This window comes from Talpa occidentalis, unplaced genomic scaffold (assembly GCF_014898055.3).
Source record: "Talpa occidentalis isolate TD23 unplaced genomic scaffold, MPIMG_talOcc4v2.1 talOcc4.9, whole genome shotgun sequence".
Taxonomy (NCBI): domain Eukaryota; kingdom Metazoa; phylum Chordata; class Mammalia; order Eulipotyphla; family Talpidae; genus Talpa; species Talpa occidentalis.
The window spans coordinates 13,760,807-13,814,947 of record NW_023605305.1 but is presented as its reverse complement, the minus strand read 5'-3'; the positions used below and the strand labels follow the sequence as shown (position 1 = coordinate 13,814,947).

General features: G+C 47.6%; 2 protein-coding genes across 9 annotated transcripts in view; both read right to left on the bottom strand.

Moving 5' to 3' along the window:
- SRRM1 (serine and arginine repetitive matrix 1) overlaps positions 1-1,295 on the bottom strand; it is a 31,620-nt gene extending 30,325 nt beyond the window's left edge. For 6 of the 7 annotated variants that reach the window (XM_037501462.2, XM_037501468.2, XM_037501467.2 and 3 more), the window contains exon 1: positions 824-923. In XM_037501462.2, the coding sequence (XP_037357359.1) occupies positions 824-844 (21 nt within the window). In that variant the 5' untranslated portion in view covers positions 845-923. Of the gene's footprint in view, positions 1-823; positions 924-1,275 lie in introns of those variants that run through there. The other variant, XM_037501469.2, reaches the window with a different exon arrangement.
- Positions 1,296-7,428: 6,133 nt separating this feature from the next.
- On the bottom strand, positions 7,429-44,579 carry NCMAP (non-compact myelin associated protein). 2 transcript variants are annotated; one of them, XM_054691474.1, is made up of 4 exons: positions 44,512-44,579; positions 18,864-18,949; positions 15,241-15,325; positions 7,429-9,307 (listed from the first exon to the last, which is right to left on the bottom strand). In XM_054691474.1, the coding sequence occupies exons 1-4, from the start codon at positions 44,550-44,552 to the stop codon at positions 9,157-9,159; spliced, it is 363 nt and encodes a 120-aa protein (XP_054547449.1). In that variant the 5' UTR covers positions 44,553-44,579; the 3' UTR covers positions 7,429-9,156. The 2 variants fall into 2 exon arrangements, with proteins under 2 accessions (XP_054547449.1, XP_054547450.1); XM_054691475.1 differs by lacking the exon at positions 7,429-9,307 and adding an exon at positions 10,932-13,585.
- Between the last annotated feature and the right edge of the window lie 9,562 nt (positions 44,580-54,141).

Below are 54,141 nucleotides of genomic sequence, written 5' to 3'. Positions count from 1 at the left end.
CCAACTACGGCAAGGTAAGCAGGCCGCTTTGCAGAAGGGCGCGCAGTCCTGGGAGAAAGAGGCACCTTTTCTCGCCCAGACTTGGAAAAAGTGAAACAAACGGGGGTGGGGGTGGGGAACACAACGAGATGGAGAGTCGTTGAGCCACCCTGGCCTGCACAAACGCGCACACTTCTTGTTGCACACACGGCCCTCAGATCAAACGTCCTAACCACGTATTATCTGAGTTTCCCTCCCTGCAGGGCTATCAAATTGGGCGGGAGTTCCCGCGAACTCTGACCCCACGCTTTCGCGAAGGCTTAGGACTGGGGGGCTGGGGGGGCTGCTCGGCGCCCGCTTTTTCAAGAAATGCCGCTCAACGCTGTTTTTCGTCCTCTTAACACTCTGCCCTGGGGCGTCACCCCCCAAACCCACTCTCTCCAAGACCCTCCCGCCGCCAGTCACCTCAGGCTCTCCCTCCGGTCTCCCCCCCGAGACTTCCTCCTCGCGGCTCCGCTAGGCCCCAGGGCTCGGCGGCACGCGCGGCTCGGCCTGCAGGCCCCGCTAGGCAGGGGGGTGGCGAGGTACCGCTTCGGCCCATTCCCGCCGCCATTTTCCGGCGACCGTCGCCGCCGCGTAGGGGGGAAGATCCCGGAGGAGGAGACTGCGCAGGGGCGCACCGGTCTCCGCCGCAGGGCAAGGGGGAACCCTTCCCCGGCACGCAGGAGCCCCACAATCTTCGAAGGCTCCCCATCGCGGGTCACCCCGTTCCGAGTTTAGGCCTCCCGCGGGGCCTTACCGATAAGCCCCTCACCTCACCCCAGATCCCCGCGCTTCTACTTACGCGGAAGAATCCCGCGTCCATCTTGCAGCCTCGCTCGGAGATCGCTCCCTATCCCAAGGTGCACCGCGCCGCCTCGACGGAGGGCGGGACTGGCAGGGAAAGCCGAGCGCCCGGACGCTGCGCGCGCCGCCCCACCCGCCCCTCCAGCCGACACGAGGCCGCGCCTGCTCAGTACGGGGCGCGCAGACACGTGTGCGCACGCGCACCCAGGGGGGCGGGCTACTACCGGGCACCGAGGCTCCCCAGTAGCCAGTGCGGCTAGAGAGCCTCAAGACCTCAGCCAATGGGAGCAAAAGAGAGAGTGTCGTCGGGTCGCCCCGCCCCGCGAATCCTTTTGTGGCGCGTGACGAGCCTTGTTCGCGCAGCGCGGCTTGACCCCTCCTTCGACCCGTAGGGGAGGGCGCCTCCCGCCCTCGGGGTTCCATGGAGCGCTGGAGGAGAAAAGCTGTTACCTCAGAGTGACGCTGGTGCAAACGAGAATCCTGCAGCCTCCCCTGTCGTTATAAAAGTTGTAATTATATTGATTTTACTAAAGCAGCTGGCTATCTAGGAGGAGTGAAGTCCGCGTTCCGGCCCAGGGGCCTCGGCCTTCCCCCCTCTGCACACAACTCACTCGTTTGGGGAGCAGCTGGGACGCCCCCTAGACGAGTTTGGGTTTCGGGTGCCCGGCAACCTCGAGAAAGGGCCGGAAGCCGAGGAGGGGCCGGCGCGGGTCGGGCCGGGCTGCGACGGAGACGCAGGGGCGCCGCATGGCGGTCGCCGGGCCTGCCCTGCCCTGGCCGGAGGCCCCGCGTCGGCTGCGCCTCGCCTGCTTCCTGTCAGGCGCTTCCTTTCCCCGAAAGGCCTTTCGCCCTTTTTAGTAAAATAAACCACGTCCACGAACACCTGTTTTCCTGCTTTCTTCACGGTGCTCGTCGCACCTGAAACAATGTGTTTGTTCACTCTGGTGGCTGTAGAGACCAGCTCCCTGCGGAGGACTTGCCCGGCTCCAGCTTGTGCTCCGGCCCCTGCAGGGGCCGGGGAGGCGGCGCTGACTGCGCGGAACGGGGACGAGCTGCTGCTTCCTGCACGCTCTCTCGGCCCCTCCAGCTCGGCCCCTCCAGCCAGCCACGGGCCCCAGCCCCCCTACCAGAACCCGCTGCTTCTCCCTTAGTCCTTTTGCTTAGGACCAAGGCTTTTGTTCTTGATTCCACTTTCTCTGACCTCCCACTTCTGAGCTATAAAGATCCCTGCTCTGCTGCAGTCCTGGTGCAAGTCACCTTCACCTCTCGCCTGAACTGCGCTAGATTTAACTGGTCTCCCTGCTTCTGCCCTGGCCACTCTGCATCTATTCCAAATGTGGCAGTCAGAGAGACACTGTTAGAAAACCTTAGATATGCCACACTCTTCTGCTCAGAACCTTCCAGTGGCCCTTCATTTTCCTGTGAATGAACTTCCGCCTACCTGATGCCCATCTGTTTCTTCTCTGATTTCAGCTGCTAGTACCCTAGTCTGCTCACTACCCTCTGGGCCGCCTAAGCTTGCTCCATCCTTTAGGCTTTTTCACTGGTGGTTAACTTCTGCCCACAATGCTCGACCACAGATATTGGCAAATTTCAAGTTTTTGGTCATGTCTCCCTGGCTACCCCTTAATACACTCAGGTTTGTTTTTGTTTTTTTTCTGCAGCATTTACCACCTAATGTTTGTTTACCCATCTTTAATGTTTATTTCTGTTCTCCATCCTAGAATATAAGCTCCTTAAAATCAGGGCTTTTGTCTTTTTTGCTCACTGATGTGTCCCTAGCACCTAGAACAGTGTCTGGTACTTTGTGTAGTAAATTTTGTTGAATGAACCAAAGATTTGTCAGAGTCAAAGGTGAGGAAGTGAAGTAACTGGTTTTCACAGAACAAGCCACTTGACTAGAGAGAACTATGAAATCACAATGCCCCACATCCCACTGATGCTTCCCTGTAGTTCTAATCAGTCATTCTGTTGTATCCTTCCTTCACTGTCAATCCTGTAAATAAAGGTTGTGGGTTTTTTTTTGTGGCTTTCATTGGCCCTTTTCACTTTTTCTCAACATATGACCTATCTGCCCTCTCTGTTGGTTTTCATTACCTTCTTACCTCCCAAGATGATAAATGTCAGGTGCAGGTCTGGTCCAGGCCTATATTTTCTTTTTTTTTTTTTTTTAAAAAAAAAAAGATTATTTATGCATACCAGAACTGGGGTACAGGCCAGAGGTACGGGTGGGGTGGGGGTGAGAGGATTCACCAGAGACAGAGCGGGGAACAGAACAGGCAGACTGACTGAAATACAGTGCTGAGGGGAGCAGTGGGCGAGTCAGGAGAGGTCTGCTGCTCCATGTGGGTAGCTCCCTGGCTGGCCTGGGATGGAACTCGTGCTGCAGATTGCTTGATAGTGTGGTGCTTAACCCCTTGTGCCACCAGGGAGGCCCACCAGGCCTATATTTTCAAATTGCTGCTAACATTCACTTACCTGCCCTACAGGCAGCTCAAAGTCAACATGTCCCGAACTGAATTCATTTTCTTCCACTCGCCTCTGTTTTCCCCTTCTCAGTGAATGCACCCACCTTTCTCCTGTCATCATCCTCTCTTCTCGACACGGCAATCACCAACTTTTGCTTCTCAACACTTTCTGACTGTCTTAACACGTATTAGCTATAAATCTGTAGACTTGGGTCCCATTTCCTTGTTAATGTCGGCAATTTAGATTATTGAATGGCTCATTGGAACAATCTCTCAGCCATTTCCCCTGCTTTCAGGGTTGATACCTCCACTTTAAATCCAGAGTGATTTTCTGAAATGATAATCTTGATCCTCACTCCACAGGTTAAAGCTTTTCAGTGGTTGCCCACCATGCTCCAAATAAAAATGAGCTAGTTACTCTGGCCTACAGAATCCCTTATGATTTGTTTCCTGCTCCCTTCTCCAGCCTCTTAGATAAGTTCTCCCCATTCCCCATCTATCACTTCTAAACTGAAGCCACACTGAGTTACAGACACTTGTCTAATTAGGAACAGGTTGGGTTTTAAAAGTCAGTTTTTTAAAAAAAGATTTATGCATTCAAGAGCTGGGGTGTAGACCGGGGTGCAGGGTTGGGGGTGGGTGGGAGGAGGGTATGGAGTATTCACCAGAGAGAGTGGAGAACAGAACAGGAGGATCTACTGAAGTACACTGCTGAGGGGCGCAGTGGGCGAGGCGGGAGAGGTCTGCTGCGCCTTGTGGGTCAGTCAGCTCCCTGGCCAGGGATGGAACTCGTGCTGCAGGGGCTGTGAGTAGCTTCATAGTGCTGAGATGTAATACCTTGCGCCACCGTGGAGACCCTAAAAGTCAGTTTCTTGTCTGTTTCTTGCTAACCCTAAAGCAACTCCGAGGTGACTCAAATGCTCCCTCTTCACACAAGTTTTTTTTGACCAGCCTTCCAAAAGTAGCAGGCATTCTGTCCCCCCCTCCACTCTATCCTACCCTGCTTTATTTTTCTTCATAGCACTTAACAGTGCCTGACTTTGCTACCATTTATGTGTTTACTGTCTATTCCCCCATTTTAAAAATTCTCTGTGAGGGCAAAAAAATTCTTTGTTGACCATTAAAACTTTAGTGTCTAGAATGGTATTTAGCACATTCCTGAAGCTCAATAAATAGTTGAGTGAATCTGTGAGTGAGAGTAAGGGTCAGTTATCAATGAGAGAATCTGGCCTTTGAAATGATATATAACCATGAATTCTATCAGGAAGCGTCTACGTTGAAAAATCTGCAGCAGCAGATAAATCTCCCTGGAGAACTACATGACAGCAAAGGTGTCTGTAAACACCGTCTCCTGTTCACCTTGGTGCTGTGACCAAAACAGGTCTTAAGGCCAAGAAGCCATCTCCAATGAGCTACTGTGGCTCTTTGCTAGGTCTGGCCTTTAAGACCTCAGCCACTGAGCCTCAAGAAACTAATAGGCATTCAACCTTCATTCTCATCCTTTAGGCACTGATCTAAAGACATCTCCATTTTTGTCAACTGCTTTTCCTCATTGCTTGCTGCTTGCTATTGATATCATAGATGTTTCAACAGTCGCCACCCACTCTGATCTTCAGAATCAGTCCCATAGAAAACACTCATCTCAGCAGGTACAGATTTTGTAATTTTCTTAATACTTTCAAATTTTATTATTTCCGGGCCTCCCTAGTGGTGCAAGGGATTAAGCACCGCACTATGAAGCAATCTGCAGCCTCTGTAAGATGAATTTGATACCCGGCTGGCCAGGGAGAAACCCACATAGCAGCGCAGCAGACCTCTCCTGTCTCCCTGCTGCTCCCCTCAGCAGTGTATTTCAGTCAGTCTGCCTGTTCTGCTCCCCACTTTGTCTCTGGTGGATCCTCTTGCCTTCCCCTCCTCCCACCTACCGCATCTCTGCCTGTATCCCAGCTCTTGTATGCATAAATAAATATTTTTTAAAGATTTATTTATATAAGCACTGGGTACAGTCAGAAGCGCAGGAGGGTGAGAGGATTCACCAGAGACAGAGCGGAGAGCAGAACAGGCAGACTGACAAAATACACTGCTAAGGGGAGCAGCTGGGCGGCAGGAGAGGTCTGCGCGCCATGTGGTACCCTCGCCCAGCGGCCTGGGATCGAAGTGGCACTGCGGAGGCTGCGGGCAGCTACGCAACGCACTGCTCAACCTCTGCGCTACCGGGGAGGCCCCATAAATAAATAAATCTTTAAAAAAAATTTATTATTTCCATTTTTTCCCTATCATTTTCCCCCTCCTTTCAACTCTGCTCTGGCATCCTAGATATAGCAGATTAACAATTTTCATAAAATACCTCAAAAACAAATCCCCCCCCCCCAAAAAAGTATACATTAGGGCCTCCCTGGTGGCGCTAGGGGTTAAGACACAACCTAAGAAGCTATCTGCAGCCACTGCAGCACGAGTTCGATCCCTGTCCAGGGAGCTACCCACATGGCACAGCAGACCTCTCCTGTCTCACCCGCTGCTCCCCTCAGCAGTGTATTTCAGTCTGCCTGTTCTGTTCTCCACTCTGTCTATGGTGAATCCTCTCAGGCCCCACACCTCTGGCCTGTACTCCAGTTCTTGTATGCATAAATAAATCTTTTTAAAAAACTATACATTAATCTGATAACTAAGAAGCAAATGACTGATGGATGAAAGCTGATCATTTTTTTTTTTCCTCTGGATGGTGTCTGGACCACATTATTGAATGCACTGGCTATCTATTGCTGAATAATAAATTACTCCCCAAATTAGCAGCTTAAAACATTTGTTATCTCATGTCATTTCTTTGCATCAGGAATCTGGAATGACTTATTTGAGTGGTTCTGGTCAGATCTTTCAAGAGAATTTAGTTAAGAGAATGGCTAGATTACAGTCAAGTGGGACTGGACGGTTTGTTTCCAAGAAGCCTCATTCATGAAGCTGTTGGCAAAGGGTCTCAGGTCCTAGCCTACCAGAACTCTCAACAGTGCTGTATATGATTTGGCAAACGACATCCTCCACAGCAAACACTAATAATAAAAAAGGCAAAACAGAAGCCACAAGGTCTTTTATAACCTAACCACAGAAGTCAAAGATCATATTTTCCACAATATCCTATTGTTTACACAGATTGTACTTATTTAGTGTTGGAAGGAACTGCACAGGACATGAATACAAGCAGGTGAAGAACTTCAGTAAGTTGCAAAAATGTAATGACAGGAGCTTGTACACTTAAGGGTTCTGTATCCTTTCTCTCCTGTCAGGATCTTTGCACATATTCTGCCCTGCTTAGTCTGTTCCAGTCCTTCCTTTGCCCTGCCCACCTTGCCTCTCTACCTTTAAACTTTTAATGGTCCAGCTCAGATTCTTCCTTTAGGATTTAGTTTGCATGAGATGGCTTCCTGGAAGTATTTCTGTTTAGTAAGAGTCAGTACTTACTGATTATTATTTAGGGTGCTGCTGAGTCTGTCCAAACCGTTGGCCCAGACCTCCCAAAACAGGATTCCCACAGTCCCTCTAGTGTGTTTCAGTATCTTCTAATTACGTATATATTCATCTCTACTCCTGTTCCCCACAAGAACTTTGAAGATAAGAATTATATTTCCCTCCCTTCTTTATTGTCAATATCCACACCAGAGTCTGGCATATAATAGATTCTAGGTAGATGTCCAGAAATACTTATTTTGGGTAAATACATGATAGTTGAGCGTTAAAAATAATATTCTGCCTAGGCTAAAATTACCATCATAGAATAAAATTTTGGGATACAAGAATAAAGTTTCATCAAGAAAGTATAAAATGTTAACAGTGGGTATGAGTATAACTACAACTTTTTATTAAGAGTTTTAATAGTTGAATTAAGTCTGGCATCATAGTTAGGAATAATAGTTTCTAGACACTAAAGCTTTTCTTTAGCCACTGTACTATACATGTTTATATTAAATAGACACTTTATGATTCATTAGTGCCTTGTGGTTATTCCCATATTTATTTCAGTGATAATTTATTTCAGTGATAATTGCATGACAATTTTGTTTACTGTTTTTCTATCCTACAAATAACCAGAGAAGATTACAAGGCCAGAAACTCTTCAAAATAAAGTAAAAACTTGGTTGAATTTATTGTTAATATATCAAGCTGTCAAAGTACAAGATTTCAAGCTGTTTTTCCATATATAAGTATCAAATACATAAAACATGGAAGTAGCAATCTGGGGTTTTCTAATTCTTACATATTTCTACAGTAGTAATAACAAGTCACTAGATGGCGGTCTATTATCTCAGGATAATAGGTCATGCTAGGCCAGGACTCTCATTAGAAAAAGATTTCACAAGGACTTGATTTGATTAGTTTGGTTGTTAGCCGAGTCCTGACTATCTATTCAGTCTAGTGTCCTTAAATATAGTAAGGCATACAACAGATGTTTAAGACTGTTCTCATAAAAAGAGGAGGTTCCAGATTCTCAGCCCCACCCAGCGAAGGGTGGAGCTGAGCAGAGGGGAAGCTAGAAAAGACTTAAAGGAGATTTGGAAGAGGAGACAGGAGGAGGCATGTGGAGCAGAGACATGGGAAGAATTCCGGTTTGCTGCTTGGCCTTGGCCCTGCACCAGGGGCTTTGGGGACACGGAAGAAATACATGGGTGAGAGACACATGGGAAAGCCAACATGGCAGCTATGACCTTTGCTCCTTTCATCCCCAACTGCTTGGCCCCTTCTACTCCTTTCCTGTGGCTCCCTGCTGGAAGTTGCCCTAGATTTGCATCAATTTTTTAGGCTTCAGCAGCCTCCCTTTGGGCCAACCCTATATGGCTGGGCATTTGCCCTCAAGGAGATGGGTAACTTTGAGTGTTTTAATGGAAAACTATTATCCTTTCTTCTGTTCTCTCTCTATTAGAGTTCTTTTAGAGTTCTTTTGCACTAAGAGAATGGTTTGTCTTAAATGCAGTGGGTAGCAGAACCCATTTGGAGTATGTGGGTTTGGGGGCCCTAGGGTGCCCCCTTATTCTGCCCACTAACAGACTCATCATCTTTTGGGATACTTTTTTGTTGATGGTGGGGAGGAGACTAAGAGTTCAAAGTTGTCTTGAAACCCAAGGGCATTTGTTCTTGATTGTAAATTCCTCTTACACTCACTTGATTCTGTTAGCATGCAACCAAGGGTACCCCAAACAAGGGGTGCATTTTCTAAAAGGAATTTGACCATCCATGTGTACAAAGGCAAAGGAAGCTCACTTTTAGTATAATAGATTTGTAATAGAATTGGTGTCGGAGAGAGAGAAGAAAGGATTTAAAGTAATAAAACTCTCCAACTACCCATCCCCTTGTGGGTAAATGCCCAGCCAAAAGTGTTGGCCCAAGGCAGAGCTACTGAGGCCCAAAAGCCTCCCACAAGCATAAGGCACCTTCTGGCGGGAACCATAGGAAAGACGCAGAAGGGGCCAGGCAAGTTGGGGATGAAAGAAGAAAATCAAATATAAATCATGGTAAAGGTTGCCTATGACAGCCTCCCCATGGGTCTCTCACCCACATCTTTTCCAAGTGTGTTTACATGTCTCAACCCCAGGTGTCTCTTTCCATGGTCCCCAGGTCCCTGGTGCAAGTTCAGAGCTGAGAAGCAAACGGGACTTCTTCAAATGTCTCTGCTCCATGTGCCTCCCCTCCTGTGTGTTCTTCCAAGAGTTCTCATCCAATGTATTCTCCTACACTTCTCTTCCTGGTTGCTCAGCAATGCTTCATCAGGTGGGGCAGGGACTACGGACCCTCCTCTTTCCTCTGTAACACCACCAGCAGCTCCAAGGCCTCTGGCCCAACAGTCCCATCACCATCCACTGGAGTTGCCCAAGTCTCAGGTCATCAAACTGAGCAGAAGGACAAAGACAGTGGTTCCACTTGACCTCCACGCTTGTCCCCATGTGTAGTCCACCTTCTTTTGCTTGTGCCCTCTGTCCATTGCTATGGGGCACTCCTCATCCCAGTCTGTCCTCACCTGTAAGATACTTTAAAAAAAGATTTATTTTATTTATTTATACATACAAAAGCTGAGGCAGGTCAGAGGTACGGTTGGTAAGGATTCACCAGAGACAGAGTGGGGAGCAGAGCAGGCAGACGTACTGAAATACACTGCTGAGGGGAGCAGCGGGAGAGACAGGAGAGGTCTGCTGCGCTTCCTGGGGTTAGCTCCCCGGATGGGATGGCACAGGTGCTACAGTGGCTGGCAATAGCTTGACAAAGCTGTGTCTTTAACCCCTGCGCCACCAGGGAGGCCCTCCTCTCTGCTTTTATTATGCAGCACCAAATACCCAGTTCACAGACGCTTTTCTCAGGTTGTGACTATTCATACATGAATGTTTGCTCACTTGTTTAATCACTTTTCCACCCTTCCAAGGCAAGAGCTGGAAAGTTGGAAGGAATGAACAAATTGGTTCTATTTCTCTGAGGTCAATAAGGCGCTTCACAATTCTTTAAGAATATCAGGAGGCCCAGGTAAAAGTCACTCAAGAGACTGCGTTAGAGCTGGTAAGGGGCCTCTCTGCGATCATCTGGACTGTGACCAATTTCATACCTTTGGAGACCTGAGGGTCATCTCGTTTTTACCTGCTTCTCCCACACGTGGGCAGACCGTTGGTGTCGGGGGCAGTGGTATCTGCTGAATCATAGCAATTTGTTCCTTTGCCAGGGAATTTTCTGTGAAGGGCACGGGTGTCTGGGACAAAGGGCTACAGAGCTAAGACAATGCCGTACTGTGTGCTCCCACCCCGTGGGCCCGCATTGACTCCTGGAGACATTTTTGTTGGGTTACTGCACACCCACAAATAGCTACTGAAAAAAAAAGAAAAAGAGCCCAACTTGACAATTAGAATGCTTTTAGTAAAAGCGTTTCAAAACTAACACAGATAGACACACAGATGTGCCTGCTACTTCTTGGAATAGACTCGAGATTGTTCTCCTACCCTCCAGTCTCTCTCATGCCAATTCATTCTGGGCACTGTAGCAGGATGACTCCTTAAAGCACAAATCTGGGCTTGTCACTTCAATGCTCAAGCACCTTGAGTGACTCCCCCTGCCTTTAGCACCCAAACAGGTCTTCTTACTGGAACCTCATTCTCTCCTGCCCCAACTACCACCGCCGCCTGGCACATCAGCTGCTAAACTAAAGCTTCTCTCTCTTCCTCTCCTCCCAAGCTGCCTATGACAAACTCCTACTCCTTTTTTCATTCAGTTTAGGTATTAGTTCTCCTGGGGAGTCTTCTTTCCCACCTGCCAAGCCCTGGCTGAACTAGGTGCACCAGCAAGAGACATACATTACCCCCTGGACAGACGGCTCCTCCCATCACAGAAGGCTCACCCTGCGTCCTGTTTGTTTCATTGCTTGTCTCCTAGACACTGTCTCTGTACACCAGACAGTGGAGTGGAAAATAAAATGAAGCACAGTCATAAAATAAAATATTACCAGAATGCGAATTAATGACCTTCAACTATATGTGACAATAGGAACAAGTATCACACAGACCCGGTTTTGTAAAAGAAGCCAGAAACAAGTGTTTGCACAGTGTTATTCTACTTAGAGATAACATTGTCCTATGGGGATAAAGATCAGGAGACAGTTTTCTTTAAGCATTTAATATCTTTTATTGATTCAGTGGCCAAATAAAGCAGCCTCTGGTCAGTCAGGAAGGGCATCTGTTATACAAGTTATACAACCATGTGGCAAGATCCCTGTCACAGGCGCCCACCTGAGAGTGGACACCGTGACGTTGCTTGTTTGGTAGCACCTCAACTTGCACACAGGCACCCCCCAAGGATGCTTACGGAGTTACAAAGAATTAGTTTACAAAGAATTAAACCCATTTTTTTGCTTCTCCCTCACCTCTCTACCTCCCCTTCTCTCCTCCACATCTAAGCTTTCACAAGAACATATACCAGAGGAATATTCCTCTAGTAATTCCAGGAAGATTCCACTGTGGGTAGAAGAGACTGGCTTCAGACCTGGAACATTCCAAACCAAACAAAAAAACTTTTTAAAGCATAATTTTTGGGAAATAAATCTATCTGTGGTGGGAATCCTTAAATTGATGCCTTTGCCTTGGTTCAATGCCAGTCCACCCCTTGCTCCTTGGGCTGAAGTGATTGAGTGAACAAAGCAGAAGGACTTACAGCATGGGTGGGCTAGAAAGGAGACTTTGGCTACAATCTTGAGACCCCAAAGGAAGCTACCAAAGTGTCCCACTTTTGGTTTGGAAGTTTCCTGACCTCCACTCGGACACATGGACAACCTATCCTTCTCTTGTTCAACCCATAATCTTTGAACCAAATGGTAGAGAAGAATGTGATATAACAAAAGGATGGACTTTGGGGGCAAAGAGGTCTGGGTCTGAGTCTTGTCTTTGCACTTTACTAGCTCTATGGTTTGGGGCAAGTACTTTTTCTTTTTGAGCTTGAAGTTCTCATCTGCAAATAGAAAAAAAAAGTATTTCCCAGGGTTATTGGGAAAAATAAATCTAATGAGATAACTTATATGAAAGCACCTTTCAAAGTGTCTGGTTCTTGGTGGAGAGTTAAACTCAGTAAGCAGAAAAGTTATATGCATAGGGAGGAAGAATTTTCCAATAGCTCTCCAGATATAATCAAGTAAGGATTTTTATAATGAGATGACATGAGCAGACTCTTGATCTTCCCCTCAAAAGGGATCGGTCCCCAAGAAGAAGAGAGTCCTAGATTTTTGAGGTTAATGGTAGAGTGTGTCACTTTCTGTAACAGAGTAAGGATTTGTTACCTTTTTTCCAAGATGCCTTCAACTGTTAAGATGCACAATTGATTAAAATATAACTTTTTGAGAGAAAGAAGAAAAATAAACTACATTAATGGACCCATCAATTTTAAGACATTCTGATTTCAAAATTTTCTGTCTTGCAATTGAATAGATACTGTTGCTGTTCCAGATCATCGAGTATCTGCCGGGTACAGGTGCTGCTTTCTGCTTTACTAAGTCCTTAACTTGTGGTGACCCAGTGAGGCAGATGTCATCATTCCCACTTAGGGTTAGGAAACCAAATATGGAGAAGTTGAGTCTCATTTCCAAGGTCACACAGCTAGGAAGGAGGGCTTGCCCGGCAGGTCTTCTTAATTCCCAAATGCTTCCCACTCTCGGTAGATTGTTCTCCAGGTTAAGGAGGCAAAGGGATTAGCTCACTACAGAGAATGGTTTGTGAAGGTGGTACTTTTAAATTTGTCCTGAGCTCTGCAAGGTGATCAGGAAGGGTACAGGTAATATAGAGTTGTAATCTAACTGATATCCGAATACTGGTCCTTGGAGATAAGGTTTAACTTGAAATTGGGATTACTTAGAATCCACACTGAAGGGGAGCCAAGAAATGAGACTGAGTCAAGGTTAATACAGCCCCAGATGGAGGGGCAGGAGGGACCAGCCACTGGGCCAAAAGTGTCTGTCCTCCAACCCATGATCCTCAGGGTCCTCCCCCTAAACCCTGGCCTCCCTTCTACTTTGACTCTGTATTAATGAAACCTTTTGAGAAAAACCCAGTTTTCTCTGTAACCATTCGTAAAGAGGGAAAAACACGCTCACTGATTGTCAGGAGCCAGCCAGCGGTCATCTAGTTCTGGAACAAGTGTTTAATTAACAAGTTGGATTTCTGGCTAGTTAGTCCAAGTTAGTTCCCCTGTGCCTGGTTATGGGAATTGAAGCTTTTGTTCTGTAAGCTGTGGATATGGCCCTTACTCTGATATGACCACTTATGACACTCTCAGGGGTTTGCCCTGAGCCCTGACTCCTGAGCAGAAGACTTGGCATCTGAGAGTCTGTCTGTCTGTCTGTCTAGCTCTGGTGTTTGGGGGAAGCGAGAGCCAGACCCACCTGAGTGGATTCTCTACAGAGCACTGCCTCATCAGTTAACAGAGGAATGTTCCACGGCTCTTTGGGAAGGTGGCAGCAGGGACAAGGATGTGCCTGGGGTGCGTTGGAGCTGGACAAGGTTGGGGGTTGCCTGAAGCCTAAATGCCCCTGTCAATCTGACCAGAAGAAACTCATAGTGAAGCTGCCAGAAGAGAAAGTGCTTCTTGGTCTCGACTGGAGAAGGCTCTCTGGACAGTGGCCAAGTCAGCACCAAGGTGGGGGTCACCGAGTGTCCACATGGACATCAACAGGGCTGAAGGTCACGGTGGCCGGGTGCTGGCTACTGTTGCTGCTTGTGCCCAGGGCAGGAGGTGGGGCTGGCTTGGGGCCCTTGGGCTCCAGCTCCCGCCTTGTCCTCATTTTCCTGTAACGAGAGGCACAGGCATGGTTGAGTTTTCCCTTGTATGTCCTGGGGAACGGGCTCTATGACTACTGCTCTAGGGAAAACACAAATGTAAATCATCATTAGATCATGTTGTTTAATTGCCAACCACAGTTTTACAATGAGACAGGACCTTGGACATCAGCTAATTTGATCCTTCAATTTCTCATTTAACCTAAATTCAGTATTTAATATTTTTCTCTACTAGTGAATGAATACAGTGTCAGACAGGTGGCTATGATGGACACCTAGAGTAGAAAAACTTAAGATAGAAGATCTCACAAGGACAAACACCAGAGGTGGGGGTAGGGATGACTAATGAATCTTAAATTAAATTGGGCTATGGAAGGTTCTAGGAATCTGAGGTGGGGCCAGAAAAGATTATCAGCCAGAGATGAGATCAGAAAAGATTATCAATCATAGAAGACCAGCCCAATCTTACCCAAGGCTATAATTGCCACAATAATTCTATCAAGGAACACAATAAACATCCCTTACTCTAACAAAATGCAGTTCTTGTCTCTTAGGACTGCCTGCTAGAATCTATGGGGCCATCTCTTTCCTTTTTCTCTTTTCCTTAATAAAATTGCTGTGTGCTGGTAAATGGCAACATCTACTGAATTCTTCCTCAGAGGGTCCCAAGAACCCCATGCACCAGACCTCATCATCTGAACCCCAACAATTTGAACCTTCTTTGGATGTGTGTGATCATAATTTACATAGTTGTATAAACTTTAACAATATATTATAAATAGCTTTCCTCATCAATAAATACACTTCAGAATACCTTTATCCCCAAATGGCTTTTAGTTCTATGATGTGGTTGCATTTAACTTTTTAATTAAAAAAATTTAAAAAGAATAAACTTTTAGCAAAGTTGTCCCTATAGATGATAATACTTTTCTTCTGCAATCAAATTATTTCCTAGTTTTTAAAATTTTATTTCCTCATACATGGTTCTAGAAAGTGGAGTGACCAGTATGTGCATTCCAACATTTGTCATCTGAAATACTCATGTGGCTCATTCAGTTCAGCCTAGCAGAGGCCTTCCTAAGACAGGAAGATTGAAACGTACCTCGATTATCTGTAAATTACATGCAAGTGTTCATTAGAGTGCTCAGGTCATTGTTACCATCACTACACTTAAAAAATATTTCTGCAGGGCCTCCCTGGTGGCACAGGGGTTAAAGACACAGTGCTATCAAGCTATTGCCAGCCTCTGCAGCCTGAGTTCGATGCCCGGCCAGCCAGGGAGCTGACCCACATGCCACAGCAGACCTCTCCTGTCTCGCCCGCTGCTCCCCTCAGCAGTGTATTTCGGTAGATCTGCCTGTTCTGCTCCCCACTCTGTCTCTGGTGAATCCTCTCATACCCTACCCCCACACCTCTGGCCTGCACCCCAGCTCTTCTACGCATAAATGAAATAATAAAAAAAAATCCTGCAAATACAAAAACATTTGGTCACTGTGAAGTTTCTCTAGCAGAACAAACAATAAAACGAACCCTGCAGTGTTGGAGCCTTTGATGGGGGCTTCTGGTACCACTGGACACATGACAGGCACCCACAAGGGTTAGTTCTCATTTATTCTGATGCCATGACAGGCACCAGACAGCCCCAAAGCCCCGGCATTCCATACCTGTTGTATATCTTCAGGAGGATCAGGACCACTGTGAAGATGATGATGACAAGTACCACGATGGCGGCCACGATGGCTCCAGAGCCTACAAGGAGGCGGGGAGTGGAGAGGAGACAGTGCACAGAAGAGCAGGAAGCACTCAGAGTCTGGGGCAGGGGCAAGGGAGCCCTACTGCAGCACACCACATGACAGCCCCACCGGGTCCAGAGGATGACGAGAGAATGTGATATCCTGGGACACTCCTCGGGGACCCCATCTAGAGTGGCACCGCAGCCTCTCCCCATGGGGCCATGTCTTCAGCACATCAGCCCCCCAAGTTCTCATCAGCCCTGATGCAGCTTCACACTGCTTTGCAGAACTGCCCTCTTTTTTTTTTAAAGATTTATTTATTTATACAAGAACCGGGGTACAGGCCAGATGCGCGGAGGGTGAGAGGATTCACCAGAGACAGAGCAGGGAACAGAACAGGCAGACTGACAAAATACACTGCTGAGGGGAGCAGCGGGCGAGGCAGGAGAGGTCTGCCCCACCATGTGGGTATCTCCCTGACTGGCTGGGATCGAATCCGTGCTGCAGAGGCTGTGGACAGCTTTACAGTGCGGTGCTCAACCGCCTGCGCCACCAAGGACGCCCAAGAACTGCCCTCTTTTTGATAATACAAAAGTAATATGAGATTTTTGTACATATTTTTGAAAATATAAATGCAAGTAAAAATGGGGGGGTAATAAAGATCTCACTGCCTTAAGAACCACTGATCACCTATATGTGTATACATTCACCAGTGTGATCACTTATGTGTACAGTCGCATATTAAATATCCACCAATCTTTTAAACATTATTTATTAATCCTGTCTGAAAACCCATCTTAAGGAAAGTCACAAATATGAAAAAAATGCATTCTTGATAAAAATGGAGCCATGCTTTATAGACTGTATTACAGCAATCACTGATTTTTCTGCATGATTTTTTTTCTTTCTGAATGATTTTTAATGACTGTACTCCATTGTTTCGATGTGCTGTAATTGGTTTATCAATTGTCTTCAGGATATTTGTGTTGTTTTCAATTTTACATCACAAGACTATGGGTCTCCCCGGTGGCGCAGCGGTCGAACACTGGGTTGCGAAGCTGCCTGCAGTCTGCAGCGCCCGTTCGATCCCCAGCTGCTCCCCGGCCACCAGAGGAGGGTCCCACATGGCGCACAGACCTCTCCTGCCGCCCACTGCTCCCCTCAGCAGTGTACTTTGTCAGTCTGCCTGTTCTGCTCCCCGCTCTGGCTCTGGTGAATTCTCTCATCCTCCCGCACTTCTGACTGTACCCAATGCTTGTATAAATAAATAAAAATAAATCTTTAAAAAAATAAAATAAAATAAAGACAAGACTATGGTGAATGTCCTTTTGGTTAATAACACAGATTCTAATTTTCATATCAGTACCCTATCCCAAAGCCAAACTCCCCTTTGGAGTTCAAGATCATTATCCTTACCAGAATTGATGTTGAAGATCTCAAGAACTATAAACATGTTTATTCTTTAAATTAATCTATTTTATTCCAGGGAGTTTTTCTTTGGGAATGACCTTAAATACAGAAAAAGCTGTATGAATGAAGATATTTCTTATAACACTATTCATATTCTAAATATGAGAATGATTCAATAAGGTAGGGGTGGCACACTTACCCCAAGATTTAGTTTGCTATAATTTAAATGATATGCAGAATGTGGAATATAATATTATTATATACACACATATAAATACTACATATTATGTTGCAGACCTCTCCCGTATCGCCTGCTGCTCCCCTCAGCAGTGTATTTCACTCTGTCTGCCTGTTCTGTTCCCCGCTCTGTCTCTGGTGAATCCTCTCATCCTCCCGTGCATCTGGCCTGTACCCCGTTCTTATACGCATGAATAAATAAATCTTGAAAAAAAAAGAAAATACCTATTTAAATTAGAATTTCTGACAAATGATGAATAATATTTTAGTGAATCTCAAATACTGCATATCACACACTTATACAAAATTATTATCTTAGGGCCTCCCTGGTGGCACAGCGGGTTGAGCACAGCACTGTGAAGCTCTGCAGTGCGGGTTCGATTCCCAGCCGGCCAGGGAGAAACCCACATGGTGTGGCAGACCTCTCCTGACTTGCTCACTGCTCCCCTCAGCAGTGTATTTCAGTCAGTCTGCCTGTTCTGCTCCCTGCTCTGTCTCTGGTGAATTCTTTCACCCTCCTGCACCTCTGGCCTGTACCCCGGTTCTTGTATAAAATAAATAAATCTTTTTAAAAAATTATTATCTTAAATTCAAATTTCCCAAGTGTCTTGTGTTTTTCTTTACTGAATCTGGGAACTCTATCTAGGGCATGCAAAATCACCTAGTTGAGAAGCTCTGCTTTCAGTTAAATAATAACAGAATTGTTTCCATAGCACTGACAGTGAATCCATCTAGCCTGCATTTCCTTTTAGATCTGTTTGAGACACACCTCAGCATGTTCTGCTGGTCTCCCCACCCAGCCAGGAGCAGGCTGACCCATGGGACCCTCTCTGAGAGGCACTTTGCTCGGTCTCCATGGAAGGGGTGCATCCTGCCATCAATCCAACAGCCTGGACCTGTTGATCCCTGGGAGAAGCTCCATGTGTTCAGGAAGTCTGTTCCATCCCAGAGGTATACACATTTCAATGGAAATGACTGGAATGGCCCCCAAACTTCCCCTTATACAAGTGAAGAGTGAAGAGTTGGCCTCAAAGTTCCCTCCTGGGGACCCTTGTTCCTGGCCAAAGTCTCTCCAGAACTAATTCCCCAGCTTTATCCATTTACTCCTTTGTAAATTGATGGGATGTTTTTTCCTTGCAAAAATAGTGTGAAAAAAACACATCTTAAGGTGATCCATTTAGGGACATCTTAAATTTGCATTGTTCTCTAATCCACAAGACTTCCTAATGAAATTATCAGTGCATTGCGGGTGTACAAAGCTCCTTTCAAGTTAGACAAGAATAGGACACTTGGTCGCCCGGGGCAATAGGTATACATCACCAGGTATGACCTGGAAAGCCTGGGGGGCTGGATGCACTTTGCGCCCCAGGGACTGATCAGTGGAACACCTTGTTAATAAGACTGGAGCCATGGGTTGGGGTTGGGAGTGTATCAGCAGACTCACCCTCCCTAAAGTTCCAAATCCAGTGTTCAGTTTGACCCACCCTTCTCTGTCAATAAAAAGGCCAGGATCTTGCTCTTGAGTGGCATCCTGCATCCCACAGTCTGCTCCCATGCGTCCTGTTTCTTTTCTTTTTCAGTGTTGCTGATGCACCAATGCATAATAATAGTAATAATGATGACCAATTAGGCATGCATTGAGGTTATTCTAAGCTCTTCAGTGAATTATCTCTTTTAGCTCCCACACCTACTTTGTGTGGTAGTGTCCTAAATATTCCCATCTTATAGGCGTGGAAACTGAGGCACAGAGCAATGAAGTCTCATACTCAGGGTCATATAGTTGGCGAGGGGTAGAATTGGAACTGAGACTCCACCAGCGCCCATGCTCTTGACCTCTGCACCAGGAGTTGCCCATGACTGATGTCCCCCCCCCCACCCCCAGGACCACCGAGCCAAGTTGACCTTACTCTTGTATAGAAAGTCTTCTTCCCTGTTGGTCACATTCAGTGAGAAGGGGGTTTCTCCCACAGGGGTGGCTGTGGTCATCTTGACCCTGGGAAGAACAAAGGACAAAATTTTGTTTAAAACCAGAGACAGCTGTTTCTTTAAGCAACAGGTATAAGACACCTCTGGCCTACACCCCAGTTCCTGTATGCATAAATAAATAAATCTTTTTAAAAAATCAGACTCAATTGAAGTCTACTTTCTAGCCTATTTCAACTCCATTTCTCTCTCCCTGGAAGTGATCACACTTTGACCACTAATGTGTGTCTCTTTTTCTTTTCTTTAATATTTGCTTTATTAAAATTTTTTGGTGTATGTTTTAGTATTACCTGTTAGTGTATATTATATATTTTTCACCAAGGTTCAAAAATGTTTAATACAAGATCTATGGGTGTGTGTGTGTATGTGTGTGTGTCTATATATATATATATATATATATATATATATAGGTATATATATTTATTAAACATTAATTAATCACCTACTAAATGGCTGCACTGTGCTAGGTGCTGGGAATACACTAGTGAAACACAAGACAAACTTTATCTTTAGAAGCATTTTCATGGGTGCCAGAGATAGCGGGGTGGGGGTGGGCGTACAGGGGTCAGGTTTGACCACAGCATTCTTGGGCTCAAAAAACAATCCTCTTCCCAGTGCCCACGTTTTGATGTTTGGCAGTAAAAGCCCTTCCCAGACTGTTTCTACCCTCGGCTCCTCGCTTCAGGCTCTGCCAAGCTGCCTTGAACATGGCCACTCCACTCTCCCCCATCATTCCTGGCCTTTGCTGCTTCTGGGCTGGCTGCCCTAGGTTTGGGCCTTCAAGTCCCCACAGTGGGCCTCTCCCAAGAGTCTCCTCCTCCGGACTGCAACTCCCCCACTCTCCCAGCTCCTGATGGAAAAAGGGGCCACACCCCTCCATTGGGGTGGTCATCTGCACCCAGGCTGGGGGCTCTGGTGGCTGTGGCCTGGACCCCACAGACAGCCTCAGGCTCAGTCAGTGATGCTTTGTGTCCAGGACCCAGTGATCCTAAAGATGGGCTCTGCCTTCACTTTATCTGCCTGCCTTTAAGCCCAGAGCCCAAACTAAAGCCCCCAGCTCTTGTCTGTCCCTTCATCCCAAAGACCAGAACTCCAGGACTTCCACCACTCAGGCACCCTCAAAGAGGCTTTGCCTGACCTCCCCCTCTAACCAAAGTTCTTCCCTACTGGGCTTCCTGTCTCCCGTAAGAAGGCCCCATCGCCTGCTCCACTGCCCGCGCTCCCTCAAAAATGAACACATCGTTGAGACTCATGCAGTGACCCCCAGGAGGACTCCCCCCCAGACAGAAATAGCAGTTCTGCTCTCCACGCTGGCACAGCTGCGTTCTGCAGACAGCACCAGGGCACACGGCTCAGTTGCTTTGCCTGCCAGTTAACTCCCCCGTCATTGTCAGGGCCTTAAGGGCAGAGGCTTTTTCTGGTTCTTTTTCATATCTTTCTATCTCCCCCAGATAGAGTGCCTGACTCTTCTCACCCTTGCCAGTGGATGTCCCTGAATGAGTGATTGGATTTCTCCCCACACTGGACTTAGCCCGGAAACGATCCCATAGAGGCAGTGATCAATCTCATAGTGAAATTGGTTTGTCCATCTGGAAAAGGAGGTAGCTTTCCCCAAGGTTGCTGAGGGTGAGAGGCTGAGTTGAAAGTACTTTCAAGTGCCCCATAAATGGTAAATCTTAGTATTTTATTATACTGGGGATTGGTAAATATTTGCTGAGTGAAATTATAGACAGGTGGCTCTGGAGCGCAAAACAAGAAAAAGTTCTATGAAAGTAAGCTTGGAGAGTTTGAAAGAAAGTCATCGCCCACATCCCACACCTAAGTCCTGCTCCCAAAGAGACACCTGCTCCCTATCCCCACCACCCCACACCCTCTTCCCCACACCAGCACATAGGAGAGAGCTTTAGAATGCATTTGCCAAAACCCTCTGCTTCTGTTTCCACCACTATCAAGGCTTGCTAATAATGCTTTCTCACAATTCCTTGGGGGAAAAAAGAGGCAAACAGGGGCCCCCGGGGACAGAGACATGGCACAATCGCTGGGTAAAGAAACCTGACCCACGCACACATCTGCTGTGAAACCAACACAAGAATGTCAGAGCCCACCACTCAACATCCAGGAATCTACCACCTGCCAAGACCTTGCGCTGGGTATTTTTGCCCACGGTCTGAGAGAATTAGCAGAGCACCATCTCAGTCGGTTTTCCTCTTCCCTTGTTTCAAATCCTGAGACTTGGGGATGAAAGCTAACCTTGTACGTGCAGACAGCCTGGAAGTGGCAGAGCTGGCATTTGAGGCAGCTCTGAGAACCTCAAAGCCTGTGTCCTTCCCACTGTTCTACCCTACCCCTGGCACACATCTGGGGGTCATGACCACAGTTTCAGGTCTGCAGAAACACATGTATGTGTGTTTCTCTCTCTCTCTCTCTCATACACACACTCACACACACTCACACACACTCACCAGTAATGCAGCCTCTAAGGCCCCAGGACTGGTTTGGAAGGACCTTCTGGAAGTCCTCAGGTAGCCTCCTGGGCGTTGAGTTCTAGGTACAGACTCGCTTTTGGAAGGACCCAGCTACTCTTCTTTCTGAGAACAGTGAGGTCTCCGAGAATGTTTTATTGCACCTCGGGACCAGGCTCTCAATGACATCTCTGTTCCTTCCACATCAGACGGTGGGAGGAAGGGTGGTGGTACAGCCATGGCCAAGGGTGTGGGTGTTTTCATGTGGAGGCCCCCAGCAATGCTTGTTAACCAAATGAGGTCCAGAGGGATTTCAGTATCAAACGTGTCTCTGACCAGGGTCCATGAACATAGAAAATGGAGGAAACTACTGGAATGGGGAAGCTGGTTTCATGACAAAAGTTAATTTGATGATGATGATGATGATGATGATGTACCATGTGCCAGGCACAGCACGCAGGCCTACTGTGGGAGTCTCACTTAATCCTCATACATGTCTGGTAAGGAAAAGTGCATTACTGTGCCCATTGGAGAGATGAAGAAACAGAGACTCAGAGCAGATAAGAAATCAACCTAAACTCACAGGCTAACATGCAGCCATGCTAGGATTTGAGATGCCTCTCTAATTCCACAACTGCTTCTCCATCAACCCTCACTAGGCTCTGTTCCAGTGAATACACAAGGCACAAATGGCTGACACCCAGGGCCCCAAATAATTTAAGGTCGGATGAGAAAACCCACACAGGCTGGGCCTTAGCAGGACAGCCAGAGCCCTTACCCCGACTCCTGGCCCTGGCTGGTCCTACCTGACTGGTTCCTGCCCTTGGCCACTCTCTGAACCTCCAGCAGAGCTTTAATAACATTTACAGAATCTACAAAGCACTGTTGTTCCGTGAAGTGGCTGACACATGGCCCTGTGTGGGAAGTTGGTTTGTGAAGTGATAGAGGGTCATGATCATTTACCCCTGAGCCACCCGCTCTGATGGTCGAGTATAAGAGCTGTATCCGGAAGATCAGTGTTGCCAGCCCTCACCTGTCCAAAATATCTCCCCTACTGCTCCGCCCCAGCGGTATCTTCCTTCCCTCTGGCATGGATAAAAGTCTCCTGGAGATGACAAGACAACTGCCACCCCACGACACCCCTAGTCAAATGACAACTCTAAGCAGGTAACCCATCAATGCCTCCCAGTCGTGAAAACATCGATTTTACTTCTTACTAACAGGTGGTGATAGCAGTCGGCTATTGTATGACCCCTTGAATTTAACTAACAAATGGCAAATGTTCTGCAAATCCAGTCTGCTTGGAAGTAAAGGAGATTTCTGCCCTTGAAAACAGAATTTGGATGGTGTCTGATTCTCTTCTCCAGGATAAATATTCTTAGGTCCTTCAAGCAACCTTTAGAGTGAGAGTGCCCCTCAGGGATCCTTTATTTCTGTATGTCAGTGTCTCCCTTAAATTCAGTACCCTCCCTGGTCACATGACTCCAGAGCGGTCCTGAAATATCCAAAATGACATTACTCTTGGCACTTATCAGACCTGAGCCTAAATTCTATTATTTCTTAGCTGTGTGACTTCCCTCTCCTTTCTTCATCTGTTGGTTTTTGTGGTCTGTAAATTAGGAATTACCAGGCCTCCCTGGTGGCACAAAGGTTAAAGTCTCAGTGCTATCAAGCTATAGCCAGACACTGTGGCACAAGTTCGATCCCCAGCCAGGGAGCTGACCCACATGGCACAGCAGACCTCTCCTGTCTCACCTGCTGCTCCCCTCAGCAGTGTATTTCAGTGGATCTGCCTATTCTGCTCCCCACTCTGTCTCTGGTGAGCCCTCTCATCCCCCATACCTTTGGTCTACACCCCAGTTCTTGTATGAATAAATAAATGCAATAAATTTTAAAAAATTTAGGAATTACCAACTCCATAGGGTAATGTATTTAGCACAGTGGCTGTGCACAAAATTTATGCTATTAGGCTGGAGGAATACAAGCACGTAAATGACTAGCTTAACAGGCTGTCAGCACAGTGTTCATATATGCCCTGGTGCTATAACCCCAAGCCTTTTTCAGACTCAATCAAACCTAAGATCAGCGAGTGAAAGGACTTTCTACATTGTGAGGTGCTCTGGAACTATAAGGCAGCTGAACTGTAAATGTGACACTTCAAGATGAGCTGATGTCCAGTAGCCAGGTCCCCACTGCACTCTGGTGCAAATGTCTTTTTGAACTTAATTGCAGGACTTTGCATTGATCTATGTTAACCTTGACCATGTTGCTCTGGGTTCTCAGGAGAGAAAGTCCAGGTCCTCCTGGGTAACTCCTGTGACAGAACACATTGTCCAGGAGCTCATGACCCAACAAAGGCTTTGGGTCAGGAAGACCTGAGTTTTAACCTTGGCCTCACCGCTGACTGTATAAGTACTTCTCCAACTGCTCAAGTGTTTGTTGTATTTGGTCAAACATGGGTATGAACAGGGAGGGCAGAGAGTCAGACCATGAAGCTGGTATTCCAAGGAGGAGATTTATTTATTTATTTATAGATTTATTTACTTATTCATACAAGAGCTGGTGTGTAAGCCAGAGGTGCAGGAGGTGAGAGGATTTACTAGAGACAGAGCGGGGGACAGAACAGGCAGATCGACTGAGATACACTGCTGTGGGGAGCAGCAGGCGAGACAGGAGAGGTCTGCTGTGCCATGTGGGTCAGCTCCTGGGGATTGAATTCATGCCACAGAGGCTCGTGATAGCTTGATAACACTGATACCTAACCCCTGCACCACAAGGGAGTCCCCTAAGGAGGAGATTCAAGGGATTCGCCAGAACTTCCAGAGGGTTCTACCTTCTTCTCTATCTCCACTGAGGACAGAGACAGAGGAAATAGTGACACCTCATCCATGAAGGCAAAACCCTAATGGAACCAGCAGAGCAGAGGGGCTGTTGGGTGGGTAGGGGAAGAACAAGCCACAGATTCCTGACTTGGGGTGAGAATCAGGGGACCCAAGTTCCCTTTGCCATTCACTTGCCATGTGTCTTTATAAAGTCCTCTCCCCAGCCTGGACTGGGGTTTTCCTGTCTGTAAAATGGCCCAATTGAGAGATGGTCTCTATGGGTCTCTCCAACTTGTGGCTCCATAACTTTAGAACCAGTGTCTTGCAAAAGCTCCTGTCTCTGTGGATATTGACTCAGAGGATGCTAGGGAGGGAAATGCTGTACATGCCAGAAGACCAGACTCCTTCCTGGAAGGCAACTGAGACTGGACCAGTCAGAGGAAACACCACGGAGGGGTTCTGAAGCAGCAGTAGTGTTCTGCATGTGATAATTAGGAAGGAAACTCCAAACATTCTGCAGCACATATAGTAACCCCAGTCTGCGTGAACCTAAATGGCCACCTCACCCACTCTCCATTCCTCTTGAGTTCCACATCCTCTCCCCCCAACCCATCTGCCCAGCCTGTGTGTGGCTCTTCCCATTAGCATCACAGATCCCAAAGGTGGGAATCTGAATTGGCTTAATGTTTCCTTGAACTTGGGGCCATACACAATTACATAGAGAACACATGTTCCTTGTGGTTGGTTTCCAGAAATTAGGAAGCACATTTCCAGTTGCATTTACCCATCTATTCTTTCCTCCTTCCGTCCACTCACAAGCCCACCAACCCAGCGCACATGTCCATCCTCTCATCTGTTCTTCTATCTATTTCCTCTGTCATTCATTCTCGTACCCACTGTGTGCACTGCACAGAAAGGACTTAAAGGAGGATGTGGTGATCATGTCGCTACAGCTCAGAGGATGAAAAGTGCAGCTATCTCCTTTAAGAATATTTCCTCTGTCACTATTTCTTGAAGATTATCTACCCCTCCCCACACTGCTTAGCCCAACGCTGGTCCAATAAAGGTGCCTGATCAACATGACATTGAAATCCTGTGGAAAATGCAGTGGCCTGTGGGTCTAAAGTCTGGGTTCCGGGTCCACCATATCTATTAAGTCTTATGACCATCCCCCCTCCCGACTCCAATCAAATTCTGGCTCACATGTCAGTTGCTTCCAATTTCTGTGGCCCACATTGTAAAGAAAGGTGCCTCGAGGTGCTTCCAACCTGAGACCTGCACATCTGTAAATTCCACATACTAAGAGTTAACATCAGAAAGCCCAAAGGAAAGTGGTCACAAGGCAGATTTGCCTCATGCCAAAAGGACAGCACAGGCAGTGCCGCGAGCTGGTGGGAGGCAGAGACCTGTGGGCGTCGAGGCTGAGGCTGAGCTGGAATGTGACGGTGGCTTCCACTGGTCCCTGGAGTCTCTGGGCCCAGGGCAAGAGTCAGCACCCAAGAGTTCGCAAACTGCGTTTCAGTTCCCACATAAATCTCCAGGGGTCCCATTGTCCCCAAGGAGGGGGAGAGGGAGGAACAAAATTCAAGAGTCCTGCCCCAAGTGAATATGTCAGAGGAAAACAAGTCCACCCCAACATTCTAGTCGGGAAAGGAAAAGGAACTAATGTTTAAAAAGACACTAACAAAGTCCCAAGCACTCTGCTTTCAAATGTTTTCTTGTTTAACCAATAGAGCAGGTCTTGCTATGGCCACTATACAGAGGGGCTCGGGGCACCCCCAAAGTCTTACTCAGCAGGGGCTGAGTCTCAAACTCAGATCTTCTACCTCCAGTGGCCATGGACGCAGCACCACCCAGGTAAGCCACTCCTGGGGACACTGGGGTCAGCAGCCCGCAGGACTCAGCTTACTTCTCTTCCTGCCTGTTGATACTTCAAATTCAAGAGCTGCAACAAGCCCTCGGAGTCTGGCAGGCTTTCTCTTCTCCAGCCCAGCTTTCGTTTGGGCCAGACAATTCCTTGCTGTGGGGGTGTCCTGTGTATTGTTTAGCAGTGTCCCTGGCCTCTACCCTCTAGATGTCAGTAGCCTCCCCCAGTTGTGGCAACCAAAAGTGTCTCCAGATCTTTCCACATGCCTTCTGGGAGGCAAAATCACTCGTGATTGAGAACTACTGGAATGGAGCTACAAGCCCGTGTCTTAGCTGTTCCTACCTTTCTATGCAAGAACATCTAGACAGGAAGAAAGTTGTACAGTTTATACTGACATCTGTGGACAGACAACTGATAACAAGGATGATGATGAGGACCACAAACATCACAGCTACCCCTGCTACTGAGGCCTCACTCTGTACTGGCTGCCATGCTGAGCACATATTTTCCTCACATATGTTACCTCTATACTCCAGATGAAGGGGCTAAGGCTCAGAGAGTTTGGCTAACTCACCCAAGGTCTCAGTGCTAAAATGCAGAAGTAGGATGCATTCATCTCCTGCAGTATGAGGTTCCCCTAGTTCCCTCAGCCCTCTGGGCTTCCAGAACTCTACGAGCCAGGCTTAACCTCCAGGCAAGAAATTAAGGAGGAGACTCTGGCTAGACATTGCAGTAAAAGGGAACAGGTTATAGATACTGATTGATGTTACTAGACCTGCAATGGAACATCCACATTCCTGACAATCAGCCAACGGGGTGGCCACTCATTGACAAGCCCACCCCACACCCAGACTTTTTTCCCACAGACTTTTTTTTTTTTTAAAGATTGATCTATTTATGTATTTATGTATGTATGTATGTATTTCTTTCTTTCTTTCTTTATTTATTTATTTATACAAGCACTGGGTACAGTCAGAAGCGCAGGAGGATGAGAGAATTCACCCGAGCCAGAGCGGGGAGCAGAACAGGCAGAAGGACCGAAGTACACTGCTGAGGGGAGCAGCGGGCGGCAGGAGAGGTCTGCGCGCCGTGTGGGACCCTCCTCTGGTGGCCGGGGAGCAGCCGGGGATCGAACCAGCGCTGCAGAGGCTGCGGGCAGCCTCGCAACCCAGTGCTCAACTGCTGCGCCACCGGGGAGGCCCTTCACAGACTTTTTTTCCAATGAGTTTTTATGTGTCTTTCTCTTCAATAGGAACTGATTGCTAAGGGTTAAAGACCTTTAGTGGTAAAAGCCTCAAATATGACAAGTAGGCAGCAAATGAAACAAATGAATAGGTATTTAAAGCAAACAGAGGCAACAGAAACAGCAGGAGAGAACTCCAGCATCCTGGGAGACACAAGACACTGCATCTTATCACACTTAAGAGTAGACAAGAAGAGAAGAATATCCTGAGAACCAGAAAGAGTGTTAGGAAATTAAAAATATGACCAAAGAAATAAGAAAATCAATAGCAGTTAGTTGAGAAAGATGGCTGATGGAAGATTGTTGAGAAAATGTCTCCTAAAGTGGAACAAAAAGATAAAGAGAGAGAAAGTAGGCAGGAGCTCCTTTTTCTAGTAATAAGGATTCCAGGAGTGACATGCAGAGAAAATCAAGGCAGGAAATTATCTTTAAAAATCTGAAAATTTCCCAGAAAGGAAGGACGCAAATCTTCAAAGACGACCCTCTGAGTCCGGTGAATGAAGCAAGGAGTGGAACAATGAACAAGAAACACCCCAGCGGAGCTCCTCAGCGTGACCTTCAAAACACAGGGTGGAAAGAAAAGAAGGCCCCTCACCTGTCCAGAAGTGGTTTCTCGTTTTTTAAGGTCAAATACAAAGGATTTTCAGTCAGATGAGATGAAAATGGCACTGGATTCAACAGCAGCAGCCCCAGAAGCTCCGAGGCACTCTCCAAAATTCTAAAGGAAAATAATTCCAGCCTAGAACTAGACAGTGAGCCAAATGAAATACTGAGTGGAAAGGTAGAATAACGATATTTTTGGGCACACGGGCCTTCAGAAAATGTCCACCTCACATCACACACTTTTTCCCAGCAAACTCCTGGAGGACATGCCCGCTAAAGTGAGGAGTAAGCAGCGTGAGAAGGGCACGCATGGGCTCCAGGGACCAGGGGTGCCCAGGGCCATGCCCTGAAGCAGGGAGCAGGATTGAGGGTAACCAGTCCAACCAAGGGGGAGCAGGGAAGAGCAGGAGGTTCTATCAGCCAAGAAAACATGAAACTGGTTGGTTCAGAGTGAAAGGAGATACACCCTTTTGTTGGAGAGTCCAGGGGGGTGACCTTGTGATAGAAAAATAATTTCCTTCCAAAGGCTCAAGGAACCAAAATCCCACCTCTGCTCCACCCACTGACCCCCATCTCCCTCTCACCTCTGTGTAGCATCTGCTTGTGATCACAGGACCCTGGGGAAGCCAGCAGGAAAATCACTGAGCCCACAGGCCTCTTATTACAAATGAGGAAACCGAGGGCCAGTGAGGCACACAGGGGCCCAGGGAGAGGAAGGCTCGTTGGTAGTTGATTTGGCACCGTCTCAAGAACTCCTTTCTGGTTCGTTCAAAACAAGATCAGCAGCAACAAAAGCAAGAACCAAACCCAACTGAAAGGAACGCAGGCCGTGAGCAAGGCAGGGGAGCCCACCTGGCCAGTGAGTTTCTCCCTCACCTTGCTGACGGTGGCACCTTGCTGATGGAATGGAATGGCGCTGGCTTTCTAGAAAGCAGACCGAGGTTTCTAAGTTACTTCTAATCACCACTTACTAAAAGCAAAACCGTGTAGATGTAATTAAGTTTTGTACATCATGCACAAAGGCAACTGCAAACTTCTGGAAAAATAAAACAGGGGTGGGAGTGCAGGGGGAAAATACTAACCCAAATTTCCCCCAGACCAGGTATCCTGATCCCAGTGCTCTTGGGCGGTCCTTTATTTTTCTTGTTTTTAAGAACCAAGGTCAGTGCCCGTCTGCGAACTACAATAACCTGAGTTTATCCTTCTCACTGACTTTCAAATCTGCACTTTTTGTTCTCTGCCTCTCCCGCCGCCTTTTCCAGGGGCCTGGCTAACCTCAAAGTGTCTGTAATTAATGAGTTAAGGCTACAAGCCCTGTCCGGAGCAGCCTCGCTTCAGTGGAATTCGAGGAAACCCGGTGCTCTATAATCGTAGCGTGTGGCATTCCTTCCACGTCCTGGCCTGTGGAGCTCTCTTTCCCTGTTTCATGGGGCCCCTACCAAACCCCAACACAAAGGCCTGCTGTGGGGGGGGCAAAAGCCCTGGCCTGGAAGGTCAGAGTCCTGGGTTGGAGTCCTCCGGTATTACTTGCTGTGTGACCTTGGGCAAGTCACTTGTTCAGTTTGCTCAGCCTGCGAAATGCACAGCCGGGCGGGACCTGGTGTCCTCTGGCCACACTCCTTCCATCTTGTGCCTCCCAGTTTGCTTCAGGCCACCACCCCTCACTCTCCCCAGGCCTGCTTGCCTCCCACACCCTCCATTTCAGAGGGAACACCCTCCCCTTTCCTGCCCAGGCCGGGCCTGGCAGGCGCTACACTGCAGCAGGACCGAGGTGGGGAACAATCCCGTCCGTTCAAGCCGCCCGCGGTGGAGAGCTGGCCCGCGGCCAGTCACAATAGGCCCCGAGATACAGAGGGGCATTTGTCTGGGGGACCCACGTTTCATTTAAACCTCACTCTCGCCTTAGCTGACTGCCTCCCCTTCCCCCCACCCTCTCAGGTGGCCATGCTGGCTGTAGCTGTGTAATGGGGTGGGGTGAGCAGCCCCTCTATGGGTTGGGACACTGGATAGAAGTGAGGTGGAGGAAAGGCGGGGAGCCCTCGTGCAGGGTGGCTGAGATGGGGGTCACAGTGCAGGATCTTGGGGGGCACGGTGGGACAAGAGAGAAGGGTTAGTGGGAGAGGAATATTCCCGACTCCCGCAGGGACGTGCCAAGCGGCTGCAAGCAAAGCACTGCCTTTTCCAGGCCTTGGTTTCCTCAGCTTTAAAATGGGGTGATTGTTCCACCCCCATACTGTGAGGACAAAATTAAATAAAATATTTAACTTGCAAATAGTGTGGTGTAGTAAAGAAAGGGGTTTGGACTCAGATTGACCTGGGTTGAAGTCCTACTCCGTCCCTCTAAACTTGCTGCTGGGGGTGACTGACTGACCCTCCATGAGCCTCGTTTTCCTTATTTGAAGGAAGAAAAGAAGTGTGCGGTCACACAAGATGGCGAAGACGCTGGTGTACCCTGCCGTTTTATAAACATCTTGTATCTTCTGATGTGGGGGAAAATTGAAACTATTTCTTCTACCCTAAAAAGTTGAAGTTCCCTCCTTCTGATTTTAAAATAAATTGAAACTTTTGGAGGGGGACCCTTAAAAGTACTGTGGGTCTTACTGTGTGCCTCGCGGGCAAGTTGGTCCAGGTGTTGGTTATGGGTTCTGTTTTAGCTAACCCGTGCCGGGGGGCCACATCCACTGCCTGCTGCCCCCCGGCCCTCTGCTCTCCCCCATGTTTCTGAAGAATCCCCTGTGCTACTCAGAGCCCTGAGATACTGAGAGGGGCCGGTTTTGGCCAGACCCCCTAGTTTCAATGTGGTGTGGGCTCTGTGCCCTGAGGCAGGGCAGGGGTGGGGCTGGGAGAACCCAGGGTGAGTAAGCTGGGCCTGGCTCTGGGAAACAGGTGGGGGATGACGGGCACTTGGGAGTCATATCTGCTCCCTCTTGCCACCTGCTCTGTGCCGACCACTGTGCTCGGGGCTTTACCTTCATGACTCGCCACACCTGTTCTGCCTTACATCCAAGGAAACTGAGGCTCAGAGAGGTCAGGAATCCACCCAAAGTCACAGAGCCTCCAGGGCTGTGCTGGGACTCATGCTTCTGCTTCCCAAACCAGGGATCTCCGACGCCTACCTGACCGCCTTGAAGAGTCAAGGGAAAATAGAAGAGACATTCAAGGTGCACAGAATGAGCAAGGCCAGTGAGAATCTGGGGTGCAAGGAAATACAAAAGGGAGCAGGAAAGCAGAGTGTGGAAACAAGTGAGGGTCATGCTGGGGCACTGAGGGCACTTGGGGTACAGCAGGCTATGTGGGGGCGGGAAGGCAAGCATGGAGCACGAGCCTCCATGCAGTGGGGAGCTCAGTCAGGCAGGGCTGTTTCTAAACACGCTAATGGCTCTTCACTTCCTGCCCGAGCTGCCCAGGGCCACGTCTATTTACCCACCAACCACAGCAGATGCCCCACTCAGCCAAAGCCTGCCCTGGTCAGCGGCCACTGACTGCCTTGGGAAGAAGTGCAGTCACAGAGGAAGTGGCTGATTGCTGGCTGGGGGCTCGGGCTCTGAAGTTGTGGGGAGGGAGATTCCTGGTTGGGGACAGGGTGCCCATCTGCGCCCTATGACACCACAACCAGGTGAAGGGGGTGTTCCCTGAATGTGACCCTTCACCTGGAGTGGAGAGGGTAGAAAAGGCCTCACTACTCTTAATACTCACCAGCTACACGCCACCCCAGAGAACTTTCTAGCCACAAATCTGAACCTGCTCACCTCTACCTAGGCATACCGTGGGGTCTCATCAGCTATGAATAAAATCCAAACTCCTTCTTAGGCCTTTCACTGCCCAGCAGCATTTACAACTGTGCCTGACATATGAAAAAATGTTCAGCATCACTTGTAATCAGGGAAATGCAAATCAAAACTACCATGAGATACCATCTCACACCAGTGAGAATGGCACATATTAAAAAAACTAGCAACAACAAATGTTGGCGAGGATGTGGAGAAAAAGGAACTCTCCTGCACTGTTGGTGGGAGTGCAAACTGGTCCAGCCACTATGGAGAGCTGTGTTGAGATTTCTTGACCTACTAAATATAGAGCTTCCATATGATCCAGCAATTCCACTCCTAGGTATTTACCCAAAGGACACAGAAACATCAATTCCAAAGAGCACCTGCACCCCTATGTTTATAGCAGCACTATTTATAATAACTTTGGAAACAACCCAAATGCCCAAAAATAAATGACTGGATCAAGAAGATGTGGTACATATACACCATGGAATATTACTCAGCCTTCAAAAAAGATAAACACATGCAATTTGCAGCAACATGGATGGCGCTAGAAGGGATCATGCTCAGCGAAATAAGCCAGAAAGAAAAAGAAAAATACCGGATGGTCTCACTCATAGCAGGAATCTAGAAAACTTAAATAAGGGACCAGGAAAAAGAATAACTATATGAAAGAAAATATCAAAATCAACAAACAACTATGAACAAGAGACACTCTATGGGGGTGGGGGGTGGGGAAAGGAGGGATGGGGTAAAAATAAGGGGATTGCAATTGTATGGGGAATATAAAAATAAAATTTAAATTAAAAAAATAAAAAATTAAAAAATTAAAAAAAATAAGATGCAAAAAAAAAAAAATAGAGCTGTGCTTGGTATTTGAGCTTGTGAATTGTGTTTTCGAGAACTATGCCAAAGAGCTTGCCTTCTACACACCCACCCCATGTTACTTGCCTCGGCTCATATGCTTCTCTCTAGAATGACTTCCTAACCCTGCTGGTGAACTCCTATCTATATGTCAAAACCCAAACCTTCATATACTTCAAAAATTTATGTTAAATGTTTTGATTTAAAAAAAATTTCTACCTCATGAAACTTGCTCACCCCGCCCCCAGCTACTCCCTGCTGGGGTTCTGATCTACAAGCTACCATTAAGACTTTTTATCTGTCAGTTTTAATGTCACCACTCTAAGGTTTAGCTTTCCCCCCAACCCCAGGCACTATATCCTTTACCCTCTTTCACATTCTTCACAGACCAACCACAAGCTTAAAGGGTCTTTTCTGTGATCATCCATCTCTCTAGATCCTAACTCTCTGCCCAGGGCACTTATCTTTCTCCTCCTGAGCCTACATCTCAATGTCTGTTGCAGTTCTCGGCACCTGCGAGGCACCCTGAGGTGTTATATTGGCAACATAGCACAGGGTGTTAACAGAGGCTCAGAGCTGGATCTTCCAGTTCAAATCCTTGTGCTCGTTTAGCTGTCATTATCATCATCCGGTGACTCAATTAGCTATTGCTCTCCTCATCATCACCATTATTGAATGTCTGCTTTCCCCAACCAGACTTCGGCTTCTTGTCCCTCTCTTGCCACTGTTTGCCCTTAGCATTGATTTCACAAATGGTTGTGTCCCACTAGCCAACCTGCAGGCAAATGCCTGCAGGTTCTCACTGGCCTTGCTCATTCTGTGCACCCTGAAGGTCTCTTCTATTTTCCCTTGACTCTTTTTTTTTCTTTTTTTAAATATTTATTTATTTATTTATTTTATACAAGAACTGGGGTACGGGCCTGATGCATGGGAGGGTGAGAGGATTCACCAGAGACAGAGCGTGGAACAGAACAGGCAGAGTGATGAAATACACTGCTGAGGGGAGCAGCGGGCACGACAGGAGAGGTCTGCATTGCTATGTGGGACCCTTGCAGGCCGGCCGGGATCGAACCAGCGCTGCAGAGGCTATAGACAGCTTCATAGCGCAGTGCTCAACCACCTGCGCCACCAGGGGAGGCCCTCCCTTGACTCTTCAAGGCTGTCTGGTAGGTGTGGGAGATCCCTGGTTTGGGAAGCAGAAGCATGAGTCCCAGCACAGCCCTGGAGGCTCTGTGACTTTGGGTGGATTCCTGACCTCTCTGAACCTCAATGGACTCTGAGTTCACAAGCTCAGGGGCTGTGTTGGTTTATATTCACCTTTTGAATCCCCTGTGCCTGGTGCACCTTTTGGCACATGGCAGGTTTGAACACATGGTTGCTGAATGAAATAAAGGACTGGTGGAGTGAGTGGGCAGGGGTTACAATAACTGCTGGCAGAATGAGTGCATTGAGCAAGGATGAGGCACAGATGGTTCCACACATCACGGCTGCCACAGGGATGCAGACATGAGAACGGCTGTGAGTGCATGCAGCTCGGAAGGGAAGCGAGTGCTGAGTAGGGGCTGGGTGAGAGGGGAGATGCCTGCAGAGGTGGGATCTGAGGGGTACCACATGGTCATTAAACCTTTGGCTGTGGGTGTGTGAGGTGAGTCTGAATCTCAGTAACACAATAATCGCTCATATTTACTTGGTTTGAAGTGCCAAATGCACTTCTTGGCCTTTATTTGATTGTCTTTACATTTATTTGTTCTTAGAGTACTTTGCATTTATTTCATCATCTCATCCACTCCCAATGGAAAGCATAGAGTCATTTCAAGTTTTCAGCTTTAAATGGGCCAGAGAGGTTAATTTGCCCAAGATGCCAACTGAGGTGCAATGTGAACCCGGGACTCTGACTTAACGACTCTGCTCCACATTTTGAAAACTCGTTGATGAGAATAAACATTTAATGAGTGCTTACTACATGTCAAGTATTTTCTAAAAGCTTTACAAATTATTTGTATAGTTTTTTGTTTTAAAGATTTACCTATTTATGCATACAAGAACTGGGGTGTAGGCCAGAGGTGCAGGGGGGTGAGAGGATTCACCAGAGACAGAGTGGGGAACAGAACAGGCAGACTGACTGAAATACATTGCTGAGCGGAGCAGCGGGTGAGTCAGGAGAGGTCTGCTGTGCCATGTGGATCAGCTTCCTGGCTGGGGATCAAACTCATGTCACAATGGCTGGTAATAGCTTGATAGTGCTGTGTCTTTAACCCCTGCACCACCAGGGAGGCCCTATTTATATCATTTTTATTTTTAGCTGTATAACTCATTTCATTCCATAACAGCCCTGTGAGGTGGGTATCATTGTCTCCATCTGACAGGGGAAGAAGCTGAAGTCCAGGTGGGTTAAGGAACTTCCCTAAAGTCACACAGCCAGCAAAAGTGGTGGGGCTGGACGCAAGCAAGGCAGGACACCCCAGGGTTCACGCTTCCAACCACTTCACTTCTCTGCTTCAGCTCAATGAATATTATTACTGTTGTGTTTTACTGGGATTTTTTTAAAGTAGAGAAGGGAGGAATGACATTTCAGCTGGAAAAATAATGCAGGTGAAGACTGAGGGATAGGGGGCTAAGATGAGCACATCCAGGAAAGTGAGCAGAAGATTCGGTAAGGGGATGGGACAGCAAGGTCCCAGCACAGTGGAGCAGAGCATCCTGGGAGGCTACAGTGGAGATTAGATGCGGGAGATGTTTTGAGAAGGATCAAGCTGTGGAGGAGCTTCCTCTGTTGAGAGAAGCAAGCATGGAGATGCTCTCTTAGGGCTTCGTGGGAGATATTTGAAAACTAGGAGCATCAGCACCAGTCTGACCTGGCTTTGCTGGGTATCCTTTGTAAAGTTACTTAACCTCTCTGTGCCCCATTACTGTCTGTAAAATGGAGGTGATAAACAGGACTTCTTCACAGGGTTGTTGTTGGGTAGGTAAGATATAATGATGAAGCTAAAGCCCCTGGTAGAGTATTTGGCACAAAGCAGCCCTTTAATATACAGTATGTCATGTCTCTCTCCCCTCCCCCACCCCAGGAAGATCGCCCCACAGTCCCAGTCTCACCAGAATCAAGGTGAAAATCAAAGATCGATCTAGAACCACCAAGATCCCTATAGACCCCAGGTCAATAAGATGAGGGAAGGCAAGGAAGCGAGGAAAATGTCAAGCAATCCAGTTTCAGAATGTGTCCAAGATGGAGAAAAAAGAATAGTTATCATTTATTTCCTTCTCCTTCCTGTCTGTCAACTCGGGGTTATATAACTGAACTTCTCTGTGAGGAACCCCTTGGGGGCCTCCAGGAGGCAGGGTTGGCAGTGACATAAATAAATATTTCTGTGCTCTCTGCCCCGGGCTCAGGTTCTGAGCAAACACCACAGCCTGAAAGGGAGGCCCTGCTGAGGAGGAAGCGGGTGAGGAGGGAGCTCTGGGCTAGGAGTCAGGAGGCTGCGTTCAGGCCCAGCCCTGCCCAGCCTCCAAGGACATTCAGAGGCAAGTCTCCATGGAGGTGACCTGGAGGGAGGGAGTCCAGTGTGGGCCTGGGAGTAGGGAAGGCTTGGTCAGTTTTCTCTGTGGGGGAACAAATCTGCCCCACCAGGCACGGCACTTGAGGCCCTTCGCAGCTCCCCTCCTTCCTCTCCCATCCATCTTGTCACCACACACTCTGCACCCTGACTGGAACTACTGAGTCACCCTTCTGCCCCCCTGGAGTGTGGTCCCCTCCCTGTGAGCGGGTAGTACGGTGAAGTGGACAGAGGTGTGGGTTATAGTCAGACGAGGCTTGTGTTCTGGCTTAATCGAGTCCTGTTGGTTCTCTAAACCTCTCTGAGCCCATCCCCTCATCTGCAAACTGGGCTTTGTGAGCCTGTCTCAATCCAGGTGAGACAGGGAGTTAACAAGCACTGACTACTGAGCCTGTCCAGGCCCTGCACAAGCAAGGGTCTGCATGCTTCAGTCACTTAGCGATGCTAGCCCCCAAGTGTGCCCACTCTAAGGCGCGCACTGAAAATGTTGGTCTTCCCCTTGAAGACCTGCCCGAGGCAACCCCCCATCTCAGGGGGCCTGAGAATCTTCACAGCAGCTCTCAGGTGCCTGGGCCACAGCACAGCACATGTCACATGACATGACATGACAGTGTCATAATCGGTCGACAGGCCTGTCCCCTCTCCTCTTCCAGAAGTGCCCTGGGGGACAGGGCCTGCCCGAGTCACAGCCAGATTGCCACATGGCACGAGGGCTGCGCTGAGAAGGCGGGAAATGAGTGCGTGAACTGATGGAGGTTGCACATGGAGACTGCATGGAGGCCGTGGGCTCCAGCGGTGCCTGCACACCTCACTCCCGGGGCTCTGGCTCCCTGAACCTGGTGGAGCCTCGCTCAGCTCCACGTGGACCCCTGGGGCAAGCTGCCCTTTCCTCTAAGTTCCTATGTTGCTTGAAGGTGGAGCATATTTTTCTAGTCAAACACTAGGATACTTGTTCTAGCAAAGGATTTCTGGACCATAAGAAGCCCAAGAGGGGATCTAGAAGTTATGGAATAAATGTAGAAATACTGCAATTTCCAGAATAGAGCAGTGGTTTATAAATGGCAGGCTTCCTTCCAGTGCCAGGGCCGGCCACGCAGCCTCCATATAGTAATTGCGAACAGATGCCTGGTGGAGGGGGCAGTGCACTTGCACTTCACCGTGGGCTCAGATGGGTCACCAGAAAGAGCAGAAGCCATAACTTTCTTCCTGGTAGACCCGCTTTTGAAAAGGAATTCCAATTACAGAGCCGCCCAGGACCTGGCTTTCTGCACGGTGTTCCCCCACCTATCCAACACCACCAATCGCTCCTCACAGGCCACAGAATCAAGCCCCACTTCCTTGTCTTATCAACCAAGGTCTTCCATAAATTTCTCCTAGTCTAGCCAGCAGCACCTGTCCCCCTGCTTCCTCCTCTCTCCCAGGTAGAATGAGAGATTCTGTGTCCTACACTCACTTGAGTTCCCCAGCATTGCCCAGTGGGCTGCAGTGTCCCCTGAGCCACAGGCTCTTCTGCCACATGACCTGGCCACGCTTCCCAGTTGGACATCGACACAAACCTGCTGCGATTGTGACCTCTGACTGTCCCTGCCTGCCCCGTTCATTTCTTCCACTTCTGATTTTCTCCAATGACTGTTTGCATGCTTCCTGAATGCTTTGAAATCCCTGGATCTACTTTTCCTTGAAAACATTTAAAATCTTATACTAACCAGAATTTGCTATCACTTCTAAAAATGGAAAACCAATGTCACTGGTCATCCATAGAACAAGATGAATTAGACGGAACAGGTCAGTGTCGCTCAATTCTAGCGAGACCATGCTATCCTCCCAGTGTCTGCGCCCAGGGCTCACCCTCTTTTGCTGCAAAAACAAGTATTAGGGTGACAAAGGGGGCCAGATTCTGAGTGCAGTATCTGGGCGGCGACAGCAGATCAGCTTCCTGGATCACATGCTCTGGTCATTGTGTCTTAAACTCAACCCTTCAAGCCTTTGTGGTTCTTCCGCATCTCTGATCAATGAAGGCACCACGCTCTTCCTCCTGGCCAGTATTTCTTACCTATATTTTAAAAGTACTGTCTTTCCTATATTTTAAAAGAAGCAGGTGTACAATGTCCCTTCCTACATAAAACTCCCAGTTCTGCTTCTTGCATGGACAGGACCCCTATAGAACCACCTGACTTCCCACAGCTCCCCTGGATTTGTTTCTTTTATTATTTAAGTATTTCCTCTAAGAGTGTTTTCAATGTGGCTCTTTGTGTATTCCACCTTCTGCAGCTTTATTTGCCTAAGACTATTTTCATTATGACCTCATGTTTGAATGACAATTTGGCTGGCTTTAAAATTGTGGATTAAAAGGGTTCTTTTCTTTCAATTCTAATAGCATTACTCTTTGACCTCTTTTATCAAGTGTTATTGAGAAAGATAATGTCAATCTGATTCTAGTTCTTTTGTAAGGAATGTTATTTCTCTCTGCTCTCTTTCTCTTTGTGCTTCATAGCCCATATTCTCAATTTCGTCACCATATCTGTGTGGGAGGGTGTCCTTATTGCTGCTCTTGGCTACTTCACAAGTCCTTTCCATCCCAGCTCATTCAGTTTTCTTTAATTTTTGGACATATAATCTCCACTATTTTTTCAATGTATCTCCCCTTCTCCATTTCTGTTTTTCTTTCCTTTTGGGACTCCTATTTCTGTTCTCCATAACTCTTAGATTTCCTTTTTTATTAATCCTTTCTCTTTTCCTGCTGCCTTCTGGGACAGTACCAATCTGATTTTACTTTTGATGTGTCAGTTCTTCACGTGTATCCATCCTGATATTTATGCCATTTATCATGCCTTTTTTTAAAAAAAGATTTATTTATGCATACAAGAACTGGGGTGCAGGCCAGAGGTGCGGGGGGTAGGCAAGAGTATTCACCAGAGACAGAATGGGGAGCAGAACAGGCAGATCTATTGAAGTACACTGCTGAGGGGAACAGCGGGCGAGACAGGAGAGGTCTGCTGCATCCTGTGGGTCACCTCCCTGGCCAGGGATAGAACTCATGCTGCAGTGGCTGCCTATAGCTTCAGAGGGCTGACACTTAACCCCTTGTGCCACCAGGGAGGCCCTATGTCTTTCATTTTAAATGTATTTTTCATAGTTAATGTTTTGACTTGGTTCTGTCCTATCACCTCTTGTTCTTGCAGTAATTTATGAATGACCTCCCTTACCTCCTTAAGTATAATTATCAGGCCTTTCTATAAAATCTTGTTCTTTCTGCTTCAGATGGCATTTTAGCTTGATTTATTGTCTCTCTTTTATAGTAGCACATCTCAGGTGTCTAAATATTTTGGTGCATGAGTTCAAGTTCCCCTGGGGGTACCAACTACCAGTCTGTGATGTGCCCTGGAGGAGGCCCAAAGGCAAAAGGAGAGGAAAGAGAGGAGCCCCAGTGCAGAAAGGCACACAGACATCCTTGGCTGCACCCTGCTGGCTGGCACCATGCCTGGCTCTGTACCTCTGAGTTCCTGGGGAAGAGCAGCCTGGGCAGGGGCTCATGGCTTTCCACCAGCTGGGGAGGAGGCAGATGGAAAAATAAATGCCTGAGCCTTTGCCTGTTTTAATCAATTCCCCACCCTAGCAGGGCTCTGAGCTGCCCCCAGACTACTCCCTGGGTCATAGCTGCTAATTTCTGCACTACTGACGTGGAGCAGGGAGCGGGGATCCTAAGCAGGTAAGCTTCCCTAGGGAGCAAGACCTGGAGGAGTTAAGAGTCCAGGCTCCGGGGTCAGTGAAGCACTGGCTCATTCCACACCGAGAGCCCCTATGAACCCAGGACTATGCTTGGAGAGGGAGAGACAGTGGGAGTAGCCTTTGCCCAAGTGTTAATGCTGGCAACAAACTAATAGCCCCAGCCCCAAACCTGGCTCTGTCACCTGGGTGGCCTCAGTTTGTTCATCTGCAAAATGGATGATAGAAGCCTCTATTCTTAGGCTTTCAGAAGACAAAGAATACCAGGTGGACAGTACTGGGCTCTTAAAAATGTTAATTGCCATATTATTATTATTCTGTTGATATTGTGACCAGGATTAGGGAGGAACAGGGAACCCTGTCTAAATCCTCAATGAATCTCCTTTGTCCATGAGCAAAATATCCTGAAGGCCAGTGATTGGAGAGGGCCTAGGTTGGCATCTAGAATTCTGGAGAAAAGGGATAGAGTAGGATTGACTCTTAAGTGTTTCACTCAAAAGACAGCAAGTTTGGGGCTGGGGTAAACACAGAAAGTTCCATTTTCCAAAGAGAACTGTTAATGCCACCACAGGTATTAAGATTTTGATGACTTGTCCCTTTTCCCTGGTTCCCTGTTTGTTCTTTGCTAAAAAAAAAAATAATTGCTAAGGGTTAGGAAGTAAGGGGGTTGAATGGCACAGTTAGGGGCTGGGCTGGAACCTCATTTGCTTCTCAGCAGCTCAGGCCCAAGTGGGCTGAGCACAGGCTCCCCGAGTGCCCAGGATGCAAGATTCGGCTAAGGACCACAAAAATGTTTTCATCTCTTTCAAATTAGAAGAAAAAAGGAATGTTTAGGTTGAAGAAATGATTTACAAAACTGGGCCTCCCCGGTGGCGCAGCGGTTGAGCGCTGGGTTGCGAAGCTGCGCGCGGCCTCTGCGGCGCCGGTTCGATCCCCGGCTGCTCCCCGGCCACCAGAGGAGGGTCCCACATGGCGCGCAGACCTCTCCTGCCGCCCGCTGCTCCCCTCAGCAGTGTACTTCGGTCCTTCTGCCTGCTCTGCTCCCCGCTCTGGCTCTGGTGAATTCTCTCACCCTCCCGCGCTTCTGACTGTACCCAGTGCATGTATAAACAAAACAAACAAAGAAACCAGCAAAACAAATAAATAAAGCATGCCTCTATAAAAAAAAAAAAAAAAAAAGAAATGATTTACAAAACTAATGTGGCCATAAATATAATTTTCAATATCTTTTTTTGTTTTTTAAAGATTTATTTATTTTTATACAAGAGCTGGGGTACAGGCCAGAGGTATGGGAGGGTGAGAGGATTCACCAGAGACAGAGTGGGGAGCAGAATAGGCAGACAACAGAAATACACTGCTGAGGGGAGCAGCGGGCGTGACAGGAAAGGTCTGCTGCACCATGTGGGTATCTCACCAGCTGGCCAGGATCAAATTCGCACTGCAGAGGCTATGGACAGCTTCACAGCACTGCGTTCAACCCACTGCGCCACTGGGGAGGCCCTAATTTTCAATATCTTTTATGAAGGAGGGGGCCCATGAAGGCAAAATTGCCAGGGTCCAGGGTCAGAATGTGTCCCTCTTTATTCTGTGATGACCAGCAAGTGGCTCATGTCTCTGAGCCTCGGGAGGGAAGTACAGACCCCCCCTACCCACTTCCTGGGAGGCAGTGGGTGCCTGAGGGACCGAGTCTTAGCACCATATGGGTGCTCCTAAGCTCACAACAAACAGGAGTTCACCATTTATTTCTCTCTGTGGTCTAAGGCCTTAGGAAGCATGGAGAAGGTTATGGGATTGGGCACAGCATTGGGAGAACAAGTCACAAAATTACTTTCATATTACACCACAGACTGAAGAGCTAACCCCAGGTGGAGAACAGATGGAGGCTTCCAAGCAAGGCTATTCTAAGCTGGGGACCTGCAAGAAACCAGACAGAGAGTAGCAAAAAGAATTGTCTCTGGGCCTCCCTGGTGGTGCAGGGGTTAAAGTCTCAGCATTATCAAGCTACCACCAACTACTGCAGCATGAGTTTGATCCCTGGCCAGGGAGCTGACACACATGGCGCAGCAGACCTCTCCTGTCTCACCTGCTGCTCCCCTCAGCAGTGTATTTCAGTAGATCCGCCTGCTCTGCTCCCCATTCTGTCTCTGGTGAACCCTCTCACCACTCCCTCCCCCCCCTACCTCTGGCCTATACCCCAGTTCTTGTATGCATAAATAAATATTTATAATAATAATAAAAAAAGGAGTTGTCTCTGAACTCTCAGTGTCCCAGTGTAGGCCCCTAAGGTGGGTGCTAGTTATGTGGAGGCTGAATGAAGGAATGAATGGATGAACAAGTGATTAGTGGATGTGAAGGACTTTGAAAATCCTAAGGTTGTTTGCCCTAAAGATTGACTCAACAGGTCTCCCCAAGCACAAGTTTCTCTAAAGGGAAAAGAAAGCCAGTATTTATTAAATGATTGGTATGGATGGCCTCCTCTCTAATAAATCAGGAAACTGAGGCTCACAGAGGGGATGTGGCTTGAACAAGATCCCACAGTTTGAATATGGAAGCCCAAGTCCCTGCTCTTTGCCCTGTGCCCCCTGCTGGAACTTTTGCCCGAGGCTGTCGTGGAGCTGGCACGCAGGCCCTCAATGCCAGTGCTTCCAACACTGCCCGCTGCCCTTCCTCGAGGGCCCTAGCAGGTACCCTTGTATCTGGCAGCCCCACCGAGGGCCCCAAAGCTTGGGAGTGTCAGCCAGGGCAGGAGGCCTCTCAAATAGGCCAAGACGCTGGACGAAGAATGGGCCTCTGTCTGAGAAACGGGCTCTCCCTCTTTTTCTTCCTCAGGTTAAACTGCAGCCACTACCCTCGGGGAGTTTCAAACCACATGAGAGGTTCCAGCCTCGCTGCCTCACTGCTCCCACTCTCTCAGCTTTACCTACACCCAGGCCCTGCTAAGGGATCCCCAGTTGGCCAGTCCTTGCCTTGGCTCAGTCTCCTTTTTGCCTACTCCCTCTGCCTACCTGGGAACTGTCTCTCCATAAGGAATTTGGGGAAAGCAGGGAGACCCTTCCTGCCAGATCCCCAAGCAAAGAGCGGGATGCCAGAGGCGGAGATACCAAGGACCAGGGGGCAAATGGATGGAGACAGTGATGGGGCAGCGAGCGAGGGCTTGGAGGTTGTCCAGGAGAAACAAACAGGCCGCTGTTTCTAGGCTGCCTTCAGAGGCAGCTTCAAAGTGTGCAGTGTAACGCTTCTGAGCTGGAGTACTCAGCCTAGTTTACAGAGCTTCCTATTTCAGATTATTCTTCTATCTCAAACATAGATCTTTAAATAATAAAGTGAACATATATATATTTAGGGCCTTTATTTTCACATAGGTGAGGTGGTTTTTTTAATTGAAATGATGTATCGGGTGACTTAGAATCCACATTACCTTTCTTTCGTTGACCCTCTATGTCATTTTATGGGAAGATTGGTTAACAAAGGGGAACACTGCCACACTCACAGCCCACAGGGGCCTTCACCACCCACCACAGTGGCACAAGAGCCCATGGGGTAAGGGATGGGGTCTCCCCCACTCTACAAGACTGAGATGCCTCACCGACTCTGGAGCTGGGTTTCCTTGCCTTTCAATGAAAGGTGATCTGTTACCCTCAAGGACCCGTCCACCAGGACCCTGTGTCTTGGGAACAATGGGGTAGCAACCAGCACCAACACTGATTCCTACTTCTTGGCGTCCTATTGCTCTAAGGGGACGTCCCAAAGATGTACATCCCTCCAAAGTGTCTGGAGGATTGATTCATCAAGGCAAATAGAAAATAAACAAATGATTATGAGCAATTATGGAAAATACTACAAGGATAAGCTTTGAACTTGGCTTTTGAGGGATACAGTGCCTCCCTGTTGATGTGTTCCTCCAAATCTCTCACTCCTACCTCAGACCTATGCATCTTACATATTCCTGGTCACCCCAGGGGCATGGAGACCCATTAGGCTGCGGCTGCCTGCCCAAGGTCAGAAAAGCAAAAGGCCCTGCCTTCAAGCAGCCGGCTCCATCTCAAGCACCCAGGCCCCTCCTGGCCCGCGGCAGGAGTGGCCACAGTCCCCCACGGTGACACCATGGATATGAAGCCCGTTCAGCGATGTCCACAGCACATTCCTCCGGCCCAGCCCCCTTTGAGGCTGGCTTGCCTCACATACTGACGGCAGCGGGCCCTCCGGGCACTCCCCACGGTCAGCACGAATACCGGCAGGGACAAGTCAAGGAACGTCCACCTCCACAAAGGGGTCCCGGTTACATTTCCCTTTTCATCTTCCCTTCTCATCTGGCACCTCAGGCCTTTGCCATCACTTGGCCCCCCTTCCTCCCCACCCCTTGCCCCTGCAACTTTGGGATGCACCCTTAGAGCAGGTGAAAAATGTGTCTCACTACCCAGAGTTCCAGTTCCTTCATTTACTCCCACATGGCTGCTGGGGTACAGGACTTCAGGGGGTCATACAACCTTCCCCACCTTCCCGCTCTGGCTAGGTTTATCATTGGATCCCACCCACCCCACCAGAAGAGGTACCCCTAATCTGTCACTCTGGGTTGCACCCACCTAGACCACTGTATCCCACCTCCGTACCCCTCTGCTGGTCTGACCATCCCTAAATTCATCTATTTATTGACTCCTTACCAGGTGCCAAGGGGCGCACTCCATATGCATTCATTGTCCATTTATTCCCCACATAGCGAGGCCTACTGCCTGCGGGCACCATGCTGGTGCTGGGAAGAAAGGTTAACTGAACAGACACGGTCCCTGCTTACTTCACGTGGACCTTGGACTAAGCGCTGTGGGCTGTCTGCCTTGACCTGTCAGAGAAATTGCTTCATTTCAAGAGCACATCAAACGGAACCAGGAAAGATCCTGCCCAAGGTTAAGTGGGCTGCCTGACTGAGGAGCAAGGCAGGGGTTGCAGCGCCCAGGTTGACTGACTGCAAAGCAGAGTTCTTAAGCACTGCACTTTCTTCATAGCCCCACGCATCCCGCCTCCTCCAAGACACCCTCTGGGATCCCCTCCCAGACTAGCGGGCTTCCTTGGTCCCTCTAAGCCACAGCCAGGATCTGACACACTCCTGCCCTCCCTCAAGGTCCCCCCAGCTGCAGGCCTGGGGAGGGTTTCGCCTGCGTCTTCTGGAGCAACTGGTCCAGTGAGTCACCAAGGCACAGCTCCAAAGATGTCTACTGAACCAGAACCCTAGGGGTCCTCCCTGAGGGAGGGTTTTCATTTCATCAAATGGCAGACCTTTCCCCAGGGGGGCCTCGGCACAGGATCCACCCATCCAGAAACCCATTTTCCGGATGGTGCAAACACAAGTCCCAATGGTTCAAAGTCCCTTCCGTCTCCTGGCTGGGCCTGCCAGCTCCCTCTTTTCCGGGAGTCTCTGACCCTGAGCTGGAGGCTCGGGTGGGGGTGGGACAAGGAAACCACCAGCCTTCTGGATGCCCTCAAAGGGCAGGCTGGTTCTGAGCGAGCTTCTCGGTACCCGCGGGAGTTTAGTTTGCGCTGGGAGCACCTTGACGGCGTGTCCCCCACCCCATCTCCAAACCCTGCCGCACACACTCGGCTTCCCTCCCTCCACCCGAGACCCTCGCCCACCGCCCCAGAAACTTCCTCCAAGGAGGCGGGGGCACCACCGGGAATCCCACAGGCCCAGCCTCAGGCTCGCGGCAGGTGGGCTTCGCGCGGTGGCTCCTGAGCCCGCCCCCGGGGTGCCCAGCAGGCCGGCGTCCCTGGCATCCTGAGCCGCTTACCTGCTGGGGTGAGTCCGTCGCGCCGGTGCCTCCCGCTCGGCCTCCCGCCGGCGCCACCGCGGCCGCCCGAGCTCTCCCCGCCCGGGGAGCCCGCCCTCCGCCTCGCCCCGCCCCGCGCAGGTGATCCGGCTGGGGGCGAATTTGTCCCCTCGCGCCCCAGCGCCTTGGGGGCCACCCCGGGGGCGCCAGGGTCGGGTCACTGGAGTGAGGCGCCTCCCCGTGGTGTCCTCGCGCCTCTCCCCGTTCTGGTGCTTTGTGGGATTCCAGCCCTGACATTCCGGGGCGCACAGTGGACCAGAGGCTATCCTGGGGCGCACAGTGGACCAGACCACATCTTCCCGGGCAGACTTCTCAGAGAGCAAAACTGCAAAGTGGCCTTGCAAATACTCCGGGCTGCGCCCCCCGGGGATCTGTGTGGGTGTCTTTAAAGTGGGATCCTGCTAATCCCACTGAAAGATTTGGGGCAGGTTGGGGTTTACACACTCTCGGAGTGTTACTTAAGGCCTCACAGCTGGCGAGGATGGAGTCAAGGGCCCCCTCCTCGTGGGGTGGGCTGGGCGCTCTCTCCCTGATCTTTACCTCAACTGATATTTACAGGGAGCGGGAAGAGATTTTTAGAGGGGAAATCCAGCCTCTCCTTTTACAAAAAGGACCCTGGAAAGTCATAGGAGGGTTTCCAGAATGGCATTGGCCTGCTCTGACCCGTGTTTTTAAAAACCACTCTGGCTGAGAAGACAGATCAAGGGCCCTGGATAGGAGAGCAGTGTAGGGGCGGTGGCAGTGGAGAGAGTGGTCAGGTGTGGGGTATATTCTGGAGGCGGGGCAGGTAGGAATTGCTAATGGTGGGGGGGAGGGTTCAAAAAAGGCCAAGCCCTGACTGATCACTGTAGGATCCGTTCAACAGAAGCAGAGGCTTCCTCTCCAGAATCACGGCCTGGCATTTTGGTTGAAACTGAATGCAACTCAGAGACCTCCAGTCTCCCCTGCAATTTGCACCCACAGAGGGGAGGAAACATGATTGGGTCACAGGTAAAGGCAGAGGCCCCTGGTCCCCAGTCCAGAACCAGCCCTTCCCAACCGTGTTGATTTATTCTCAGGCAAACCAGGAATAGATCATGTAAGGTGCTGCAACAGGCAACAGGGAGCAAGCTTATCAACCGATATTCCACATGTGAAATCTAGAAATGACCACATTTCCAAGTGATGGAGAAGAATCAAGCCAATTGCACTTCAGAACAGAGGCACCAGAAATACAAAAACTCGAAAGTTTCTAAGTTGTAGAGATAGGTGCATATAATTCTGTGATTTATAATAAAAAATATATCTTTTGATCCATGGTTCCCCCAGACCTTGCTATTTCCTAAATGATTAATTAGATGAGCAGCTTCTTTGCTTCAATACTTGAGTTTTGTCCTCAATTCCTGAAATGGCTTCAGAGTTACTATTCATAACAACCCCCTTTCAATCATACCTGAATTTATGTTAATGAGGTGATTTTTGGAATCACCTGAATTTATGTTAATAAGGTGATTTTTGGAAAGCCCCTAGGAGACCAAAGAATGGGGGCTGGCTGCCAGACCGACCAAGTAATGAGAAAGTTGGAATTTTCAGTGCCATGCCCACCCCCCACATCTGGGGCAGGAAAGGGGCTGAAGGTTGAATTGATCACCAATGGCCAATGAGTTAATCAGTCATGCCCAGGTAATGAAGCTTTCCGACAAACCCTCAAAGTGTGGGGTTTCAGAGAGCTTCAAGTTGATGGACAAGAATGTGCCAGAAGGGTAGTGTACCTCAAACTCTACGGAGACAGAAACTTCTGAGCTTGGGACACTTCCGGACCTTGTCCTGTGTGTCTGTCTCTTCATCTGGCTGCTCACTCATATCCTTTAATAACCTTTGTAATAAACTAGTGATCTAGCAAGTAAGCTATTTTCCAGAGTTCTATGACCTGCTCTAGCAAATGAGAATTTCTCATTGATAGCTGGTTGTTCAGAAGCACAGGTAATAACTTGGACTTGTGACTGACTTCTGAAGTGGGGGGTAAAGGATATTTTTGTGGCACTGAGTCCTTGATCTGTGGGATCTGATGCTCCCAGTTGGTCATCAGAACTGAGTTTGGTTTTAGGTCACAGGTAAAGGCTGTTGCAGAATTGCTCCAGGTGGTTCCTCACACGCTTTCACACCCACACCCACGTATTTGATGACCAGAAGTGTGAGGGATAACACAGCTTATGGAGAGGAGACACAAGAGTGTGTTTCCATGAGTCTATAATCAGAAATTGAGGCCAGCTGGTGCAAACTCTGACAACTATATAAAACACATGTCCACGTAGTGATTAAGATTTGAAGGGAATTTGGTAGAACGTGAATAGATTGTAATTTTTCAGTATTTTTTTCTGCAAAGATGATGTTTTTATAAAACTATAAGTCAGTGAAATCGCTTATAACATCACCAACACACCACCCCTCTTTCATATGTGCCATATGGGTTCTCGCGTGCTGGGAAATTTAAAAATAACTGTTCTTTCCGCATGGAAAAGACTCAAATGCAGTGAGTTGGCTTCCTGTTCTTGAGAGTAGAGGGTGCTGCTGTGCCCCAGCCTTTGAGCATCTGGGTTTTTTTCCTTCCAGCCAGGGCTGCAGTCTCTTACTTCCCTCACAGCCTTAATCTACTGTTTATGGCTTTCAAGATGGTTGCTGGGGAAACCAGCCAAATGTCATGGAAGATTAGTATGCAGCTTCAGAGGGGACACAGGCAAAGAGAATCATGAATTCAGGGAAAGTCAAGTCCACTCTGATTAAATCTGAGAGAGAGAGAAAGAGAGACAGAGAGACAGAGAGAGAGACCGACAGAAAGACTTAGGTCAATTACTTTTGAATTCAATTCCTTCCTTTTTATTCAAAGGGATGGGGGTCGGGGGGAGCAGTACAGGCTGAAAGACTCCTAGTTCTTAATTATCTACAGGGCACACAGGGCAATTTTTCATGTCACTGATCCCCCAGGGAAACGTGGGCTGTGGTACCCAGGATGAGATCCAGGGGCGGCAGGTGCCCCTGCCCACCAGCTGTCGTCCTGCATTTGGGCTAATTCCTATTTTGCCACTGGGAGCCATGGAGGGTGAGAAAGAAGAGAGAGGCAGGGCTGTGCCAGGATTCTGGAACCCCCAGCAGCCACCTGGTCTCTATGGGCAGCTGTAAAATGGTGGGAGGACTGTTTGGTCTCTGCTGCCTCTTCCAGCTCCCTGGTGAGTTGGGACGTTGTGACTGTCCCTTTAAACCACCAGCCCAGGTAATTGTAGTAGCTTCCTCATTTTTACACTACATTCTTAGGAACCCCCTGATCGGGTTTATGAGCATAAATTCTTTGGAAGTGATTATCAGGGAAATTTCTGTTCCCAGAGTGAAAATGAAGCTGTAAATTAAGTTGAGCCCTTTGGCCATGAGCATGATCTGCTCTCCTCACTGTGGCCAGCCACCTGTGCTCTTAGGGAGACTGCTGGGAGCACTTCTTGGTGCAGCGAGCCCATCAGCAGCACCTCAGGATCCACACTAATATCAGTTACTCCAGGAAAACCAGAGCAGAGAAAGAACACACACACACACAGACACACACACACGCTGAAGTTCAACAGCTACTCCATTTACCTGTTGTGTGACACCATCTACAAGCCTTGGTGGGGAACTCAGAAAAACCAACCCTGACTTTGGACTTCTCCAGAACTGCGAGGAAATACATTTCTGTCCTTTAAGCCCCCCAGTCTATGGTTCTTTGCTATGGCTGCCCTAGCAAATTACTGTCACCTTATAATCGGTCACATCACAGGGCTTCCAGTTTTTCAAACCTGAAAAAAAATTTACACCAAGAAAAAATAATGAAGGACACAGTTTGAGAGCAAAATTTTATAAATGAAGAAAACTTAAATAAATACAGGTTGTGTTATTTCTTCCTTCTCTGGATCTTAAGGGGTTTAAATAGGTGCAATACTATGAAACCACAACAAAGTACCTCATCCTATCAAAAATTTACAGTAATAAAATACTATTTTTTATGCATTGAGTGTGTGCTATATGTCTCTCAGTGAGAACATGGAAGCCTGACATTGCTGCTGTCTGTCCCTCAATATTAAGACCAGAAGGAAAATTCTGGGGTGAATAGTATGGAAGATCTGTGTCAGAAACCCCTACACCCCAAGTTATATTGGGGTATATTTCTAAAACACATTTAAATTGATTCCTCATTTCTCATCAGAATTAAAGTTGGATGCTGAAAAATGAAGCCCAGATTTAAAAAAAAAAATGCCTATTTATTAGATCGCTGACATCTGACCAATTCTGCCATGTGTAAAATGCTCTCACATTTTGCACTATATAAAGTTCACTGATCTACTCAAACACACCTAACGGCTATTATAGTGTTGTTTGGCCCTCTCCCATTTCCCTTTCTGAGGTGAAGGACCTGCCCCCTGGCTGCAGTGACAGGCATGTGACTCGACCTCGCCAGCCAGAACCTTCCGCATGAGTTGTTGGCGGCCATGTTATGTACTCTGAGGGAAGGCCTTTTTGCAGTAAGAGGAAGTGAGGCAGTGAGGCAGACCTTCAAAGAGGTTGAAATAAGGAGAGTTGTTGAATGATGAAGGGAGAGTTCTAGTCTTATGCCTTTCTGAGCCCTTTTATTAAAATTGAAGTAATATTGCATTGAACCCCATATAGGAGTCAGAGCAATACATTTCCACCTCAGGACAGATTTCTCACCCCTGTCTCCTCACACATGGCACTGGGTTAGTCTGTGACCCACGGTAGGTGGCACAAGCGATAGCATGTCACTTCTGAGATTAGGAGGCAAAAAGACTCCATCTTGGGCTCTTTCTCCCTCATCACTCATCCTGGGGAAAGCCAGCTTCCATGCCTGTGAGCAGGCTTGTGCTAAGGTCCTGTGGTGAGGTACCAAACCCTCCTGCCTACACCAAGTATTTGAGCTCAGAAGCTATTCTCCAGGCCCTTGGGATGACTGTGGCCCTTGCTGACTTCTCCACAGGACCTTCTGAGAGATCCCGAGTTACTTACTCCCAGATTCCCTATTCTCAGAAACTGTAAGAAAATATTTTGTTGTCTTAAACGGCTACATTTGGGGGTAATTTGTTATGCAGCAATAGCTAACTAATTTACTCCTTAATGGATTTTTATTAAAACTGTCATTAAATTTTCTACAGCCTGAGCAATTAGAAAATGCCTTAAGGTTTTTCATTTTTAATAGGGACAAGTAAGGGAAATCAGAGACAGGAATGGAGTGGGAGAGCAGCTCTGTGTCCTTGCACAATGGAATTCACTAGCACATTTGGAATTGGCAGGTGGCAATAGTAAGTCAAAGCCCAAGGACTGCTTCTCATTTGCAAAGGAGAAATATCTCCATTTTGAACTTTCCAACAGTTGGACATTTCTAATAAACAATCTCAGAAACTAAAGTTGTCAAGGAGTTTGTAGAATACTAGTAAATTTGGCCCATAGAAGAACTTTCATTCGTAGGGCTCACTCAGGCAACCTCTGGGACATAATTTTTGGTCTAATTACCTCCTTTGGAGCCAAGGGATATGATCAAATCTCCCCGGACAGAAGACTGTATAGTTTTCAATTCAAAATCTTAATTATTTGGGGCCTCTCTGGTGGTGCAAGGGGTTAAGATGCAACCCATGAAGCTCTCCACAGCCACTGCAACACGAGTTCGATCCCTGACCAGGGGGATACCCACATGGCACAGCAGACCTCTCCCGTCTCGCCCGCTGCTCCCCTCAGCAGTGTATTTCAGTCAATCTGCCTGTTCTGATCCCTACTCTGTCTCTGGTGAATCCTCTCAGCCCCAACACACCTGGACTGTACCCCAGTTCTTGTATGCATAAATAAATAAATCTTTAAAAAAAACCCAAAATCTCAATTATTCAAAATATATTAAAGAAAGCAGGAAGCCAAGAATAAAACTTGATTATCTTTTTGAAGCAAAAGGAAACAGCAACTCTAGAATCAAAAGAAACTTTTTTCATCCATATGAATGTACATTTAATGGTCTATGTAACATATATGGAAAAAGCATTCATATACACACATCTAGAGTAAACTGTACCTCATATTTTTCTTAAATATCCTAAAATAAAAGACACAGACATCTTCAATAAAATCGGAATTTCACCTGAACAAATCACAGCAAGATATTTTCTTCTAGAGCAAAAGAGAAAAATAACATGAAAAAGAGCAGTATTAATAGTTTTCTCAAAGTTTATATAAATGTCTTATAAAGCCCATTAGTAAATTGGGGCACATTTTCATTACTAATTCATGTGAGCTCTCTCTAATGTATGGATAACTATGTTTAATGTCTGTCTTTATTTGTGTATATTCCTTTTATTTGTAGTATCTAGCTGCATATATTCCTGCACCATGGACTACAGTTTTTATATCTTAACATAATGCAAGTGTTGTATACATCTTACTTCTCACTTTTGTCACTCAATTCTGTTTTTAAGATCCACCCGTGACTGTGGACTCTGTTGCTGTATAGTTCTCCATTATGTTCATTTCTCGCTTCCAAAATAATGGTTCAATGAACATCCAGCACGTCTCCTTGTGAGCCTTTGGAATATATGTATCTCCACAAGCAGAACTGCTGAGACAAAGATTTTGTCCCTATGGAGAAGACAAAGTATTGCCAGATTGTTCCTCAGAATAACTAAACCAGTCTATACCTCCACTACCTCCTAATTTATACTTTGGGAAAAACTCGACATACCTAAAGTATTACTCAAGAGGGTATACTTAATTACCACATCCTTATTGAAGTTTGAAAATTTCCATTAATGTTTTGTAACCATTATGAATTCTATCCTAGGTCTTTGATAGCACAAAGAAATGCTACCAATCTTTCTAAGTTATTCTAATAGCTTAATCAACTTGGTTTTTCCATTTTTTATTTTTTTTTATATAGAGGCATGTTTTCTTTCTTTCTTTCTTTCTTTCTTTCTTTCTTTCTTTCTTTCTTTCTTTCTTTCTTTCTTTCTTTCTTTCTTTCTTTCTTTCTTTCTTTCTTTCTTTCTTTCTTTCTTTCTTTCTTTCTTTTCTTTCTTTCTTTCTTTTTGTTTATACATGCACTGGGTACAGTCAGAAGCGCGGGAGGGTGAGAGAATTCACCAGAGCCAGAGCGGAGAGCAGAGCAGGCAGAAGGACCGAGGTACACTGCTGAGGGGAGCAGCGGGCGGCAGGAGAGGTCTGCGCGCCATGTGGGACCCTCCTCTGGTGGCCGGGGAGCAGCCGGGGATCGAACCGGCGCCACAGAGGCTGTGGGCAGCTTCGCAACCCAGCGCTCAACCGCTGCGCCACCGGGGAGGCCCGGTTTTTCCATTTATTAAGGCTGGAAGGCTCCTTCTGAAATACTCTTAATATTTTTGCTTGGAGAAATTAAGAACTCTTAATTTATAAACCTACCTATTAGGCACACTCTATCAAGATTTTACTAGTGTTTTCTCAAAATATCCCTCTAATATCAGTACACTGGCACTTTAGGGCAAAAGACTCTACAACTGATTAGATTTGATAAACACGTGTATCTTCTGGAGACTCAGAATGCCCAAATGTAAAAGTTCCTAGAAGTATTCCAATCACTTCAGACCACAAACTTTTCCCAAGTAACAGTCTTTGAAACAACCTATTTAAATACTTAACCTACAAATTACTTATTTTTCTGCCTGTACCATGTCTCAGAAGATCAGGGCAAGATTTGTCATCTTTCCTACATGTATGAATTTTAATCTTTTCTCCCTGTAAGAGCCACATTTTGATGTGTCAGTGAAGGGAGAGTGACTTACTGATGTCCCCTACTATCTATTCTTACATGGTTCTTGTTAACAATAGCTGTCTGACACACACGTTGTCAAATTTAACTTTTAAGTCAGTCTCTTTTTATGAGGTAAATTATTTCAACCTTTATTTTTGCAATTTCTATTCTACATAAAAAAGTTGTTTTATTCTTGGGTTGTTTGCAGTCTTCCAACTTGCTGTTTAGCCAAGGAATCCCTGCAAGGACTCTTAAGCTGAGACCATTACATACAAGAAATTAGTCAAAGCAGGAGTGCGAGGCCTGTTACCTGGAAGCTCAGCTCCACCTGGAGGCAGCCCCAGAAACATAGCTTGGAAAAGTGTTAGACTGGGAATGTCCATGACTCACTCAGCTCTAGTTTTATTAAAACAAACAAATACATGAACAGTTTTAAGTACCTTTGTATACTAATACATTTTCTCCTGAAAAATTAAAGATTTCACTTCAACAGAGCAGTGGAGTATGGTAGAAAGAACCCAGATAGAGGCAAGAAATTTATTTCCCAGCCCAAGTTGGCTCCTATCCAAAAATGTCAATATGGCAATACCTCCCGAGCCACTGACTTGTAAAGGAGTGCAGGCCGCTGAAATAGGTGGTTGTTTGGAACTGCTCTGCTGAATACCCTCAGAGGCTGGAGGGACTTGGGTACA

Coding starts and splice junctions, on each gene's coding strand:
- NCMAP (XM_054691474.1), bottom strand. CDS start 44,552: ATGGACAATGAATGCATATGGAGTGCGCCCCTTGGCACCTG. Junction 18,950..44,511: donor AGTGCGCCCCTTGGCACCTG/GTAAGGAGTCAA, acceptor TGTTCTTCCCAG/GGTCAAGATGACCACAGCCA. Junction 9,308..15,240: donor CTCCTGAAGATATACAACAG/GTATGGAATGCC, acceptor CTTTTTTTAAAG/TATCTTACAGGTGAGGACAG.